General features: G+C 35.2%; 2 protein-coding genes and 1 pseudogene across 2 annotated transcripts; 2 read left to right on the forward strand and 1 right to left on the reverse strand.

The window, feature by feature from the left end:
* Window positions 1-7,609: 7,609 nt before the first annotated feature.
* LOC139860342 (probable polygalacturonase At1g80170) lies at window positions 7,610-9,474 on the forward strand (annotated as a pseudogene).
* A 12,252-nt stretch (window positions 9,475-21,726) lies between these two features.
* Window positions 21,727-22,852, forward strand: LOC139858353 (acyl-CoA-binding protein). Its single transcript, XM_071847205.1, has 4 exons — window positions 21,727-21,801; window positions 21,971-22,088; window positions 22,182-22,244; window positions 22,740-22,852. The coding sequence occupies exons 1-4, from the start codon at window positions 21,790-21,792 to the stop codon at window positions 22,817-22,819; spliced, it is 273 nt and encodes a 90-aa protein (XP_071703306.1). The 5' UTR covers window positions 21,727-21,789; the 3' UTR covers window positions 22,820-22,852.
* A 565-nt stretch (window positions 22,853-23,417) lies between these two features.
* Window positions 23,418-27,105, reverse strand: LOC139858131 (uncharacterized). The gene is made up of 4 exons (XM_071846984.1): window positions 26,170-27,105; window positions 25,206-25,261; window positions 24,904-25,096; window positions 23,418-23,989 (listed from the first exon to the last, which is right to left on the reverse strand). Exons 1-4 carry the CDS (start codon window positions 26,908-26,910, stop codon window positions 23,609-23,611), a joined length of 1,371 nt encoding a protein of 456 aa, XP_071703085.1. The 5' UTR covers window positions 26,911-27,105; the 3' UTR covers window positions 23,418-23,608.
* Between the last annotated feature and the right edge of the window lie 44,984 nt (window positions 27,106-72,089).

Raw genomic sequence — 72,089 nt, forward strand, 5'->3', positions numbered from 1 at the left:
AAATGGTGTGCATACCGTCAATTTTCGTTGTAAAGAAAGTTTGTCTTTTAAAAACGAATGCAATGTTTGTAAAATGTATCATATAGAGGTCAAATACCTCGCGATGTAATCAACTATTGTGAATCGTTTATAATGTATATGAACGGGTCCTTTCAAATATCTTCGATATTTCTGAGGATATTTTCATAAATATTCTTGTCCGAAATTATCTACCTCTTCGTGTTTTCTGTATTCCATTATATTGGAAACTTCTGTAAAAATCTAAGTATAAATTATGAATGAATTGTGGAGAAGTGTTGGGAATTGAAGCATGGGTTAGTATAATATAATGAAGCCCGGCCAACGTAATTATATTACAGTAAGTCATGCTGAGTTTCTAATGTAACATGATGATGATTCACAGACCTTACCCTCATCATGTGCCATGTTACACGACTCTTTCATTCTACTTAATTTCTAAGCATATCACGGAAATATTTTCTTGATATTTCTGTTCTTCTGTAATTTCAACAAATTACTAATAAATCGTGCGATTACATTTTCTTTCTGATTAGAATATTTTCTTTAAATTCCTTGAATTCCGGAATTCAACTGTGAATACGTCAAAAGTTAAGACGAACCTCTATTTACTTCATTTCACTCTTTTGTGACAGCTTCACTCGTACGCTTCACATAATCGAATCATTAATCGATAATGATAAAACTCTATTTGTAACTAATATTCGTCATGGAAACATTTTTATTGTTAGCCATGACGACCTCACTCAAATTTCGGGACGAAATTTCTTTAACGGGTAGGTACTGTCACGACCCAGAAAATTTCGAGTAATTTTAAACCAAACTCTCGATACAATTCATTATCTTTGACACGATAAGCAAAGTCTGTAATGTTGAGTCTCAAAATTTTTGAACTGTTTTCATGAATTCAATTTGACCTTCGAATGTTCCCAACGATTCACGAACAACTAATTGTAAATGGATGTATATACGGATATATATATATATATATATATATATATATATATATATATATATATATATATATATATATATATATATATATATATATATATATATATATATATATATATATTATAGATATTATATAACACATATCATTACAAACATTATTATAACTATTAGAATCATTATTCTAAATATTATAATTATTAGGATAATTATTATTAACTGTATTATTATGTTATTATTTTAATAATATTTCAGTATTTTTATTAATTATTATTGATAGAATTATTATTATTAAGTTATATATAAAATCAGCAAGAAAGCAAATTCTGTGTCATATCACTATATCTAACTTTATTTAGTTTTTGTTTCTGTCTGTAAATCATTGGCCATTCGAAATCGAATTTCAAACACAATCAGAAATCAGTTGAACATCATAATCACTCCACTGTTTACCACTGTAGATAATTGTTGTGTGATTGGAACTGTTTTTGGTTTTACTATATCACCATCTCTATCTCTGTTCTCTTTCTTGATTCTTTCCTCAGAATATCAAATGTTTATACATATACAAATGTTAATGGAAAACATAGTCATTTTTCTCTTCTTTGTTGTTTTCTTGTCAACCGAAACCACCACCACCTACGGCATCAAATTGTACTCCACTCCAATATGCATGTTTTCATTCCTATCTCTGCAAATATCGATCATCAACATCTTGCCCACTTGTTGATACAACTATTTGATCAACATCATAAACAACCTTCTTTGGTTCACCATTAACAAATACCTTGATCACCATGTAAACCACCACAGACCCATTAACCAACGCTTCTCTTTTATTGATCAATCTTTACCCATCGTCGACTAAACCCACTTGAACGAAACCACCTGCAACAAAAATCCAATTTCTCGAATTGCAGTCACACCACGATTTGTTTCTGTTTACAGCTCACACTGGTCACCATTGCCACCCTACTAATCTCCTACAACCTCCTTTGTCACTATAATATGACTCAAGAAAACACCATCTTAAATCAAATCCTTCGGCTGCTATATTATTATTATTTTTCTTCTCTCTTTTCTTTTCTTCTTCTTCGAATGGCTGCTGCAACAGATGCAGTTCCTGCTTCCTGCCTCCTGCTTCGTTTTGAACAACAAAAGACTATGTATCTGCTTCTGTTTCTAAAATGTGAGTATAATATAACAATAATGTTAATAAATATAAGATAATGATAAAAGTAAGTGTTGATGATTAGTGGAGGTAACTAGTGGCTGTATTTTATTCCAGTCCATTACTTTACATGTGGGATAGCTTAAAAACTCTATGGCTGACCAGTTTAAAGGAAATGAGCTGGACTTATTAATATATTGGGTCGTATTTTTCTCTGTGGACCGAAACAAGAATAGTTTAGATTATAAAGCTGGATACTATAATATCCATTAATATAATAACTATTATTGTTTCTTGTTCAATCGACGAAGATGATTATGATGTTAATTATGATCTGATGATGATGGGAGGGACGGCTGAAACACTGCATCGATTCTGAGTTTACAGGCTGGATCTATGTATGCTATGGTTTTCTATAAATCCATTTAAATTATAAGCCCAAAAAGAACATCTTTAAGCCCATCAAAATTTGCAGCTAACTAGGCTGTCTGAATTACAGCCTATACGTTTTGTACTAACCCAGGAAACTTATTCGATTCACTAAAACACAGTCATCTTTCCCTCGTTCGGTTTTGTGATGGAATGTAACAAACAATGATGCTAGTATGATGAGTATGAATGTGGCATATGATGACGATAGTGATGTTAAGAAAGTAATTGGTGACCGTGATGATTATGAGTAGAAAGACGATAATTATGAGTTGATAATGAAGATGATAATAGGGATTCGAAGGTGATATATAGCGAAATATATATTGATTCATGAATTGTGATTCATAAATCTTGATGATCATGATAATGATCTAATTAAAATGATACATGATAAAATGATAGATAATAGTTAGGATCATGATAATGATGATGGTAAATATTTGGTGATAATCATGATACAAGGAATCGGGATACATAATGATACTAGGACGATGATGATGAATACAAGAACTAGCAGCGATTTTTTTTTCCTTTCAATTCGATAGAACCCAGGGGAAACCAAAACAACCCATTGATTTTACTTGGGCCGTGATTCAAGTATAAGTATTGGGCTGCTATGTTTATGATTGTTGGGCCAAAGTCTTCTATGTTACTGATTGGGCCAAGATCTCTTAAGTTCTGTTGGGCTGAAGATAAGATGGGCTAGATTATAGAAACAGATAATAAGGGTTAAAAGAATTTAGATCCTTATAAATATATTAGACAGACATATGGTTAGGCATATTGTTGGGGAATGAGAAGCCGTGGGTTCGAGCTCCGTCATGGATAATTCTTTTTAGAAAAGATTTCAAAAGGGTTCGTGAATCCGAGGCCAACCCTGCATTATTCAGTATCTTCATATGTATTTTTACTACAAAATACATTTGGTGAGTTTCATTTGCTCCCTTTTTAATTGCTTTTGCAATATATATATATTTTTGGGCTGAGAATACATGCGCTGCTTTTATAAATGTTTACGAAATAGACACTAGTACTTAAAAATATATTCTACGTTAAGTTGTACCACTGGCATATTTCCCTGTAGCTTGGTAACTATTATTTACATGAGTATTGTAAACGCGAATCCTGTTGATAGATCTATCGGGCCTGACAACCCCAACCGGACTGGACGACCAGTATTCAACGGTTGCACAGTACTTCGTTTCGGTGACTACACTTGGTACGGTGTAGTGAGATTTCATAATAAAGGGAATATGCGACGTGATTAAATGTTAAGTATGGTTACCAAGTGCTCAACCACTTAGAATGCTTTACATACACTTGCGAGTGTATTATGTTTATGATTATGAAATCTTGTGGTCTATTAAAATATTGAAATGATTGTTATGATAAACCTATGAACTCACCAATCTTTTGGTTGACACTTTAAAGCATGTTTATTCTCAGGTACGTATTAAGTCTTCCACTGTGCATTTGCTTAATTTAAGGACATTACTTGGAGTCGATCATCGTAATGGGACCAAATGTTGATGACTTCGTCCAGGTGGATAAGGACGGGTCGTTTCATGATGTGACAACAAGAACATCACCCGAGACCTCTATATCCTAGGAACCAATAAAAGATTTCTAACTCTTCCCGATTCTACCCCAACCATGCCACGTTTCCTCCGCTCGGCATTCGTCATATCATGCTTGGTGTAAAGATACACGGTTGTAATAATGGTGATCAGTCACTATTACAATTGCGTACCTTACCATTTTTGCATGATCACGCAAAGTACTTTACCCGGACTAACGCGACATTCACACAAAATAACACGCGATAACTCCTAGTACCCGAATGACCAAAGTCCTTACGGTGAACTTGATCACTCAAAACCGCCAAACATCCAAATCTCTCCAATAGATTCGTCTCTAGGAAATCGCACCAATAGATACCTGTATATATACACTATATACATTTTAATAATAAATATACACAAGTACACCGCAACAACAAGTCAACCTACAACCTAGGTGACTATCACTAAAACAACGTCCAAGTTCGCCTACTTACATTAGGCACTAGCAGTCTAAGGCACTAATTTACACACGAAATAAGGCCCCACATAATCACACTTTGGATAAGCACTAGTCCTAGTTAGTCACCTACTCTAAGGCACTAACAAAATCTCAATCCGACCCGTACTCCTACAAGTCCAGCAAGTAATGCATAACCGCTAATAAGTCTAAGACTAGGCACCTATTCCACGGTCACCTAATTCCCTTAAACTATGCTCTGATACCACTTGTAGCGACCCCAAATCCTTTTACCAAAAACAAAGCACATTTTTATTTTTTATAAGTTAATCCCATTAAACATCCACTTTACATAAACCATTCCAAATGTTTTAACCGAATACGCATTATCATAATGACAAATTTAATATTTTAATATGACTCTTGGTACACAAATGACATATTACAAAAGCATTTGCAATAATGACTCAATCACACGAATTACGGGTTAATACTCGATAACCCAACCCGATACCAAGAGCATAATCCCGAGGACTACCAAATCCCCAATCCGCGTCCAATTATCCAAAATCTAATCCTCCAAGCTTAAGCAACGTCCAACAACCCTAGTCTAGAAACTAGGTAACTCTGCATCAACGATACCTATAAAAAGGTAAACAACGAGAGGGGTAAGCATAAAGCTTAGTGAATGCAATAATTATATATATACATATACAATTTACCTACTTGCACTCACTTACGCAACCATGCATAAATCCCGCATACATACTAGCAATATAATTAGCATACCATCGCAAAGTATAACGCTAAATCTTCGATAACACAAGCTAGTATAAAAATAGCATATAACACGAACAATGTAATATGCTACACTACAACACACAAAACATTGATGTTCACAACATCCATTAGTATTCAAGATTTCAAGGCTAGCCCAACGAATTGTATCGTCAATATCAAACTTAATTCCCTTTCGTCTTAATAAATGTGGTATCGTCAACATCGAACTTAAACCCACATATTAGGTATCGTCAACATCGAACTTAAACCCTCATCAAATTAATTAATGTGGTATCTTCAACATCGAACTTAAACCCACATATGAGGTATCGTCAACATCGAACTTAAACCCTCATCAAATGTCACTAAAATAGTGGTATGGCTTCGTCAACATCGAACTTTAAACCCATACATGAGGTATCATCAACATCAAACTTTAACCCTCATCAAAACAAATAATATACTCTAGGATATGGTATCGTCAACATCGAACTTTAACCCATACCCCACAAGTAAATAAATCATATACATACATATATAATTATTCCACTCACCTTGGAATGCCCGCACAAGTCATGTACAATATGATCTCCGTCCTCAAATCCGAGCAAGTAACCACCTATATCACACATAGGTACAATATACACATAAATAGCCATTCTCTAAAAGAGAACCCGACACAAACATCCCTTAGCCTAGGGATCACACCTTGCTCGCCAAAACTCGCACATTTAACACCTAATGGACACAAACCAATTATCACTTCGGGTGGTAATTCAAACCAACATAACAAAGTACAATTTAACCTAATTTATACTTTACACCAATTAGACCAACCTAGGTCATAACACTAAATTACTACTTAGGTAGTAATCATTTCGAACGTCATTTACACCAAAACCCCAACACGTGCATTATTGACCCATATTGCGTTTGACCACGTTTGACTTATGTTAAAATATCACCTTAACCCAAAATTACTTCTCGCGAGTAATTACATCCAAAAACATCATTTAACACTTAACAAAAGCGTTTATCATCCATTTAATCCAAATTAGTGTCATCATCAATTTTGACCTAATTCAAATGACCCATTTTGACCAAAGTCATAAAAACGCCCCGTAATCACTAATTAACACCTAAATCAAGTATTTACATACTTGATTCACCAAAACTTGACTCAAAATTCATTTTGACACCAAACTAACTCAACACCCATTTTGACTAGTACACAAGTTCTTATAAACATCAAAATTACTAACAACCTTTCAATCTAGTGATTTAACACCCAAACCATGACAATTACTTCCGAATTCGTCATCAAACTCTAACCCACAATAATCGGGTTCACATACACTAACAATACCCAAAACCCCCAAATTTCACCAGTAGTGGGTTCTACAACTCATCTCTAACATAAACCCTAACTCAAACAAGAATCAAGCAATGAAAATCGGAGTTAGAACTTACCACCACTACCAAAATGTAGCTAGGAACGAGATGAACAACTTTAACTCTCGCGACTTGACCCGATTCACTCTTCTTCTTCCTCAAACCAAGCTCTCTCTCTCTCTCTCTCTAAAATTCTAACTCTCTCTCTAGGTTGAAAGTGTGTAGTTGAGAGAGTGATAAATGTGATATGGATAAGCCTTGTATCAGTTTTTAAGTTCATAACCCGTCCATGTAGTGAAAAGACCAAAACACCCCAAAAGATACCCTTAAAAACGGGTCAAAATGGTCATATCTGTGACAATGTCGCGTTTCGCGACGACCAGGACGCGATAAAGCCCACTCATACGCGACAATTCGGTCAGGTCAGCTAGTTTTCAGTCCATCGCGTTTTGGTCATGACCATCGCGTTCCGCGATGGTCCAGGACGCGACAAAGCGGCTCCAAACGCGATGATTGCAGTTCTCAGCTTCCATTTAAAAGTTCAGGGACTGAGGTTGACAGATTCTGATGTAAATTCTGAAAATGCACAAGTGTTAGGTTCACTTTCAGTAGCACTTCCTGATGCACACTTTTACTGACACTTTTTGATGACACTTATGATGTATAAAATTCAGGATGTTACATGTTTGTACAGCCTGTTTGTGCAGCCTGTTTGGTCAGCCTTGTAGCCGTTGATCCTGGAAGCAATGTCTTCTTGTGACTTTCTATCTTAGGAAGTGATGAAGTACACAACTTTTGATCCTAAAGTCAAATTACCTAAAATGATAATTTGACTATTGTTGACCTTTTGTTGATTATTCTAACATTTTTAAATCAAGAATCGTCTTAAATGTGAAGGATCATGGTGCAGTAGTAGGAGATGGTCTTGAAGATGAAACAAAGGTGATTGATTTGTTTCTTTTTATTTTTTCATCCACCAGGTGTTTGTTAAAACTCCAAAGAGGTTATCAGTTATTTTATGTTCTTCTTTATTAAAGAAAAGTATCTAGAAATGATCTGTTGTGTGAAAGAATCAAAGAAATCATATGTTGACAGAATAAAGTTTTTGATCTAGGTATTTGTAGATGTTTGGGCCATAGCATATGTTCTTCAGAACTGGAATCAACAATTATAATTATAATTCCCGTTGAAGGCAATTGTCTTATTAGACCAATTAGTCTCGGAGGTCCTTGCACCTCGAATGTGACTATTGGTATTCGAGATGTCAATCAATTAACATATTTTTTTTCCATAATATAAACCCCTAAATTTAGTTTTATATATTTCCATAGATATATGGTTGGTTCCATTGTCTCCCCGAGCGAGCGATCCTGATGTTTGGAATGGTAATAATAAACAAAAGTGGTTGTATCTTAATAATGTGGATCACCTTAAGGTTGATGATGGAGGAGGAAGCATTGATTGGATTGGGGGAAAGAATGGTGGGCCAGTTCTTGGAAGAGGGACCTATCAAATGTATTTATTTTCTTCTTCAATAGCTTCTTATTTTTCATTATCTATAGATCGAGTATCATGTACGTTAACTTGTTTTAAAATTAAAACTTTTTGCAGCCTTGCAGACATGCTCCAACGGTCTTTGTATTATTATATCAAAAAGAGCATATACTATTTCAAGTGTTTTAACAAGTTTTTTTAAAAATCTATGCAGGCGATAACTTTTCACAGATGAAACACATTTGGTAGTGATGAATCTGATGACTGTGAATGGTCACAAATGCATATGGCATTCACTACATGTGACGGGTTCATAGCATCATGTTTGACCTTTTTTGCTCCTGCTGGTAGCCCTAATACAGACGCTATCCACATAAGTGCTTCTACTAATGTTAAAGTGAAAGACACTACTGTTAGAACAGGTTGGTATTATGGTTTAGCGTTTACCTAACCTTATTATTTACTTCTGTTTGTTGGAATTTTTAAGTTTTTAATATAAAATTTGACTTATTTGTTGCATGATTATATCTATATCTATACTTCATGTGATTACCGCATATCGATAGTTAGTAATTCATCGAAAGTTCAGGTCAGGAACATTTTCTGTGGGTCGGGCCACAGGATAAGGTAAAAGATTTTTTTTGTTTCTAACCTCGACAAGTGGTAGATACAATTTCTTAACTATTGTGTACATTCATCAAATTTTATGATGTTTATGTCGCAAGTAGCGGAAGCTTAGGAGAGTCACAGACTTGCCATCAAGTTTACGATATTAGTGTATGTATGGGCTTTTTTGTCCAACACTGATAATTGACTCGGTATCAAAACATGGCAGGTATTCAGTATTATTTTATAATGTAAAAAAAAGTACTAAACTAAAAACGTACCAAGGCGTTGATGCCCAAAATTTACATGTTTCCCTGGTTTAATTGATGTGTAAGAAAGTTTCTACTTGATCCTTACATGTTTTTAAGTAAAAACAATATTATAGATGTCAACTTCAATGTTTAAAATGTAGAAAAAAATAAATTTTTAACGTGAAAGCACAATTGTGTTGTGTTGACAACAGGGATGCTCATCTTGATGATCCCGGGAGGGCTGAATGGGAAGGATTTCCTTCGAGAACGAAAGTTGCTGCCGCCGTTGCCGCCATTTTCTTGGTGAATGATATGGACTTGACATCCTTTTCAGTGTCTTCTATTCATGCTCAATCTTAGCTTTTTCTATTTGACGTTTCTTATATTTTCTTATATAAGTTCATTAAAAGTACTCAGCAAAGGAAAAAGTAACCAGTAAATTCTATAAATATTTACGCTGAAATATAGATAATTCGTAAGAGTAATATTTTAGTCATCATTTGAAGTTTGAACTTGACTTTGATTCGATTAACATTGTGTCCATCTATTTAAACTACTCTCCATTACTCTGTAATATTTTATTGTTTAGGAAAATAATAATATCACTTAGTTCATCTTACTTGCTGGCTAATTGAATTATCTTTGGATACATTAGTACTAACATATCATATTGTCTTGCTTAAAAAAATAATCATGTCAAAACTCGCAAATTTTGCGGGTCTTAAACTAGTAATCTATTATAACATGTTAAATCGCGAGATGGAGGCAATAAACGCCCCAATATTACAACGAAACACGAGAGAAAAAACTATAAACTAGGGAGGAGAGTGCGGAGATTGCAACTCAACCCATACATGAATTACAAATAAGAGTTCGGTTTTGTTAACCAAATATTCCAATCGATCTTGACGCCTTTATATTTGCACGAAATTCAATTGAAAGAGACGGCTTGAATTTTACAAAGAGTTACCGGAGCGTTCCAACGTTTATTATGGAAAACCATATTGATGCATTAATAAAAAGTTATTCGATTGTAGGTTTGTGACCCCTCAGTTCGCCCCTACCACATGTGTTGCGCCACATGCACGCAATTATACGCTTCGTTGGAGTTTTTTAAGACACCATCGTGATTTTAAAACATATTTAAGAAAATAGGGTACTTCTATAAATATTTTATAAAATGTAGTATGCAGTATTTTTTTAATTAGGCCCATATATCCACCTCACCATTTTACCCACTGGAACAAACAAATCTTACGAACAAATAAATTTTACGAATTACAAAGAGTCCCATCTCCCCTTCTGTAAGGACTTGATATTACATAACGAGTATTTTCAGTTTCAATAATTTAATTATAGTTTAGGAGTCTACAATAGATAATATATAACTAATACAGTATTAGTTTTAATAATTTAAATGTATTCAATTTAGGACCAACTTGAAAATTGATTTCTTTGGTCTAACGACTCACTAATTATTCGTCAATCTCCGTCGTTTCGTTGGAAGTTTAAAATTGTTTTCAGACTTTAACTCATCGGTTACGATTTTTTTTATATCTCCGGACATTGTTGATGGCGGTTCCACCATTTACGGCCATCATTGAACCATCGGTAAGGAGATTGACGAAGATCGGTGACGCTCGATCCAAATCCGAAGAAGATCAAATGGTTATATATTATATCGAATCTTGTATAAATTGTGTTTCTTTCTTAGGGCCCTAATTCACATTTGTTTGTTTTGAATTTTGAGTTGTAAACTTACAGTAGCAATCAAGGGTGCTCAAAATTCAAGGCTTTAGAATATAAATTTCTACCTTCATTTCGATAATTGAACTCTACCATCACATCATTATGTTTTTGGGATCTTTTCTAAATTTAATTTTTTTTTTTTCATTTCATTCTGAGATTGATATTGATTTTAGATTAGGGTAGGTTTTTAATTTAAAGTAGTTGTTGAAGATGAGGAGGGTGAATCGTATAGATTTTGTTCTATTAGATATTAGGGTTTATTGTTTTGATAAAGATGGACATAAAGATGAAAGAAACAAAGATAAAAGAGAAAGGTAAAATTAAAAATACTCTCATACGTTGGAATGAAAAGTTTAGGGTATCGTTGATTAGAAAAGATCTAAAGGACTAAACATGATGCTTTTGTTATAGTTCAGGGACTACCCTTGAAGCTTTGTATAGTGTTTTTGAAAATAATTTTTAAACTACTCTCTTCTCTTAAATACTTTTTAGAACAACAACCTTCTATTAAAAAACTCCGCTTCGTTGTTTTAATATTTGTTATTGTTAATTACTTTCAATTATTAGACTCAACTTTATAAGATTTGACAATTACAACCCTCGTTGATACATCGTTGCACATCTATCTCCATCATTATGGAAGACTCTAAAGTCTAAACCCAAACCAATGAACCATGCAAATCAAATTGAATTAAATTTAATTCATTTTTTCTTTAAAAGATACTACAAATTAGATATATGGTGAGGCTTTCGGATATTGAGATAAAGATTTTAGATCTAGCTAGAAGATAAAAGGATAACTACGATTGTTTTTAAAGTAAATTATTCAGATATAGATCGTTCTTCTAATTTACATAAAATTATACCAAAATTTATTATGTTTTTAAAATTACACGGATCGTCCTTGTATTTTACATTAAATCACACCAATTGTTCTATTTTTTCAGAAATTATTACATGGATCATTTATGTGGTTTCGATTTACAGTAACCGGCATTACCTTTTAAATTACATTTATCGTGTCCGAATTAATTAAAATGAACTTTGATGGTCCATGATTTACTTAAAATGTGTGTTGATCGTCCATAGTGTTAACATACACTTCTAAGTAAAAAAATGAACTTTTAGTGTAATTTTTTGAAAATGATTGGTGTAATTTAATAAAAACCACATGGACGACCATCGTACACTAATAAATTAATTAGGTATGATCATTTCAATTACAAAAAATAAGGACGTTGATATAAACATCATATAAACTACAAGATGATAGGTATAATTTCCTCTCGTTCTAATCTTGTTGACTTTGTTTTTACAACTACAAAATTCAATCAAAATCATATATTTGAATCGCGGTTATGTTTTTAAATTTGTGTTTGAAGGTATTTGTTTAGTAAAATTGTTTACTATCAAATAAAAAATAGTACTCGTAATAAGAAAAGTTTAATGCTTTTCGAAAGAAAAAAAAAAAAGAAGGGTTTAACTTAAAATTTTCAATTTAACTATCTACTTTTTGAAAGTTTCCAGCCTACAATCTAGAAGCTCACCTTCTAGATGTTCAAAGTAGCCTTCTTTGAACACCATGTAGAAGAAGCAAAGATGAACACGATGACGGCCGCCCACCATCTCCGTTCACACCATTCCACCGCCACCAAAGTTTTAGTATAAATAGAGGTTGAAACCTCAATTGTAAATCATCTCAAATCACTCAGAGAAGTGTAATCACAACCTAGAGAGTGTGTGTGAGTTTGAGAGTTTTTTTTGTAAGAGTTTTGTAATACTCTGTAAATCTATTCTTGTGAGTAATAGAGTTGTTTTTCTCTCAAAATAATATCTCCCAACGTCCAGGCGATCCCCTCTTCCTAACAAGTGGTATCAAGAGCTTGGTTAGAGACGTTGGTTGAGTTTTTGGGTCTTCTGAAGTTTTCTCAAAATTCAATTTTGAGTGTACCATTGGATTCGTCTCGTCGAACCGAGTCCAAAGCAAAAAAAGGCGACTTAAACGGAGGAGTTATAACGAGCCCAGAAAACGCGGTCAAAGTTTGGTCAACTCGCCGGAATCTCGCCGGAGAAGACGACCGGTGCCGGAATTTTTGCCGGGAGAAGACGATCACTGTAGCAATTCACTGAGCTGGCGGCACTGTAGCAAGTCACTGTAGCAGTACTGTAGCGGTACTGTAGCAATTCTGAAATTTTACAATTTAGTCCCTGAAATTTTCAAAATTTCATTTTTGGTCCCTGAAGTTTATAAAAATTATAATTTTGCCCCGTAAGTGGAATTTAAGCCGCGAAGTGTCTATTCCACCATTTTCAACCGTTCCGGACGTAACGGTGATCTCTGTTTTCTACAATTCAACCCTGTTTGTGTTAAAAAATTATTTGTAAGGTGATAATGTTCACAGAAGAGTCAACATCATCTTCCGGAGCTATGATTATGCTCACAGCCACAAACTACACGCTGTGGAAACCTCGGATGGAAGATCTCCTCAGCTGTAAGGATTTGTTCGATCCTATTGAATTGAAAGGTATAAACCCTGATTCTGCCAAAGAGAAAGAGTGGAAGAAATCAAACCGAAAAACTATTGGTCAGATCCGTCAATGGATTGATCATAGTGTCTTCCACCATGTTGCACAAGAAACAGACGCATATGTCCTCTGAAAAAAGTTGAAGGACATGTACCAGGCCAAGACTGCTCGGAATAAAGCCCTGCTGATGAGGCGTTTAGTCAACATGAAGCTCAAAATTGGAACTTCAGTTGCCGAGCATACTAGTGAGTTCCAGAACTTGGTCAACCAGTTATCGTCTGTAGAGATGCCTCTTGGCGATGAAGTTCAGGCACTATTGCTACTTAGTTCTCTTCCCGATAGCTGGGAAACGCTGGTAGTAACACTCAGCAACTCAGCCCCGAATGGCAAACTTACCATGTCAATGGTCAAGGATGCCCTATTCAGTGAAGAGGCAAGGAGAAAGAACATGGGCATAGATCAAACCCATGCCTTTGTCACAGAGAATCGGGGGAGACAGCGAATGAGTAGCAAAAATAAATGTAGAGGCAGAAGCAAGAGCAGGGGCAGGTCAGCTGATGGCAGAAAACCAACATATAAATGCCATCATTGTGGATTAGAGGGACATATGAAGAAGAACTGCTATAGATTGAAAGAGAAACAAGGTCAAAGCAGTTCACAGCCGAAGAATAAGGGTGGAGAAACATTAGTTGCTATCACAGGTGATGTAGCTTATTGTTCAACCCATGATGAGACATGCCTTCACGTCTCACGAGAAGAAACGAAATGGGTGGTAGATACTGTAGCTTCCTACCACGTGACTCCATACAAGGAATACTTCACAACATACAAAGCTGGAGACTTTGGAGTTGTGAAGATGGGAAATTCCAGTTCCGCTGAGATTGTCGGAATTGGTGATGTCAAGATAAAGACAAGTTCCGGGAGCACAATCACTTTGAAGGATGTCCGCCATGTGCCAGATCTTCGGCTGAATCTACTTTCTGGGGTAGCTCTCGATAAACAGGGCTATGATAGTCATTTCAGTAAAGGCACATGGAAATTGTCAAGAGGCGCTATGATAGTCGCTCGAGGACACATTTATGGCACACTGTACAAGACTCATGTGAAGATCTGCACAGACAGTATTAATGTTGCAGAAAAGGAGGCTTCACAAAATTTATGGCACCAGAGACTCGGTCACATGAGTGAGAAAGGGTTGTCTACCCTAATAAAGAAGAAGCTTATCAATGTAGACAAGGATGCTGCGCAAGATCCTTGCAATCATTGTTTGTTTGGTAAGCAACATAGAGTCTCATTTAATTCCTTTTCAACGAGAAGATCAGAGTTACTCAGTCTGGTACACTCTGATGTTTGCGGTCCCTTGAAGGTTGAATCAATTGGCGGCAATCGATACTTTCTGACGTTTATCGATGATACTTCTCGAAAGGTGTGGGTATATTTCTTACGGACGAAGGACCAGGTGTTCGATTACTTCAAACAGTTCCATGTCATGGTAGAACGTGAGACAGGAAAGAAGTTAAAGTGTCTTCGATCCGACAACGGCGGTGAATACTCTTCCAGGCAGTTCGATGCCTATTGCAGATCATATGTGTAACGACCCTGGAATTTCCAACGTTATTTTATTAATAATTATTATTATTAATACGTGTGATTAAACGAATGTATGTTATTACATTTACATGTTACCATGATTGCCCGTACTTGACTTTTAAGTGTCCGAAACGTCTTTGTGACACCCGGAACTTTCACGAATAATATTTTTAGATATTATTTACATTCATGATTAAATTTATTAATCTTTTTAATTAACTAAGGCTATTAGTTAGTTACTTGGGCTTTAATTGGGTTTAATTGTTAATTAATTGAACTTGGGCTTTGATTAGTTAATGGACTCATGAATTAAGACTTGTAAGCCCACCCTACCTTTAAGTGGGCTTAGTTAGCCCACTCTTTCAAAGTGTAAGTATCAATTAAATGGTGACTAGTTAGTTTGTAAGGATTGGAATCTAGTTATGTCTTAATCCCCATGAGCAACCACCCATTAACCACCTTTATGAAGCTTTACATTCTAGTAACCAACAAACAAACTCCTCCCTCCAAAATTCTGCAGCAAAACCGTGAGCCTAGGGTGGTTTAAAGGGCATTTTGTTTTCAAATTTTCATTACTACTTACTCACAAATCCTCTCATTCTCACACACATTCATTTGCTCTCAAACTCCTTCTCTCATCTCTCTCTCAAGTAGTAAGTAGCAAGCTTTAAACTTCTCTTCTTTTCTTCAAACAAAACCGACTTCTTATCACATCATCATCATCATTCTTTTGTTTAAATGTTACTTGTCTTTGATTACTAGTTACTTGAATCTTGTTGTTGTTACTTTGTTACTTATTCTTGTTATTACTTACTTACATGTTTAAGAATCAAACTCTTTAGTTTGATTCTCCATAATATCTTGTATTTTTCAAGAACACGAGAACATAAACTCACTAGTTCATGATTCTACATTTATTGTTTCAAAAGTTGCAAGTTCCATGTGTTGATTAAAGACATACTTGAAGCTCATGAAGTAAACTTTAAAGTTTACTTTCTAAAGATCAAACTTTGGTTTGAATCTTTAAAGTATGAACAACCATGAACCTTTTCTTGTTTACTTAGTTACTTCTTCAATTTATGCACTTTAATTTCATGTAGTTAGTTTATATGGTCAAGTACTACAAGTTAGTCTTGATCTCATATCTCTTGAACAAATTAAGTTAACCTTGGAAGTTCAAGAACACACAAATAAGTTTTCTTTAAATATAACTTTGGATCTAGACTTTTGAGTCTTGGATCTTCAAGATCAAACTAAGAACTATGTTCTACTACTTATGATCTTGATTAGTTAGTTAACTTTCAAGTTTATAGTTCAATATTTCTTTTAAAGTTCATGTATGTGTTAGATCTAAGACTTTGATGTAACTTTGGTTCATCAAACTACATGCAACTCTTAAGTGAGTTGTGCTTCATGTCTTAGACTTGCACTAGGGTTATGATGGTCAAGACTTGGCTAAGATGATGTAGATACATCAATGAGTTGTACACTTGAAGCTATATGCATCAAGGATGAGAACCATGATGAACATCAAGCACCAAGACCACCGGAACCCTTTTAAACTCACTGCTTCTGTCGAAAACCTACTGACCTGATGCTTCTGGAATATACCAGTAGACCTGGGCTGTTCTAACCTTGATTTTTAGATATAAATTTTCGAGTAGATAACTTTTCATATAGGACTCGTCTTAATCCGAGTTACGGTTTAGGATTTATGGCCCTCCGATCGTTACTATGTCCTTTAACGTTGTGCAGAAATTTCTGACCTACTCGCACTTGGACCGTCGCCACGGTCAAACCAAGATGAGTTTGCTTCTGTAAATTTTACCACACTTAAGGGACTCATAGACGGAGCCATGACCACTGGTCTCACCTTAATTCAGTAAGGGTAGAGGCCGTGGTGACTGACTGAATCAGACTTTGTTTTAAACTACTTTCATAAACGAAACCTACCTTACGCCTTTTGTTTAATGATGATTTATGATGACCCTTAAGACCTTAATTACATACTTTTAAACCCATTAAGACGATTTACTGACTTAGTACTATTTGCCTTAGGTTGAGGACCTTCGGACCGTTTACTTGCACACCTTTCCCGACTACTACTTTACCGCTACATATCATTGTGAGTTATAGCATTCCCTTTTTACTTTAACTTATTTTGGGAACTGAGAATACATGCGGATTTTATGTTTTACATACTAGGCACGAGTACTTAAACTTATATATGTGTGGGTTATACAACGGCATAAACATTCCCTTTAGCTCGGTAACGTTTAATCATTGGTTTTTGAACCGTGAACGCGAATCTTAGATATGGATCCATAGGGTTTGACATCCCCACTCGGGCTAGTAGCGCTAGCATTTAATGAGTGTTTAATACTTCATAAACATACGCACTTGCCAAGTGTACTTTCAGGGGGTATAAACGTTAAGTTAGTTACCAAGTGCCCACGGTTAACATATACTTTATCATACTGTTTTGAAACGCTCTTTGTAGCACTGAAATCTCGTGGCCTACCTTACATACTGTTATACTTAAACTATAGCTCACCAACCTTTGTGTTGACGTTTTTAAGCATGTTTTTCTCAAGTGCTTGAGGTTAGCTTCCACTGTCTTACTTGTTGTGCTGTAGACACCCGCTGCTTAGAGTTGTCCACGCATGAACTACTTTACTTTGCATTCAAACATTAGTACTTTTGAATTATGACATGTAACGACCATTTGGGGTCACGTACACTTAATTATTGCTTCTACTTAGTGAAGCATACTTTTGGAATGTTAAACATTTGATGTCGGTTATGACATCACCTTTTTATCGTGAATGCAACTTCTTTTGTTACAGCATATAGTACTTAACCTTGTAATGATCCTGTTGTTGATGATTCGTACACGATGGTTTTGTATGGGGCATCACAATATGGCATCCGACATGAGAAGACGTTCCCACGTACCCCTCAACATAATGGTATAGCAGAAAGAATGAACCGAACAATCATGGAACGTGTTCGGAGCATGCTCAGTATGGCTAAGCTGCCAAAGCCATTCTGGGGAGAAGCAGTCAGAGCCGCTTGTTATTTGATCAACCGATCTCCATCAGTACCACTGAATTTTGAAGTTCCTGAGAAACTTTGGTCTGGAAAGGATCCATCATACTCTCATTTAAGAGTATTTGGATGTTTGGCGTACGCACATGTATCCAAGGAGCTCAGGCAGAAGCTGGATGCAAGGAGCACTCCATGCATATTCATAGGCTATGGAGATGAAGAATTTGGATACAGATTATGGGATCCAAAGGAGAAAAAGGTGATCAGAAGTAGGGACGTGGTGTTCCATGAAAGCTAGACAATAGAAGATATTGAAAAGCCCACAATATCTCAGAAGTCAAATGTTGCTGCTCAGGTGCCAGAGGCAACAACGGAATCATTCATGAGAAATGAATTTTTAGTGCAAGAAGAAATTCCAGAAGTAGAAGATAATGAGGAAAATGACGGTACTGAGCAGGGGGAGCCACAACCCCATCTGCCAGACGTTCCAGCACCATCACAAGGTCAAGATGATGGTGGATCTCCTCGGAATGTTCCAGAAGTTCGTAGATCTGAACAAGGTCGGATTTCATCGAGTAGATATCCAGAATCCGAGTACCTTCTACTTACTGAAGATGGAGAACCGGAGAGTTTTCATGAAGCAGTAACTCATAAGGATAAAGAAAAATGGTTGCTCGCAATGCAGGATGAGATGGATTCTCTGCAGAAAAAATAAACTTATGAGATTGTAGAACTTCCACGCGGGAAGAAGGCACTGAAAAATAAATGGGTGTTCTAGCTGAAAAATGATGGTAATGGAAAAGTGGTGAAATACAAAGCACGACTTGTAGTCAAAGGATTCCAACAGAAGAAAGGGATTGATTTTGACGAGATATTTTCACCAGTAGTCAAGATGACTTCAATTAGAGTCATACTTGGATTGGTCGCAAGTATGAACTTGGAGCTTGAACAGATGGATGTAAAGACAGCTTTTCTTCATGGAGATTTACATGAAGAAATTTACATGGAGCAGCCAGAAGGTTTTGAGGTTTCAGGAGATAACCTCGTATGCAAGTTGAAAAAAAGTTTATATGGTTTGAAGCAGGCACCTAGGCAGTGGTACAAGAAGTCTGACTCATGCATGGTGAGTCACGGGTACAAGAAAACTGCAGCAGATGAGTGTGTCTACATTCAGAAATTTTCTGAAAAAGATTTCGTTGCTCTTCTACTATATGTAGACGATATTTTGATCGTAGGGAAAGACGCAACGAAGATTAACCAGCTGAAGAAGGAACTCTCTAAGTCTTTTGACATGAAAGACTTAGGACAGGCTCAACAGATTTTGGAAATGCAGATAACCTGAGACAGAAAGAATAAAAGGTTATGGCTATCTCAGGAGAAGTATATTGAACGAGTGCTTTCACGTTTCAATATGAACAATGCCAAACCTGTTAGCATTCCATTAGCCAACCATTTCAAGTTAAGCAAGAGTTCTTGTCACTCATCCAAGAAAGAGATCGGGGAGATGTCTTCAGTACCATATTCTTCAGCAGTTGGAAGTTTGATGTATGCAATGGTGTGTACAAGGCCCGATATTGCTCACGCAGTGGGAACAGTGAGTCATTTTCTCTCGAACCCCGGGAAAGAGCATTGGAATGCGGTAAAATGGATTCTCAGATATCTTAAGGGTACAACGAATCTATGTCTTTGTTACGGGGGAGCTGATCCAATCTTGGAAGGCTATACAGATGCGGATATGGCCGGAGATCCTGATAGTAGGAAATCTACTTTAGGATTCATTTACACTTTTGCAGGGGGAGCTGTTTCATGGCAGTCAAGACTACAGAAGTGTGTTGCATTATCCACAACTGAAGCAGAGTATATTGCTGCCACAGAAGCTGGAAAAGAAATGTTGTGGTTAAAGCGTTATCTTCAAGAATTTGGAATCAAGCAAAAGGAGTACAAGGTAATTGATCGACAACTGTTGAGACTAGTGAAGATCCATACAAAGGAGAATCCTGCGGATATGTTAACAAAGGTGGTGACTCGAGAGAAGTTGGAGTTATGCAGAGACATAACTGGAATGTTCGTGGATTCGGCTGGAGGGGGAAAATTGAAAGTTTCCAGCCTACAATCTAGAAGCTCACCTTCTAGATGTTCAAAGTAGCCTTCTTTGAACACCATGTAGAAGAATCAAAGATGAACACGATGACGGCCGCCCACCATCTCCGTTCACACCATTCCACCGCCACCAAAGTTTTAGTATAAATAGAGGTTGAAACCTCAATTGTAAATCATCCCAAATCACTCAGAGAAGTGTAATCACAACCTAGAGAGTGTGTGTGAGTTTGAGAGTTTTTTTTTGTAAGAGTTTTGTAATACTCTGTAAATCTATTCTTGTGAGTAATAGAGTTATTTTCTCTCAAATTTATATCTCCCAACGTCCAGGCGATCCCCTCTTCCTAACACTTTTCTTAACATTACCAAATTACCTATCAATTAGCTGTTGAAATATTATGTAAAGACTTAAGACGCGAATTTTTTCTTTTCCAGGATAAGACCACACAATGGAGGAGACACGGAGGGGACAAAAAGGTAATCAGCCTCCCCCAATAGGCTAATACGTCCCCACAAAAATTAACGTATTTATTTGGCGTTCATACCTTCTTTGTCTTCCAACGAAAATCAATCTCATGCTCTGTATAATTGACATGGAGCACACTAAATGTGGCTTATGTGATCAGAATGACGAAGATGAATTCCATTTGTGTATTGCTTGCACATTTGTATTCAACTCTGGGATAAGATTAGCCTATAGACAAACTTACAACTCCCTCATTAGAGCTTTATGGAAGGCATTTGGTTATGGGTAGATGAGATTACTATTACGGGAAGACAACATATGATCATCAAACTTATCATCATATCGACTTTGTGGAATATTTGGCGCCTTCGGAATAGCTATGTTTTCAACGATTCCTAGTTCAAGAAGCCACATGTTTTCGATAACATAGTTGTCTCGGCTTTTACTTGGTTGTATTCTCGTTTCATAAGAGTAGTATGAATTGGACGGCGTTGTTGCAATACCCTTTGAACGCTTTGTAATTAATTTTGATTTTCTCTAGTTTCGCGTTAGTTTTAATATACTTTATGTCTTCTGCCGTTAATAAAAGGTTAATTATAATATATAATACAATTGACTAATTGTGAAACCAAATGTTTGTTTAGCATCACTAAGAGGGCTCTCAACGATGCCTTCCTCCTCTCCGCCCAGCACCACGCCGTTGGCACCAAAGCGCCCAGCACTCCGCCGTGCTTCCTCGCCCTATGTTTTGTGTTTCTCAAGCAGATTGCAGGACAGAAATATATGGAAGAAAAGGTTTTATTGACTTGTACATTTATTTTTAATATTTGTATTACAAAATAATTAATTAATATAGTGGGTCCTAATTTATTCGAGGAAGTATGTTATGATTGAAAATGTTTAGTCATGAATTAATTCTGGTGAAGAAGTCCTGATATGACGTTGATCTGACAACTAGTTATGGTAAGGAAGTGATGTCGATGTCATGGTTGTAGCAGTCTAACATCTAACATCTTGGGTTACAATTGTAATGTTATTGAAACTTGGGGACTATTTTATTGAAGTCTCCGCTTGAAAAACTCGAACACAATTGCTTTTTTCCTATAAATTGAGCAAAAACTAACAATCATCCTTCGCGCACTCATCGTGAGACCTTCGCTACCAACTAAAATCATTTACAATACATTTTTCTTTAACAAATGGGTTTGAAGGTATTCATGTTTCCTTCCTCATTCATTTCAGTTAATTTTAATTTCTCGCTGATATATATTGATTTTTCTTCCAAATTTTATATTTGTGTGATCAATTAAAGTTGCATATATTTATTATTATTATGACAAGCAGATCTGTTGTTTTATGCTTCAAATTGATAACTTATAGGAGGAATTTGAGGAGCATGCTGAAAAAATCAAGACTCTAACCCAAAGCCCCTCAAATGAGGACCTGCTGGTGCTGTACGGATTGTACAAGCAAGCAACTGTTGGGCCAGTGAACACAAGTATGGATCGTTGATCTGTGTAGTCTCGTGATTACTGATCTTATAACTACATTCTAATTTGTTTAATTTTATTTTGAATTTTTTTTTTTACAGGCCGTCCCGGTATGTTTAACATGAGAGATAGGGCTAAATGGGATGCTTGGAAGGCAGTTGAAGGTATTTTTTTTTCTTTTTTTTTTCAGAACAATTTGGGATGTAAACAAGTTAAGCTTGACTGAGCTCGAGCTCGGCTCATATAATATTGAAAAAGCTCGAACTCGTATGGACTAAAGTTCAAAGAGCTCGACCTCGTCTCTTTATCTCTTTTAAAATTAAAAGAGCTCGAACTCTGTTCGTTTAAAATTTAAAGAGCTCGAACTCGTTTTGTTTCGAACCTACTATAATAAGTTCAAGCTTGTCTCATTTGGTAGTTATATAAACTGACGCTCGGATCAAACTCGATATAAGAAGCTCGAGTTCGTTTACTAAACGATATTAGAATATGTTCGAGCGGCTCGAGCCTGAGCTCGAATCTAATCCAGTTTTTAAAGAGTCAAGCTCGAATAAATTGACTTGTTAACAACCCTAAAAAATTAATATATTATTAAGATTATTATTTTAAATATCATTTTGTTTTGTGCTGAGTTGGGTATTTTTTTTTACCCTTGGCAGCAAAATCCAAGGATGAAGCAATGAGTGACTACATCACCAAGGTGAAACAATTGCTCGAAGAAGCAGCTGCTGCTGCTTGAGGGCAATTCATGCTAATAAGCAGTATGAAAGTTTCTGCGTTTTACATTTGTTTGTGATTTGATTTCTATGCTATGCAGCTGCTAACCGTATGTTAGTTATATATCGTATATGATGTTGCATTTTAGTTTTCATATCGTGCCTATTTATTGGTGTTAGTGTGATGACATAAGTAATCAGTTCAAACATACGTTTTCACTATTTCCTGTCAAAATTTAATAGGCTGATGATCAGTACATCACTTGATATTAGACATACACCACCAAACGTGCATTAAAGTATTGTACTGTACAACACTAATGCATATTCAGTGGTGTTTGGCTAAAATTGGTGGTGTGTGGATCACCACCCAATTTTATACGTGGACGGGGTTATCCATTCAACATATGTTTATCGGTATGTAATTAGATCATTGCAAGAAGCTAAACTAGAAATTATTGAGTCAAGTAAAAGCAAAAACACGCCTTTTTTCATATAAAGGTGCAGTTACTTTAAAAATAAAAGTTACGTATTGTTATTGAATGTGATGCAAAGTTGATTATCAAAGATGACCATGACAAAATAAAAGGGTGAGTTTAAATTTCAAACAACGTTAAAGTGAATTAGAAACGGTACTGCACTAATTCGACAATATTTACAGAGTATTTGCATTTGCAGTTAGGGCAAAATAACCCAATGCAAATTTACATGAAAAAAGGGAGGTCAACAATCTGGGATTTAGAGGCCAAAAAAACATGTACAAATTAAGCCATTAATCAATCACTTCTAATAATTTGTTAACAAGTAAAAGACTAAACTAAAAATCTTTCTTGAGGTACAAAAGGGTATCTTGTAGGTACATAATACTCGTTCACACGCGAAGCACCATCTCTCGCTAAAATCCCTTCAACGTCTCCAATAATTCTCGCTAACCATATCTCCAAATTTCTTTGAATATCCCTAAAATTGTTTCTTATAGAGTTTAATGAGAGTCTAGTGGTTAATCGTGCACGGCCTTCCACTAGATCACTCCCATAACTAAAACCTGTCCCTGTTTCTGTTTGTAATGCCATTAATTTCTGCCCTGTTTCTGATGCACGTTGTTGAAGCCGTAATGCTTCTAGTAAAAACTCGGTTTGTCTCTGTGTTCGAAACTCTAAACCCGCGTTTAGTTCACAAGGATCGTTCTCCTGCTGTAATATTAAACCACAGATTGTTATTAACAATTTCACACGCGTAACACAAATGTGTATGTACTAAATATACTTATATTCACACCAAATGTTTACTATGGGATATATTTTAATGTTGAATTTGATAACTTTAAGATACTACAGTATGTGTTATGAAATCTATAATAATCCCAAGATAACCCGCTTCCCATCACTATGGGTAGTAATTTAGACCCATTACCCACTTCCCATCGCTATATAGTAATTTAGACCCAAGATTGGAGAGCTCGGATCTCGGGAGATCTCGTTCGGACATTTTTGGGGAGATCTCGGCATCTCAAGAAAATCTCGGGGAGATCTCGGACGTTGACTTAGGTTGACTTTTTTGTTTTTTTAATATAAATATATAAAAAAGAATTAATCTATGTATATTTTAATATACATTTTTACAAGATTTCACAATAAAATTCAAGAAATGAGCGAGAAAATACGAGATTTTACGAGAAAATTCGAGAAATGAGCGAGAAAATCCGAAAAATCTTGGCTTTGACCAAGTTTGACCCTGTTGACCGAGAAATCTCGGGAGATGAACATCTCGTTTCGGATGCCTTCCAAAAACGAGATCTCGGGGAGAGATAACGAGACTTACAACACTGTTTAGACCCATTACCCGCTTCCCATAACTATAGGTAGTAATTTAGACCCATTTACTTATTAATGGGTCGATTTGGTTTATGTTTTATCCTCTAATAGACAAATACAATTAATTTTTGTTGGTGATTTAAATCATACTATTCCAAGTTTTTCCAAAGAATAATAATATACCAAGTAAAAAATTAGGTCTAATTTTCGTAATTGTATTTGAAAAGGTTTTATATGTATATGTATGACTATAATAATAAAAACGGTGCAAGAAAATACAGTTGAGTCGGTACCATTCTTCTGCAAAGATCGTCAATTTTTCCAGCAAGAGCTTGATATCTTTTTGCTTGTTTTTTCATTAACGATGGTACTTTTGACAAATCATTAGCAACGACATTTTCCAAATTTTGAAGCTCTTGTTCGAGCAATTTCAGTTTTGCAGAAACCCCTGATGAATCACCATCTACCTTCCATGGGGACTCTCTCCTGTTCAAAAAACTTTGTTTCAATTATATAATATAATAATAATTAATAAATAAAAAGAAACAATAAAATCCACATGTTTTCAGAAACATATGCATCTAACAAAAAGTACCTAGTTCCATAATGCTTTAGATCGTGAACTTGTTCCACGGATTCGTATTGTACACCCTGCAGAAGTTAAGAGTTAAAATAAGTCAACCCAATGGTCAACAAGTTATTATATGATTTATCGTCAGCACATATACAAAATATAACTTAGTTCTAAATTATTGCATGACCAGGACTTGGGAAGCATAGCATTTGACATTAAAAGTAATTCAACTTCTCTTTACAATTCTAGTTTGACTTCCAAAGTCAAAATTCGACTTTATTTGGGAATTGAAAGTATTTAAGAGAACAAGTTAGACATAATATAGCCATACAAAGGGACAAAACCTCTGGCTTTTAATGTAATGAAAAAGTCACCTGCCTCTATCAGCATTCCTATACATTATCTATTAAAAAATGAATTTCAAAATGAAATTTATAAACACTAATTTCGCACGGTTAGTAAACGAGTTATAGTTTCTCGAATAATTTGTTTCGAGATTTGAGTTTGGAGCACGATAGTCAATAATGGAAGACTTGATAGGCAGTTGTTGCTATTGATGAAGTGGTCCATCTTTCATTTACAGTACAAAAACTGTAATTGATTGAATCAACCACCACCACCAAACCAAAAAGTGGTTTTCTATTTATCATCCTAATACTTGTAAGTATCACAAACAGAACTATATCCATAATGCCAAGTTTAACATTTATGTAGAAGATAAATTAATGCCAACCTGTTCTTGATAGTTGATAGTGACCACTAAGATTAAGGCTGGATTTTTACAATATAATAAATGTAAGGAATTAAATTATCGGTAACCAATCTAAACCTAAATCTCCATCAATTGCACCATAATGTAACAGTTTAATCAAAATAACTTAACATACTAGTATTGTAACTTTATGAAATTACTTGGTATCACACGCACTAAAAGTCTAAAACTTTAACAAAGATCAGCATGAATATAGAAAAAGATGAACCAAACCTGCCAAAGATTTGATCTTTCTGACAAGAATTTCGAAAAACCGGAATTCGGAAACTCTGAAGGGTTAAACAGACTATGACCATCATATATTGACCCAAAATCATCCACATTATGAACTCCCTTATCCATATAACAATCATCCATAACATTATTAGTACCATAATTACCATTATGCTTATAATTAAAATTATGGTTATGATTAGTCCCCTCATTTGAAACCCTCAATTTACCAAACCTAGACCCCAATATATCACCATAAAACTCTCCACCACCATCACCGCCGTAACCGCCACCGTCACCGCCATAACTGCCACCGTTATCATCCCTATTAGCCATAAAATTTAACAAATCATCTCTCTCATTTACTTCCCTTTTCAACTCATCAACCCTAATTTCAAGATCCTCAATTTTAGCTCTTAAATTAGCAATCTCTTCAACATTTTCATCAATTTGTCTAAGTAGCTTCTTCTCTTCTTGCTGCCACCCATGTCTGTGGCTAGCAAAGATTTCAACAACCCTAGCATTTGCTTTTGCATCTTCTTTTCTTCTTGAAAATAATTGTTCAAGCTGTTCTTCAGCTTGTAATAGCTTTTTAGTCAACAATTCATTATGGGTTTGTAAAGTTGGGATTAAAGATAGTGACTTTTTTGGAATAAACCCTAAAAAGATTGCAAAACTTAAACCCAGATATGAACTCAGTACTTGTTCATAGCTTTCTTGATGTTTTTCTTGTGTATCCATATTTTCAAAGATCAAGAAAATGATAAGATATATATGAAATTGGGGTTTGTGTAAAAAGTTGTGTTGATATGAGTGTGAAGTGAAATGGGGTTTAGGAGTATTTGATCTTGGTAAATGAAGCAGAAGAATCCATGAAGATGTTTTTGTTTTGTAATGAAAGGTGTGGCAGGCTTTTGAAATGGCTTTTTGGGTGAGATCTTGAGAAAGTAGGTGTAGATGGCTGTTTGACCTGGGAAAATATAATATAATATATATATATATAATGTTTGTTTAAACCATAACTTATACGGGGATTATTCTTATACACACTTTTTTGATCCTCACACACCTATTTTAACCTTTTACTTTTCTAATAATACTCAATTGGTGTGTGAGGATCAAAAAAGTGTGTGTGAGAATCATCCCCCTAACTTATAACGTGAAACAATTAATTAATCCTTTATATCCTAAAAACCCTGGGATTCATGGTCGTTTTCACAATACTTAATCCTTTATATCCTACAAACCCTGGGATTCATGGTCGTTTCCACAATACCAAAACGACAACAGTAGTACGCCCTTTTCACACTTCAATTTTCATTCTTCTCCCCTCACTTATAGTCAACTTGCGAAAATTACACCAAATTTCATGGGGGTAAAATGTAAATTCCCTAAATTAAAATAAAAACTCCACCCAACCACTTCGACAGCCCGTATCTTCCGCCTCGCTCCGAGTTAAATTTCACCAATCACTCTGTTAAACTCGAAATAATTTTATGAACAAAACGATACTAACTACGTTCAAAACGGACACTTTTTAAAAAAATGCTAAACACAACGACAGCCCGTATCTTCCCGCTCGCCGCGAGTTAAATTTTTCCGACAGCAACGTCAGACTCAAAATAATTTTATGAACAAAACGATACTAACTACGTTCAAAACGGACAGATTTTAAAAAACACTAAACACAACGACAGCCCATATCTTCCTGCTCACCGGGAGTTAAATTTTTTCGCCAGCACCATTAGGCTAGAAATAATTTCATCAACAAAACAAAACTAATTACGTTCGAACCGGACAGATTTTAAAAAACACTAAAGACAACGAAACACATGGACCGTTTTCCCTCCTGTAAATAAAACTGCGTTAAATATGAATACGCCAGCCGAAAGCCCCCGCCGCAACGCGCGGGCCGGACCCGGACTAGTTATCTATATATCTAATAGCCAAAACACTTTAGCACTATTAACCAATAGTAATCATAGGTATTTTTGTCATTTCACCCTTTTTTTTTGTCTCCAACGATAAAAGAAGCAACTTTTGTAAAAGAACCAACCCTTCTATGTTACCAAAAGATGTCGAAAAAAATTCTTTTTTACAAAAAAATCAACTAACTTTTTTTTTCTTTTTTTTCCCTTAACTTTCATAAAAAGAACAACCCTTCAATTCTAACAAAAGATGTCGAAAAACATTATTTTTTACAAAATAGATCAACTAACTTTCTAAAAAACAAATAAAAAAACAACGCTAAAAGAAGCAACTTTCACAAAAGGAACAACCTTTCAATGTTAGATGTCGAAAAAATTCTTTTTAAAAAATAGATCAGGAATTTTTTTAACTCGCATTAAAACGGAGCCCCCCGACGCGAAGCGAGGGCTTCGCAACTAGCTCAAGAACTAAAATAATACTACGTGTATATCTATTTATATGGAGGCCCACTTGAACCATAAAGATTACTATTATTATAACTTTATGTATATTTATATATTTATTTATATCAAATCTAAATTCTAAATTGTGGGTACAATTTGCGTAATGTACAAGTCGATAAAGCGTAAAACGGTTACTATTCACTTAGTATTTCCAATTATGGAAAGTAGTATATAGTAATAAAATAAAATAATAACTAGTTATGTTCTATGTTGTAAAAAGTTAGGGGGATGATTCTCACACACTGTTTTTTGATCATCACACACCAATTTACTTGAACTCATCCCTAATAATAGGGTAAAAGGGTATGTGAGGATCAAAAAACAGTGTGTGAGAATCATCTCCCAAAAATTTATGGCATCTGCAATTTAGTTGTATATTTAACTTAACTATTTTAATTTAATTTTAAGACAAATGTTGAAATAATTTAAAAACACATTATGTAAAGAGATTTAACAACTTATATAATTATATTATATTTATATAATAAAATATAATATATATATATATATATATATATATATATATATATATATATATATATATATATATATATATATATATATATAGTAGTATAAAGTAATATTATGTTATAGGTCACAACGATGTGGGTTGCCTCGCGCTGTGTCAGGATAATGTTTGTTTAATTTGATAGACAAAAAGGAAGAAAAAAATATAAGCAAAAAAAAAAAAAAAAAAAACAAATTGAAGTGAATGAAAAACTCAACAATCCCCTGAAAAAAATTGAAATGACAAGGGGATGAGTAGTGTGGATATATGACCGAATGTGATGAATAGAGTTCTTTGGAGCTAATTTAAAAAACATGTAAAGTTAGATATCAGGAAGGAAAAGCAAAAGCAGATATTTTAATAACAGAAAGGTCGGAAACTGAAAAACAAAAATGAAAAAAAAAAAAAAAATTGTTCATAATTTTTGTGTTTTAGATGAGGGGTTAATATACTCAATACAAAAGGTACATCACGATTCGTACAAACCATTTAATAATAACAATAATAATAAATAATATAATAAGAATAAGAATACAAATAATAACAATACCAATAAGCAGGTTGTCAGCCTCGCCTTGCAGCGACCACCTGCATATAACATATCGTATCGCATTTGTCTCATGACTGCAAAACAATACATTATGAACACCAAAATTATATGAAAACTAAAATACGCTTATCATCTTCGATAGGGTGTTACATGTTATTTACATAACGATATATATCTAAAAACACATGATCACAAGTTAAAAATAGTCGACATCCTATAGTATTCTTAACATTCTTGATCCTAGTTGTCATATTGAATGCTCCACATTGACACATCGTCTAGTGGTACATACAACATAGTTCAAGACTTCTGATACACCTATTAATCACATCTCCAATTGATAAAAAAAAAATGACACTTTATCACATCCGATTTATGTCATAAAAACAATCGTTATGCTGATCATTTGGTACCTGAATCGTTGAACAAGAAATCCCAGGTATACAAGAGAAAACACACAAAATAAATTGTTGTATGAAATAACCTCAATCTTTCTTAACCCACAATAGGAGCAACACCATGAAGGAATGCAAAACATTACATGGTTATAAATAGCAGTAAAAATGGTTACCACAATAGTACATTAAGACACGATATCAGCAGCAAAATCATACATATGTATAAGTGTATTTGACAGTTGTAAAATACAGGAAACAAATAAATAAATAAATAAGTATAAAAATAATAGTAGTTCAAACGTATATATACATTGTGGGATTGTGGGGAGAAAAATCGTAAGAAAATAATAAAATTCATACCTCTAACGATTGTGAATGCAATATTTAAAGAAGGAAAGCCATAAAATATTGTATCGTAAGTCTCTTGAGCGTCGATAACACATGATATTACCTGCAATAAAGAAAAAAAATAGTACCTGCAATTTTGTTTCTGTTAGTTTTATTACGTAATGGTGGTCGTAATTATGATAACATTCGGATATTACATGGAATCGGGTGGAATTGGGTAATTCGGGTCTCAATTAGAAGCCTAGTTTGGTTGGTTTGCGTATCCATGATTGCTTTGAGAAGTTTAGATAAGGACGGGTAATTTGTAAAACATAAGGCGTATGCTCAAGATAAGTGGGTAAAATGAGGAAAGAGAATACGAATCATCATAGTGGCAAACTTTAAGTTGTTCCGCCAAGATACAAAACCATTTTTTCTCATCCCTTGAACCAATTCATATGAACAACATCCTCTTTTGGAAGAATCCAAAGTGGGATTTTGTTTACTAACTAGTTTAGTGACCCGTGAATTCACGGGATTGGTTAAAAACCATTGTAACTTGGGTATGGTTCATGATCCAATCATTAACACCACTCTCTTTTAAACGTGGGGATCAAATATCAAATGGGCATATTCAATTCGAACAAAATTCAAATTCTTAACATGCATAGAAATTGTATAAACATAAGAACGTGCATTATGTTTTATAATCTAAAACCTTAATAATAAGACCTATGTTTACAGAGGTGGAACAATACTCCATAGTTGTGTATTCTTTCTGTGTGTTTGGTTGCTAATATCCATTTACTGGCAATCAAGTGGCATCCTTTCAAGTAGTGGAACTGCTGCACATATAACGTTACAGAGAAAAAGTCAATTATCTCATTTGATTATAATGTTGCTTTCAGCAAATATCATATATGGTTATTGGTTAAATGGTAATAGCATTCCCTTCAAAAGAACATGAATTGTATTAAGAAATCTAAACCAATTATAACAAAAGGGTGTTCAGCATAAAGTGAAAGTTAGCATACCTGGTGAAAAGTATTAATTATTATCATAACCTTTGTAAGACTTATTTGTAAACTAAACTGGTTGTAGTAATACCAACATTCATATATTTATCACAAATAAGTACTTTTAATCCCTTCTTACTCCTTACTCTCAAAATAACAAAGTGCATCAGGTAAAAAAAAAGCCCATCAAATTTTAAGAAATTTGAGAATCATTAACATCATCTATTAACATCATTTATAATAAAGCACCCACATTGTTTGAGATACGGCCTCTCGCTCACCATTTCTTAATATCAATTTATAAGTGGTGGTCCTAAAAAGATCAACATCAAAAAGAGAACATAATGACCTGTTACTCTACATTGATTCATCGAAAAACCTTGAAATAACCAAATATAACTAACAATCAAGCAAAAAATTCCTAAAATAACTAAATCAAAAGAAGACATCTATGATTAACACCTCTTGATTCTTAGTGAAACTGATGCATAATTTAAACAACCTTCTTCCCTACAATAGAAAGTCTAAGGCTGCAAAGCATCACTTTCAGCGTTTCTTTGGGTTAAATGTTAATGAAGACAACCAATTGCATTCTAGGACGTACATTCTATCTTTATTTTGTCTGTGAAATTGAAATCCTAAAAGGCTGGGGTGAATTCATCATGAGAATAGAAACAAATAAACCACGTGATTTTAAAGAAAAACTAATGGTACATGATTCTATAAACCAAAAAGGTGACATATGTGCATTTTTAAGCAAAAAATAGAAGCAAATAAACCTTGTGATTAACATTTAAAGCATACTGTTCTTAAGTTGTGCCTACTAAACCCATGTTCATATGCCAAGTTAACAAATAATGAAAAATAAAATTGTTGACACGAAAGAAATGCTTCAAATATATAAACCACATAGAACACTAAATCCATGTTCTGAAGATAGATAGATAGATAGATAGAATCCTTATTGGGTTTTTGATAATGTTGTAGACAATTTGATTGTGTTTAATAGCTTTGGTTATGAAATAATCTATTGTACAGTTATTGATTTTATACTAATGGTGTGTTTACTCATTTATTGTTATAATATGCTGATGTGCGAAATCAGGTATATAAATTATTGTATGGAAAAATACCGGTTAAAAAGACTGTTACACACTAACGGGCAGTGTACCCAATCGTGTAGTAGTATAAATAATGGTTTAGTTCCGTGTATCGTTCCAAGGACAGTTGTATTAGTCAAACTAGAATTAGAAACTATATTATGATTAACTAAGTAAATGAAACTTAAAAGTACAAGATATTATGTTTTTGTGGCTATTTAACGATTTAGCCAAATCAGAGAAGGTTAAAAAGTAAAAACAATATTTTTGGTCTTTTAAGTTTATAATGAAAACAAGTGCAAAGAAAGCAAGTAAGATAGTTTGATTTGGATCAAAGAGATGAAATGTTCATCTAGATATTTTACCCTCGGTATTGGATGTAAGTTTTGCTATTAAGGCATGATTGAATGATTATGTGTGTAAGTTATCTAATAGGTTCACTAAGAGTTCTCTTACATAAACACGCAAACACAATTACAAGATCAAGGATTCCCTTTTCTCTAAAGTTCTCGTGTTTGTAATCAAATAACTATAAAATATGCTAATCACCTAAATCGACCCGCCAAGAGTTCTCTTTAGCGAGTACTCAAACTAGAAGTACTAAGTGAGGGTTCCCTATTACCTAGACCTTTTCGTTTATGACTAGTTGATTAGCAAGATCAAAGACTTAAATAACAATTGTCTTTGCGTTCGCTCTACACAATTCATTCCTATATTGTTTAATCGTATTGATCTAATTTACCCCCTTGGTCCGGTTTAGTAAACAATCAATCTAAGACAAGTTGATTGTAAATCAATATGATACATCAACAAGAGTTCTCTTTATCAACAACATATCAATTAACTAGATACAAATGATTAAACATCAATAAGCATGGTTCTTTAATTCAAGCTTCAATCTTTCACACATAGTACATACAATCAATAGGATTACATCCAATACCTCGGTTATTAATCTAGACAAACATTATAGAAACTAGCCAACAATCATGGTAACAGACAACATAACAATCAGATTATCAATGGAAATCATTGCTTTAGAACAAGAAATAACCTACAAGAACAATGAGTTCTTGGATGAAGAAAGTTTTGATCTTTGATGCCTTGATGTTGAGCCTCTTCCAAGAGCTTGGAGTTCTCCAATATTGCTCCCAAAATTCATCTCTGTACTCTCTGGTTCGTATCTGGTAAACTGGTCTTCAATCAGTAGCTTTTTAAAGTGGAGAAAGTAGGTCAGAAAGCCAAAAGTAGCTGAAACCTACTTCTGGACGGCGTCCTAATCTTCTGGACGGCGTCCCATTGTTAAGTCTTGGACGGCGTCCCAAATGTTTGGACGACGTCCAAGTATGAAAAGCTGGACGGCGTCCCACAATCTTGGACGGCGTCCCGTTGTACTAAATTTTACTGTTTCGTTTTCTTTTCAATCTTCTTTCATTTGGCCGAATTCCCAATCATTTGAAGCCTTGTTTTACCATTTTAGAGCACTAATTAGACCTTAACTTGTATCGGGATCAACCACGGTCATAAATCATCAAAAACTCTTTACAAATCACTCTCCGATACAAAATTGCATATCTTGGCCTATCACTTGTAGAAACGCTTTCAGTATCCTTGATTCGAGAGTATTTTACACGATATTGCGATAGATATATATAATGTTATTGAGCAATACAGTATAACCTTTGTAATTTAATACTCGATAAATTAATAACCTCGATAAAATTAATAATTTGTCCGGTCCCAACTTGGGACCAGTACAAATTTGGACCCCAATCGATAAAATAATAAGATAATAATTTTTTTTAAATCCCAATGTAAATATATTGGTCCCAGCAAAACTATAAATTAATAATTACTATTTTTTTTTTAAATCCTAACATTCATTGAACTTGACAAATTCATTAATGTGTGAATGTACATACATGAGAATTTTGAAGGTCCTTGTTTATGTTTTATTCAAATAGGTAAACTAAACGGACATGATAATTTCGAATGTTGATGCATTAATTTGAGACTTGCTCACAAATATAAGCCAATTTTTTAAATTAATAAATTATTAATTTATCCATTTAATAATATCTCGCTAAATTAATAAAATATCTCGGTCCCAACATTATTAATTTATAGAGGTTTCACTGTATCAAAACACCCCACACTTAAACCTTGCTTGTCCTCAAGCAATTCTTTCTTTACAAAGTAGAACAATATCAAACATACTTACACAATATAGATTACAAACATTACACAAATCACTCGAAGCACACGAAACACACACGTTCTTTTGAAACACAACTCACGCTATATGAAACACACGCTTTAAGTATAACACCACTTTATTGTAATCACACTCACGCTATATACACAATGAAAACACACACACACACACATTTCTGGGAGATTAGAGCCAAGTATCCGCAAAATTTGATCCTAGGGAAATCAGGACCTTGATGAAAACGTTTTATGGTTTTGAAAATATCATGCTAGTTTTAATACTAGGCACGTTTTCCGATTTTGTCGGATTTTCTGAATTTTGAAAAATGAGTGCGGGTTTCCCGCTATTGGTCAAGCCAATCCCTCCCACGGTACCTAACATCGTTAGATGTTGGTAAGAAAATAATGCGTTTAGGAGGATACACATTACGTCTAGATATCATCGATAATCATGCGGTAATCATCTAATCCGTTAAGTCAACCATAAAGATTGAGGCTCATCAGGCTTAAAAGCTGATATCTTACCTTTCCGGAGGTTATCCACTGGGAATCTGATCAATTCACTAACATTTTGTGTATCATGGTGCGCTTCCCATTTGGCCAGCAATTCTCCCTCATTGAGAAAAGCTTTGACTACCAGTTTCCCTGTTTGATGTTGAGGCCTGGTAGATTTCCAGTCGATTTTAGCAATGACTTTTCCTGATTTTTCGTCACCCTACAACTGGTCTGGACTACATCTTCTGAATTGAATCAGTAAGTGTGTCATTCGGAAGACTTTACTTCCTTGAGGATGGAATAGATACATCCTATTGGTCATAAGAAGTGGTCGGACGCAACATTGTCCTTGTTAGGAGAAACAATGAGGATCGTCCTTAGGGTTTTCGATCTGGCGAGAGATCCGATTTCCGACCACACTATGCAATCACCGATCTCTCACGGTTTACACTCGTTTTGGTACAAGTGACCTACAAGTTAGCTTTACTAAACTAGTAGGATTTTCATTCAAATAATTGAATGATAGTACAGCTTCAAAGACTATTAATAATTTAAAACATAATTCAACATTTCTTTTCTAGATTTAGAATTCAATGTATGTAAAATGGTTTTGGACAATTTTCGTTTCTAAGGCTACTTGAGGAAAAAAAAAATTTAAAATTTTGATCATAAATGCCTTATTTTTGTAAAACGAATTCCTGATAAATTTCTATCTCCCACCCCACACTTAAGATCATGCAAGGCCCTCATTGCATGAAATCAAAAAAATGATTAAATTTAGAGGGCAAAGTGATAGGGTGTTTTTAGAAATTTTTAAATTTTTGACCTGTAAATCGTGGAACATGTAGACGAATGCCGCTGAACTTACTGCCAGCATAAGAGCATCGTCCATTCCTCGATTATCAACATACATACATCATAATATCAAATGTTGCTGAACTTAATGCCAGTCTTTGAAGTTCAACCACGCTGCACAAAATAACAAACTACACAAATAATAATAAAAATAACGGTGTTTTTACAACCACAACCGTTTATCAAACCACACGATTAGTTAATATTACAAACCAAACATTGTTTTAATACACACCATAACAAATAACTAGATTGTTTGAAAATGTAACAAGATGATCAAAGGCTCGCAGTGAAATGTCCCGTTCTTATTGATTAAAAACGTTCCATATTAATTGATTTCGTTGCGAGGTTTTGACCTTTATATGAGACGTTTTTCAAAGACTGCATTCATTTTAAAACAAACCATAACCTTTATTTCATCAATAAAGGTTTAAAAAGCTTTACGTAGATTATCAAATAATGATAATCTAAAATATCCTGTTTACACACGACCATTACATAATGGTTTACAATACAAATATGTTACAACAAAATAAGTTTCTTGAATGCAGTTTTTACACAATATCATACAAGCATGGACTCCAAATCTCGTCCTTATTTAAGTATGCGATAGCGGAAGCTCTTAATAATCACCTGAGAATAAACATGCTTAAAACGTCAACAAAAATGTTGGTGAGTTATAGGTTTAACCTATATATATCAAATCATAATAATAGACCACAAGATTTCATATTTCAATACACATCCCATACATAGAGATAAAAATCATTCATATGGTGAACACCTGGTAACCGACATTAACAAGATGCATATATAAGAATATCCCCATCATTCCGGGACACCCTTCGGATATGATATAAATTTCGAAGTACTAAAGCATCCGGTACTTTGGATGGGGCTTGTTGGGCCCGATAGATCTATCTTTAGGATTCGCGTCAATTAGGGTGTCTGTTCCCTAATTCTTAGATTACCAGACTTAATAAAAAGGGGCATATTCGATTTCGATAATTCAACCATAGAATGTAGTTTCACGTACATGTGTCTATTTTGTAAATCATTTATAAAACCTGCATGTATTCTCATCCCAAAAATATTAGATTTTAAAAGTGGGACTATAACTCACTTTCACAGATTTTTACTTCGTCGGGAAGTAAGACTTTGCCACTGTTGATTCACGAACCTATAACAATATATACATATATATTAAAGTATGTTCAAAATATATTTACAACACTTTTAATATATTTTGATGTTTTAAGTTTATTAAGTCAGCTGTCCTCGTTAGTAACCTATAACTAGTTGTCCACAGTTAGATGTACAGAAATAAATCGATAAATATTATCTTGAATCAATCCACGACCCAGTGTATACGTATCTCAGTATTGATCACAACTCAAACTATATATATTTTGGAATCAACCTCAACCCTGTATAGCTAACTCCAACATTCACATATAGAGTGTCTATGGTTGTTCCGAAATATATATAGATGTGTCGACATGATAGGTCGAAACATTGTATACGTGTCTATGGTATCTCAAGATTACATAATATACAATACAAGTTGATTAAGTTATGGTTGGAATAGATTTGTTACCAATTTTCACTTAGCTAAAATGAGAAAAATTATCCAATCTTGTTTTACCCATAACTTCTTCATTTTAAATCCGTTTTGAGTGAATCAAATTGCTATGGTTTCATATTGAACTCTATTTTATGAATCTAAATAGAAAAAGTATAGGTTTTAGTCGGAAAAATAAGTTACAAGTCGTTTTTGTAAAGGTAGTCATTTCAGTCGAAAGAACGACGTCTAGATGACCATTTTAGAAAACATACTTCCACTTTGAGTTTAACCATAATTTTTGGATATAGTTTCATGTTCATAATAAAAATCATTTTCTCAGAATAACAACTTTTAAATCAAAGTTTATCATAGTTTTTAATTAACTAACCCAAAACAGCCCGCGGTGTTACTACGACGGCGTAAATCCAGTTTTACGGTGTTTTTGTGTTTCCAGGTTTTAAATCATTAAGTTAGCATATCATATAGATATAGAACATGTGTTTAGTTGATTTTAAAAGTCAAGTTAGAAGGATTAACTTTTGTTTGCGAACAAGTTTAGAATTAACTAAACTATGTTCTAGTGATTACAAGTTTAAACCTTCGAATAAGATAGCTTTATATGTATGAATCGAATGATGTTATGAACATCATTACTACCTTAAGTTCCTTGGATAAACCTACTAGAAAAGAGAAAAATGGATCTAGCTTCAACGGATCCTTGGATGGCTCGAAGTTCTTGAAACAGAATCATGACACGAAAACAAGTTCAAGTAAGATCATCACTTGAAATAAGATTGTTATAGTTATAGAAATTGAATCAAAGTTTGAATATGATTATTACCTTATATTAGAATGATAACCTACTGTAAGAAACAAAGATTTCTTGAGGTTGGATGATCACCTTACAAGATTGGAAGTGAGCTAGCAAACTTGAAAGTATTCTTGATTTTATGTAACTAGAACTTGTAGAATATATGAAGAACACTTAGAACTTGAAGATAGAACTTGAGAGAGATCAATTAGATGAAGAAAATTGAAGAATGAAAGTATTTGTAGGTGTTTTTGGTCGTTGGTGTATGGATTAGATATAAAGGATATGTAATTTTGTTTTCATGTAAATAAGTCATGAATGATTACTCATATTTTTGTAATTTTATGAGATATTTCATGCTAGTTGCCAAATGATGGTTCTCACATGTGTTAGGTGACTCACATGGGCTGCTAAGAGCTGATCATTAGAGTGTATATACCAATAGTACATACATCTAAAAGCTGTGTATTGTACGAGTACGAATACGGGTGCATACTAGTAGAATTGTTGATGAAACTGAACGAGGATGTAATTGTAAGCATTTTTGTTAAGTAGAAGTATTTTGATAAGTGTACTGAAGTCTTTCAAAAGTGTATAAATACATATTAAAACACTACATGTATATACATTTTAACTGAGTTGTTAAGTCATCGTTAGTCGTTACATGTAAGTGTTGTTTTGAAACCTTTAGGTTAACGATCTTGTTAAATGTTGTTAACCCAATGTTTATAATATCAAATTAGATTTTAAATTATTATATTATCATGATATTATCATGTATGAATATCTCTTAATATGATATATATACATTAAATGTCTTTACAACGATAATCGTTACATATATGTCTCGTTTAAAAATCATTAAGTTAGTAGTCTTGTTTTTACATATGTAGTTCATTGTTAATATACTTAATGATATGTTTACTTATCATAGTATCATGTTAACTATATATATATCTATATATATGTCATCATATAGTTTTTACAAGTTTTAATGTTCGTGAATCACCGGTCAACTTGGGTGGTCAATTGTCTATATGAAACATATTTCAATTAATCAAGTCTTAACAAGTTTGATTGCTTAACATGTTGGAAACATTTAATCATGTAAATATCAATCTCAATTAATATATATAAACATGGAAAAGTTCGGGTCACTACAGTACCTACCCGTTAAATAAATTTCGTCCCGAAATTTTAAGCTGTTGAAGGTGTTGACGAATCTTTTGGAAATAGATGCGGGTATTTCTTCTTCATCTGATCTTCACGCTCCCAGGTGAACTCGGGTCCTCTACGAGCATTCCATCGAACCTTAACAATTGGTATCTTGTTTTGCTTAAGTCTTTTAACCTCACGATCCATTATTTCGACGGGTTCTTCGATGAATTGAAGTTTTTCGTTGATTTGGATTTCATCTAACGGAATAGTGAGATCTTCTTTAGCAAAACATTTCTTCAAATTCGAGACGTGGAAAGTGTTATGTATAGCCGCGAGTTGTTGAGGTAACTCAAGTCGGTAAGCTACTGGTCCGACACGATCAATAATCTTGAATGGTCCAATATACCTTGGATTTAATTTCCCTCGTTTACCAAATCGAACAACGCCTTTCCAAGGTGCTACTTTAAGCATGACCATCTCTCCAATTTCAAATTCTATATCTTTTCTTTTAATGTCAGCGTAGCTCTTTTGTCGACTTTGGGCGGTTTTCAACCGTTGTTGAATTTGGATGATCTTCTCGGTAGTTTCTTGTATAATCTCCGGACCCGTAATTTGTCTATCCCCCACTTCACTCCAACAAATCGGAGACCTGCACGTTCTACCATAAAGTGCTTCAAACGGCGCCATCTCAATGCTTGAATGGTAGCTGTTGTTGTAGGAAAATTCTGCTAACGGTAGATGTCGATCCCAACTGTTTCCGAAATCAATAACACATGCTCATAGCATGTCTTCAAGCGTTTGTATCGTCCTTTCGCTCTGCCCATCAGTTTGTGGATGATAGGCAGTACTCATGTCTAGACGAGTTCCTAATGCTTGCTGTAATGTCTGCCAGAATCTTGAAATAAATCTGCCATCCCTATCAGAGATAATAGAGATTGGTATTCCATGTCTGGAGATGACTTCCTTCAAATACAGTCGTGCTAACTTCTCCATCTTGTCATCTTCTCTTATTGGCAGGAAATGTGCTGATTTGGTGAGACGATCAACTATTACCCAAATAGTATCAAAACCACTTGCAGTCCTTGGCAATTTAGTGATGAAATCCATGGTAATGTTTTCCCATTTCCATTCCGGGATTTCGGGTTGTTGAAGTAGACCTGATGGTTTCTGATGCTCAGCTTTGACCTTAGAACACGTCAAACATTCTCCTACGTATTTAGCAACATCGGCTTTCATACCTGGCCACCAAAAATGTTTCTTGAGATCCTTGTACATCTTCCCCGTTCCAGGATGTATTGAGTATCTGGTTTTATGAGCTTCTCTAAGTACCATTTCTCTCATATCTCCAAATTTTGGTACCCAAATCCTTTCAGCCCTATACCGGGTTCCGTCTTCCCGAATATTAAGATGCTTCTCCTATCCTTTGGGTATTTCATCCTTTAAATTTCCCTCTTTTAAAACTCCTTGTTGCGCCTCCTTTATTTGAGTAGTAAGGTTATTATGAATCATTATATTCATAGATTCCACTCGAATGGGTTCTCTGTCCTTCCTGCTCAAGGCATCGGCTACCACATTTGCCTTTTTCGGGTGGTAACGAATCTCAAAGTCGTAATCATTCAATAATTCAATCCACCTACGCTGCCTCATATTCAGTTGTTTCTGATTAAATATGTGTTGAAGACTTTTGTGGTCGGTATATATAATACTTTTGACCCCATATAAGTAGTGCCTCCAAGTCTTTAATGCAAAAACAACCGCGCCTAATTCCAAATCATGCGTCATATAATTTTGTTCGTGAATCTTCAATTGTCTAGACGCATAAGCAATCACCTTCATTCGTTGCATTAATACACAACCGAGACCTTGCTTTGATGCGTCACAATAAATCACAAAATCATCATTCCCTTCAGGCGATGACAATATAGGTGCCGTAGTTAGCTTTTTCTTCAATAATTGAAACGCTTTCTCTTGTTCATCATTCCATTCAAATTTCTTCCCTTTATGCTTTAATGCAGTCAAGGGTTTTGCTATTCTGGAAAAGTCTTGGATGAACCTTCTGTAGTAACCAGCTAGTCCTAAAAACTGGCGTATGTGTTTCGGAGTTTTCGGGGTTTCCCACTTTTCAACAGTTTCTATCTTTGCTGGATCCACCTTAATACCTTCTTTGTTCACTATGTGACCGAGGAATTGAACTTCTTCCAACCAAAATGCACACTTTGAAAACTTAGCGTACAATTCTTCCTTCCTCACTACTTCTAACACCTTTCTCAAATGTTCACCGTGTTCTTGGTCATTCTTTGAGTAAATAAGTATGTCATCAATGAAAACAATGACAAACTTGTCAAGGTATGGTCCACACACTCGGTTCATAAGGTCCATGAACACAGCTGGTGCATTAGTTAAACCAAACGGCATGACCATAAACTCGTAATGACCGTAACGTGTTCTGAAAGCAGTCTTTGGAATATCATCTTCTTTCACCCGCATTTGATGATACCCGGAACGTAAGTCAATCTTTGAATAAACAGACGAGCCTTGTAGTTGATCAAATAATCGTCGATTCTCGGTAGTGGGTAGCGGTTCTTGATGGTAAGTTTGTTCAACTCTTGGTAGTCGATACACAACCTGAATGTACCATCTTTCTTCTTGACAAACAAAACAGGAGCTCCCCACGGTGATGTGCTTGGTCGAATGAAACCACGCTCTAAAAGTTCTTGTAATTGGCTTTGCAGTTCTTTCATTTCGCTGGGTGCGAGTCTGTAAGGAGCACGAGCTATTGGTGCAGCTCCTGGTACAAGATCTATTTGAAATTCAACTGATCGATGTGGGGGTAATCCTAGTAATTCTTTCGGAAATACATCAGGAAATTCTTTTGCAATGGGAACATCATTGATGCTCTTTTCTTCAGTTTGTACTTTCTCGACGTGTGCTAGAACAGCATAGCAACCTTTTCTTATTAGTTTTTGTGCCTTCAAATTACTAATAAGATGTAGCTTCGTGTTGCCCTTTTCTCCGTACACCATTAAGGGTTTTCCTTTTTCTCGTATAATGCGAATTGCATTTTTGTAACAAACGATCTCTGCTTTCACTTCTTTCAACCAGTCCATACCAATTATCACATCAAAACTCCCTAACTCTACTGGTATCAAATCAATCTTATATGTTTCGCTAACCAGTTTAATTTCTCGATTCCGACATATATTATCTGCTGAAATTAATTTACCATTTGCTAATTCGAGTAAAAATTTACTATCCAAAGGCGTCAATGGACAACTTAATTTAGCACAAAAATCTCTACTCATATAGCTTCTATCCGCACCCGAATCAAATAAAACGTAAGCAGATTTATTGTCAATAAGAAACGTACCCGTAACAAGCTCCGGGTCTTCCTGTGCCTCTGCCGCATTAATATTGAGAACTCTTCCGCGGCCTTGTCCATTCGTGTTCTCCTGGTTTGGGCAATTTCTAATAATGTGGCCCGGTTTTCCACATTTATAACAAACTACATTGGCATAACTTGCTCCGACACTACTTGCTCCGCCATTACTCGTTCCGACACCATTTGTTCCTTTCGTTCTGTTAACCCCTGGTCCGTAGACCTCACATTTCGCCGCGCTATGACCATTTCTTTTACACTTGTTGCAAAATTTGGTGCAGAACCCCGAGTGATACTTTTCACACCTTTGGCATAGCTGCTTCTGATTGTTGTTGTTGTTGCGGTTATTATTGTTGTTGGGATGATTGTTGTAGTTGCTGTTGTTGTTGTTGTTGTTGTTGGGTCGTTTGTTATAGTTACGATTGATGTTACGATTGTTGGGATAATTGTTGCGATTATTGTTGTAATTGCTGTTGTTGTTGTATTGGTGATTCTTATCACCGTTTTCCTCCCACTTTCTTTTGACTTGCTTCACATTAGCCTCTTCAGCAGTCTGTTCTTTAATTCTTTCTTCAATCTGGTTCACTAGTTTGTGAGCCATTCTACATGCCTGTTGTATGGAGGTGGGCTCGTGTGAACTTATATCTTCTTGGATTCTTTTCGGTAATCCTTTCACAAACGCGTCGATCTTCTCTTCCTCATCTTCGAAAGCTCCCGGACACAATAGGCACAATTCTGTGAATCGTCTTTCGTACGTGGTAATATCAAATCCTTGAGTTCGTAACCCTCTAAGTTCTGTCTTGAGCTTATTGACCTCGGTTCTGGGACGGTACTTCTCGTTCATCAAGTGCTTGAATGCTGACCACGGTAGTGCGTACGCATCATCTTGTCCCACTTGCTCTAGATAGGTATTCCACCATGTTAACGCAGAACCTGTGAAGGTATGCGTAGCGTACTTCACTTTGTCCTCTTCAGTACACTTACTTATGGCAAACACCGATTCGACCTTCTCGGTCCACCGTTTCAATCCGATCGGTCCTTCGGTTCCATCAAATTCTAAAGGTTTGCAGGCAGTGAATTCTTTGTAGGTGCATCCTACACAATTTTCTGTACTGCTAGATCCAAGGTTATTGTTGGTATGTAGCGCAGCCTGTACTACGGCTATGTTTGAAGCTAGAAAAGTACAGAATTCCTCTTCATTCATATTCACGGTGTGTCGAGTAGTCGGTACCATTTACTTCAAAATAGTCAAATGGAACAAGTTAATCATACAGAATATTAAGAGTAGTTAATAGTATTTCGTAGCATAATATGAACTCATTTATAAAAGCTTTTTCTTCATATTAGCGTTTTATAAGTTTAAATTCGGGTAGTACCTATCCGTTAAGTTCATACTTAGTAGCTAATATACAATTCAACTACTACAATTCTATATGAAAAACTGATTATAATAATATTTCGCGTTCAAACTTTTACACAATATTTTACAAACTTACAATACCGCTTATTTTACATATAGCATGAAATATAGCACACAATAAATTTGATACAAGATGGTTGTGAAGATAATTCTAGTTAGTACACAAGTCGTTCAGCAAAGGCAATAAAGACACGTAATTCATACGTCCAGAAACAAGTCATGCATTCTGGTTTTACTAGGATTACTTCCCATCCTTGGTCTTGTGGAACATAACCGTTATGGCCGTTGATAAGACAGCGTGTTGTAACGTCGTCAAAGGGACGAGGGTTACGTAATGTCCAACAGTCCCGTAACAATCTAAAAACCTCATTTCTTACCCCAATTACCGACTCCGTCACTTGTGGAAACGTTTTGTTTAATAGTTGTAGCCCGATGTTCTTGTTCTCACTTTGGTGAGAGGCGAACATTACTAATCCGTAAGCATAACATGCTTCTTTATGTTGCATATTAGCCGCTTTTTCTAAATCACGAAGTTCAATATTCGGATATATTGAGTCAAAATAATTTCTTAACCCATTGCGTAAAATAGCATTTGGGTTCCCCGCAATATATGCGTCAAAGTAAACACATCGTAACTTATGGATTTCCCAATGTGATATCCCCCATCTTTCGAACGAAAGCCTTTTATAAACCAAGGCATTCTTGGAACGTTCTTCGAATGTCTTACAAACTGATCTCGCCTTAAATAGTTGTGCCGAAGAATTCTGACCGACTCTAGACAAGATTTCATCAATCATGTCTCCGGGTAGGTCTCTTAAAATATTGGGTTGTCTATCCATTTTGTGTTTTTATACTGTAAAATAGACAAGAGTTAGATTCATAAAAAAAAATACTTATTAATACAAGCAATTTTTACATATATCATAAAGCATAAGCACACTATATTACATATATTACACCACACGAATACAACTATCTTATTCCGACTCGCTTGTTTCTTCTTCTTCGGTTTTGGTTCGTTTTGCCAAGTTTCTAGGGATATATGATGTTCCCCTAATACGAGCCGTAATTTTCCACATTGGTTTAGAAAAACCTGGTGGTTTAGAGGTTCCCGGGTCATTGTTACAACTTAAGGACTTCGGGGGTTGACGATACATATAAAGTTCATCGGGGTTAGAATTAGATTTCTCTATTTTTATGCCCTTTCCCTTATTATTTTCTTTTGCCTTTTTAAATTCAGTTGGGGTAATTTCTATAACATCATCGGAATTCTCGTCGGAATCCGATTCATCGGAGAATTGGTAATCCTCTAAATATTTTGCTTCCTTGGCGGAAACACCATTGACCATAATTAACCTTGGTCGGTTGGTTGAGGATTTTCTTTTACTTAACCGTTTTATTATTTCTCCCACCGGTTCTATTTCTTCATCTGGTTCCGATTCTTCTTCCGGTTCCGATTCTTCTTCCGGTTCCGACTCTTCTTCCGGTTCCTCTTCGAGAACTTGTGAATCAGTCCACGAATCATTCCAATTTACATTTGACTCTTCATTATTATTAGGTGAGTCAATGGGACTTGTTCTAGAGGTAGACATCTATCACATAATATCAAACGCGTTAAGAGATTAATATATCACATAATATTCACATGTTAAAAATATATAGTTTCCAACAAAATTTGTTAAGCAATCATTTTTCAAGTAAACACGGTCGAAGTCCAGACTCACTAATGCATCCTAACAAACTTGATAAGACACACTAATGCAAAATTCTGGTTCTCTAAGACCAACGCTCGGATACCAACTGAAATGTCCCGTTCTTATTGATTAAAAACGTTCCATATTAATTGATTTCGTTGCGAGGTTTTGACCTCTATATGAGACGTTTTTCAAAGACTGCATTCATTTTAAAACAAACCATAACCTTTATTTCATCAATAAAGGTTTAAAAATCTTTACGTAGATTATCAAATAATGATAATCTAAAATATCCTGTTTACACACGACCATTACATAATGGTTTACAATACAAATATGTTACAACAAAATAAGTTTCTTGAATGCAGTTTTTACACAATATCATACAAGCATGGACTCCAAATCTCGTCCTTATTTAAGTATGCGACAGCGGAAGCTCTTAATAATCACCTGAGAATAAACATGCTTAAAACGTCAACACAAATGTTGGTGAGTTATAGGTTTAACCTATATATATCAAATCATAATAATAGACCATAAGATTTCATATTTCAATACACATCCCATACATAGAGATAAAAATCATTCATATGGTGAACACCTGGTAACCGACATTAACAAGATGCATATATAAGAATATCCCCATCATTCCGGGACACCCTTCGGATATGATATAAATTTCGAAGTACTAAAGCATCCGGTACTTTGGATGGGGCTTGTTGGGCCCGATAGATCTATCTTTAGGATTCGCGTCAATTAGGGTGTCTGTTCCCTAATTCTTAGATTACCAGACTTAATAAAAAGGGGCATATTCGATTTCGATAATTCAACCATAGAATGTAGTTTCATGTACTTGTGTCTATTTTGTAAATCATTTATAAAACCTGCATGTATTCTCATCCCAAAAATATTAGATTTTAAAAGTGGGACTATAACTCACTTTCACAGATTTTTACTTCGTCGGGAAGTAAGACTTGGCCACTGTTGATTCACGAACCTATAACAATATATACATATATATTAAAGTATGTTCAAAATATATTTACAACATTTTTAATATATTTTGATGTTTTAAGTTTATTAAGTCAGCTGTCCTCGTTAGTAACCTATAACTAGTTGTCCACAGTTAGATGTACAGAAATAAATCGATAAATATTATCTTGAATCAATCCACGACCCAGTGTATACGTATCTCAGTATTGATCACAACTCAAACTATATATATTTTGGAATCAACCTCAACTCTGTATAGCTAACTCCAACATTCACATATAGAGTGTCTATGGTTGTTCCGAAATATATATAGATGTGTCGACATGATAGGTCGAAACATTGTATACGTGTCTATGGTATCTCAAGATTACATAATATACAATACAAGTTTATTAAGTTATGGTTGGAATAGATTTGTTACCAATTTTCACGTAGCTAAAATGAGAAAAATTATCCAATCTTGTTTTACCCATAACTTCTTCATTTTAAATCCGTTTTGAGTGAATCAAATTGCTATGGTTTTATATTGAACTCTATTTTATGAATCTAAACATAAAAAGTATAGGTTTATAGTCAGAAAAATAAGTTACAAGTCGTTTTTGTAAAGGTAGTCATTTCAGTCGAAAGAACGACGTCTAGATGACCATTTTAGAAAACATACTTCCACTTTGAGTTTAACCATAATTTTTGGATATAGTTTCATGTTCATAATAAAAATCATTTTCTCAGAATAACAACTTTTAAATCAAAGTTTATCATAGTTTTTAATTAACTAACCCAAAACAGCCCGCGGTGTTACTACGACGGCGTAAATCCGGTTTTACGGTGTTTTTGTGTTTCCAGGTTTTAAATCATTAAGTTAGCATATCATATAGATATAGAACATGTGTTTAGTTGATTTTAAAAGTCAAGTTAGAAGGATTAACTTTTGTTTGCGAACAAGTTTAGAATTAACTAAACTATGTTCTAGTGATTACAAGTTTAAACCTTCGAATAAGATAGCTTTATATGTATGAATCGAATGATGTTATGAACATCATTACTACCTTAAGTTCCTTGGATAAACCTACTGGAAAAGAGAAAAATGGATCTAGCTTCAACGGATCCTTGGATGGCTCGAAGTTCTTGAAACAGAATCATGACACGAAAACAAGTTCAAGTAAGATCATCACTTGAAATAAGATTGTTATAGTTATAGAAATTGAACCAAAGTTTGAATATGATTATTACCTTGTATTAGAATGATAACCTACTGTAAGAAACAAAGATTTCTTGAGGTTGGATGATCACCTTACAAGATTGGAAGTGAGCTAGCAAACTTGAAAGTATTCTTGATTTTATGTAACTAGAACTTGTAGAATATATGAAGAACACTTAGAACTTGAAGATAGAACTTGAGAGAGATCAATTAGATGAAGAAAATTGAAGAATGAAAGTGTTTGTAGGTGTTTTTGGTCGTTGGTGTATGGATTAGATATAAAGGATATGTAATTTTGTTTTCATGTAAATAAGTCATGAATGATTACTCATATTTTTGTAATTTTATGAGATATTTCATGCTAGTTGCCAAATGATGGTTCCCACATGTGTTAGGTGACTCACATGGGCTGCTAAGAGCTGATCATTGGAGTGTATATACCAATAGTACATACATCTAAAAGCTGTGTATTGTACGAGTACGAATACGGGTGCATACGAGTAGAATTGTTGATGAAACTGAACGAGGATGTAATTGTAAGCATTTTTGTTAAGTAGAAGTATTTTGATAAGTGTATTGAAGTCTTTCAAAAGTGTATAAATACATATTAAAACACTACATGTATATACATTTTAACTGAGTCGTTAAGTCATCGTTAGTCGTTACATGTAAGTGTTGTTTTGAAACCTTTAGGTTAACGATCTTGTTAAATGTTGTTAACCCAATGTTTATAATATCAAATGAGATTTTAAATTATTATATTATCATGATATTATCATGTATGAATATCTCTTAATATGATATATATATACATTAAATGTCTTTACAACGATAATCGTTACATATATGTCTCGTTTAAAAATCATTAAGTTAGTAGTCTTGTTTTTACATATGTAGTTCATTGTTAATATACTTAATGATATGTTTACTTATCATAGTATCATGTTAACTATATATATATCCATATATATGTCATCATATAGTTTTTACAAGTTTTAACGTTCGTGAATCACCGGTCAACTTGGGTGGTCAATTGTCTATATGAAACATATTTCAATTAATCAAGTCTTAACAAGTTTGATTGCTTAACATATTGGAAACATTTAATCATGTAAATATCAATCTCAATTAATATATATAAACATGGAAAAGTTCGGGTCACTACACGCAGGCCTTCAGTTATCGTAAGGCCAAAAGTAGTTTTCTGAGCCATCTCTGCTTCGGCGTCCTCGTGGGTATTCCTGCTCAAATCGGCTCCTGGCATCCTGCATCACATCATTAGTATTATAAATTGGGTAAGGCGGAGGTGGGTGTTCTGGATCAGTGTAGTATTGGGGTGTCAGACGTGTTGTGCCATAGTACTGATCGGGGTTGGAATAATATAACTCGGTGTTATGGTTATTCTAATCAATACCATAACTGTTCCATCCCTGGTTATGTACTTGAGCAATCTGGCATTGCTCCATATCTTGCTGACCCAACCTAATACTGTTCATACTGTTTACCAAATCATCCCAACCAGATTGAGACAGATACCAAGGACCTTGACCTTGAACATTTGTCTGGGCTTCCATTTCTGCTTCTTCCTCTGCCTGCTGTTCCTGCTGCACGTTTGCTCCACTACTACTCGCGCCACCTGCCACAAAAGGCACTAAATGCCCATTTCCATCCTTCATAAGAATTTCAGCGTTGATATAAGAAATTTTCTTTAATGGTTTCATGACGTTAGTACACTCCATCAATCGGCTGAAATCTATGTTGAAGTGACGAGCAATCCTCGTGATATTGTGGCCTCCAAGAAGCGGCTTTTCTCTCCGTGTCTCGGTAGCGATGGCCAGAAAATATTTTTCTATCAATCCAGGAATATCAGTATAGCAACCCCGTTTTATTTGATCCATTATCCATAGATCTAACGTTTTAACCTTTTCATTGCCTTCGACTCTCGCATTGAAAGTGCATGCGATAAGTCGATGAAGAAGTCTATCATCCCGGGATGCAATCTCATTATACCTGTGTCTGCTCGATTTGAATGGTGTAGATGCATTTGGCCCACAAATTCTTCGCCAATAAGCAATCTCATTAAAGGGAACTCGACCAACGTAATCGAAACCCCGCAAGTAATCACCCAATTGGTTGTCGGTAAGTTCCTCAAAATTCCCCAACACTCTGCATAACTCAAATCTGCTTATCCCTCTATATTCGCCCCCTAACCGAAACCGAAGAAAATCATTCGACAAATAATCCCGAACATTATTAAACCGTACAGTTGAGTAAAATTCTTTTAGCAACACCGAAAAAATTGGTTCGCGGATGCTAAAAATGTGCTCCCATGCGTAGGTAACGATCCTATCGTAGGGGATGGCTAGCAAACAGGAAACATGTTGGTGCATATTCGCCTCATCCAATGGGCCCCAAATAAAGTACCACGTGGCATTTATAGGCCTACTGTTTATCCTATCAAATGTTTCTGCGTAATCGTTGTCGTTTTGAACTTGTCTCAACCAAACTCTAGGATCATTTTGATCCTCCTCTTCTTCTTCGCCAGATGATGATGATGAATGTTGTTGTGGTGGTGGTGGTGGAACCAAACCTGAGGTCCTGCCTCTCTTTGGTTGACCTCTTCGGCTAGATTGTCCCTGCAAAACATAATAACACCAAACCAAAAGAACATAGAAACCGTTGTGTTAATGTTAGCTAAAAACATAACCGGATAGCAAGAGCACTTAGTCATTCCATTCAGAGTTCATAAGCATTATGATTCATTTAAACAAAAGCGTATGTTCAAATTTTTTAACCAAAGTCAACATAAACTTGCTAATACACTTTCAAAAAAAATGAAGATCACAAATTCACAATTTAGCATCAACTTAGGACTTAGGCATGTTGCGTTCATAGGTCATAACATTTAAACTTGCATTCTAATGATATTCATCACAAATCATAACACAATTTTTCACAATTTTAGCTCAAAAGGACCATTATAACGCCACTACATTTGTCACGACCCTACTTTTTCCGTTATCTTTTCAGTTAATTATTTAACGACCGTTAACTGTTAGTGTGCCACGTCATTTCTATGACCTATATTATTATTTGTAATAATACATATATATATTAATTATTATGTGTTATGTGAATATTTGTATTCATATTTTAATTTATACGTTTCTACGTCTCGCGGATTTCCATCCGGCGAATCTTTTTGATTTTCAAACCAACGGTCGAGTTTTTGGGACATTTAAATCCTAAATATTTTAAATATGATATTTTAAGATCATATTATTATATAGTGTATTTATATTTATTTTTCGTCGCGCGTTTGTTATCTTTCGTCGCGCGTTTGTTATCTTTCCGGATTTTTAAATCGCGTAAGTGCGTTTTCGCGTTTCGGGACTCGTTCGGGCTTTCGGGCCACAAGGAATATACATTTAAGTGAGATGGTCCAAGTGGGGCCCACCCCACTAATTTTTTAGGCCGAAGCCTCATGGGAGGGGGGAGTATATCCCTTGTTTTCTTTTTTTTGACATTCCATTTTAATTATTCCACAATTAATCTAAACCTAAACTTATTAATTTTGCTCTCCTCCTTCTCCTCTTCCCCTTGTGCTGTCGCCATCACCACCATAAACCACCATCTTCATCAATTTTCAAGCTTGGATCAAGAGATAACTAGTATAATCGGATTCCTCTCGTCTTTCTCTACGCGACTACATTGTTTGTTTCTCGATCAGGGTATAAACCCTAACCCTAGAATTTTCTATTTTTCATTTATTTACTGTATTTTGATGTTTAATTGATAGTATGATGTTTGTGGATTATTGTAATGGTGTTTGTATGCATAGATGTACTCAAAATTGCATGTTTTCGGTTTGTAAATTTCTGGACAGCAGCTATTTCGTGATTTCTGGGTTTGTAACTGATATAAAAGTTAAAATAATCTATCTAGATGAGTTCCTCTCATCAAGACATTAATTTTAGACTCCGGATTCATGTCGTTTCGATTCCCGGAGCCCTAGTTATGATCAAATTACTTTTTGTTAAAATTGAATTGTGTTATGGACAAGAACCATGTTGGGTCCGACTTTGTGTCCATCCTTGGTGTCTTTGGGGTGTTTCATTTGGTTAGGACTGATGGTGGAACGAATTTTCATGTTCGGGTCACCTAAATCCGAGCCACGGTTCACCCGTTGTGCCTAAATCACTGTATTGAGTAAATTGAAGTCCCAAGTGGTGTCATTGATGATTACCACGACCTAGGGACTATTCTTGGAGTGTTCTTGAGTACACCATTGTTTCGGGTGGTTTGGATAGGCGGAGATGCATATAAGGCTCGCCAGAAATCGACACCCGGGGCTCAAAATACAACCCGATGAACTTTTGAATTAAAACTTATGATTAATTCTAAAACTTATGATAAAAATAATGAATTTCATTATTAATTAATTACTTATGATAAAAGAGGTAATTATTATTATTTAAGACTTATGATATAAATATTTATTATATCATTTAATTATTATTTATGATTTAATTAACATTTTAATTTAACTTATGATTAATGACACTTTTATTATTAATGGAAAATACTTATGATAAGTATTAAATTTATTTTATAAGAATATTATTATAAGACTTATAATAAAGATTAAATAATTATTTAATTATTATAAGACTTAATTATTATTTAATTATGATTTAATTATTAAATACTTATGATTTAATAATTATAATTAGAAACTTATGATATGATTAATAATTCATTATTAATTAATAATACTTATGATATGATTTAAAATTTATTATTAATTAATAATACTTATATTATGATTAATATTTAATTAATTAATTAAATAATTATGTTATATTAATTATATCATTTCAACTTATATTAACTTTAATAATTCATTTTATTTAATTAAACTTATGTTATGACATAATTATACACTTTTAACATTAATAAACGTTATAACTTATGTTATTATTATAATTTACACTTTTCAAAGTAATGTTGACTATGTTTGACCAAGGTTGACTTTTGAGTTGACTTTCGGTTGACTTTGACTTTCAGTTGACTTTCTAAATAAGGAAACTTTCCTAACTTAAAAACTTTCCAAAAATAGAAACTTTCCAAAAATAGAAACTTTTCAAAAATAGAAACTTTCCAAAAATGGAAACCTGCTAAAAATAGAAAGTTTCTATAAATAGAAAGTATGTGTCTGTACGCTGTTCCAGTCAAACCGATGCTTGCCGAGTATTGTTCTATGTCTACTTGCAACATGTATAATAGCTATCATACTAAGACTTGACCTAAGTTAGTTATTTATATCGACCTGCTTTATTTATAGGTCGGCGTTGTGATCTTTCTTGATCACTTTACTTTACTTTACTTGCTGTTCGCTTGTTTGTGTGGTTTCTTCAGTTGCTTTTAAGGTGAGTTATAGTCCCGTTTTTACATACTTTTCAAAGTATACTTTTTGGGATGTGATTACATGCATTTTTATTTACGTTTAGACACAAGTAACAGTTAAATTTAATTATTCATTGTGAGTTGGACAAAAATATTCCCTAGTCTGGTAACTGTAATCATTGGTTTCTACTGGTGAACGCGAATCCTACGGATAGATCTATCGGGTGTGACAACCCCATTTCGAGCTAGTCGCGCTAGCAATTTATAATCGGAATGTTTAGTACTTCGTAATTTGTTGTAGATACACTGTCCAAGTGTATATTTTTATTGTGTTTGGTAAGGGTAAATAAAGGGTTAAGTGGTTACCAGGTGGCTCATTGATAATGGAATAATGTTTAATGTTTTCTAACATTTTTAAATCTTGTGGTCTAAAGTTTACTTATTTACTTAAACCTATAATTCACTCAACCTTTGTGTTGACAGTTTACTTGCATGTTTTCACAGGTACTTGAGTTATATGATGCTTCCGCTGTCTTTAGAAGAGTCTGCATGCATTTGGGCAGATTTTATGAAACAATTTATGAAACTTAAGTTGGCATTCTATTTTTGGATAATTTAAATTGTGGGTTTGTTGGCAAGGTTTTGTGTCAACTTTTGGTTTATTACTATGGTTGGTTGTTTAAAACTACATATTTTGGTTTGTTTCCTTTTTGGGAAACTTTTGAGATAAAAGAATGCAACTTTGTTTATTTAATTCATTTAAGTCCGATCAAGCTGTGGGACCAACTGACGGATCCGTTAAGTGTTTTGACGGGGTCGCCACATGTGGTATCAGAGCGTTGGTTGTAGAGAACTAGGCGGTCTTAATGTGGTCAACCAATGATTATTAGGGTGCATTAGAGTCTAGTCTACAGCCCGACCTTTTTGCTATAGCATTAATATGCATTTCATTTCGTATAAGTTATATTATTAGCTTTTATATCTTTTTGGTATGTGGTTTGCGGTTTTGCTGTTTGCAGATGTCGACTTCGAGCGATAACTCTGTTGCTGCTCCTGCTCCACCGTCTCCTGCTAGACGTCGTGCTAATCAACCAGAGATCGATGATCCTGTTCATTACTATTTTTCTACCATTACTCATATGAACCGGGCTTATAATGAGGTGACACGTATTAACTCCCTTAGTGATTGTTTGCGCACCTTGCCACATAATGAAGTTATGGACGAGATTCGTGCCGACATGGGTAACTTTATCACTTTCAAGCATAGGGTTGAGGATGAGAACCGTAAGCGTGATCGAGAAGTTAAGGCTAAGTTCGAGGCTCTCGAGAGCACTGTTCGTATGTTGAAGGAAGAGCTGGATGTTGTGAAAGGGAAGTTGCGTAAGTATGAGGATCCTGCTGAGACTCATGCTGGACCAGCTTATCACACCCGCTCTAAGCGAATGTGATGTGATTATTCATATTGATTATCTATTTTATCAGACTTAATGTCCTTTTTATACATACATTTTGGGTTATGTACGGCGTTTTGCCGAGGATTTTATTAAGATTTTGTTATGGGATATTTTTCATTATGTATGGATGGTTATTTTTATGACATCTATTATCATTATCATGTTTTATTTCTGATGTTGTGGCTCTTGGCATGTTATATTATGCGTAATATATGTTCATGTATGTTAGGTGCTATGTATGTTGTATGATGTTATCATAAAATATGTATGCATGTGATGGTTATTTCTATAACAATCATAACTGTCATGTTATTACTCATAGTGTTAGTTGACTAATATCTTAATGGTTAGTCTTCTCGTGTTTTGATCTATTCCTTTATGACACTAGTATTATTCTTGGTACTAACGGATGTGTTATTCTATTTTGAAGATCATGCCTCCAAGAGAGTCCACTGAAGCGCGTATGCAACGCCTGATCAATGAAGGAATTGCTGCTGCTATGGCAGCAAATGCTAATGTTAACGCCAATGTGAACAACAACGTGGGATGCTCCCACAAAACTTTTATGGCTGGTCGACCCCAAGAATTCAGTGGTACGGAAGGACCAATAGGGCTTACTCGTTTGTTCGAGAAAATCGAATCTATTTTCAGGGTCAGTCGGGTCCGTGAAGAGGACAAAGTTAGTTTCGCTAGTTGCACTCTCAAGGATAGTGCCTTGACATGGTGGAACAATCTGGTTAGTAGTTTGGGGAACGATGTAGCTTATGGGTTGGCCTGGAATGATTTTAAGGAAAGATTGATCACCCGCTATAGACCTCGGGGTGAGCTTAAGAAGCTAGAGGTTGAGCTCAAGAATTTGAAAATGCATGGCACCAAGTTAGATGCCTATGAACGAAGGTTTTTCGAGTTAACTTTGCTGTGTCCTAGGGTTTATGCGGATGAGGACCGCAAAATTGAGGCTTACATTGATGGTTTGTCCGAGAAGATTGAACACGGGGTTGAGTCTAGTGAACCCCAGACTATTGAGCCGGCTATGTCTATGGCCCACAAACTTAATGACAAGGTGTTGAGAAGAAGCAAGACTACAGTTGTTGAAAGTAGTGAGGAGGTTGTCAAGAAGGCTGATAATGGGAAACGAAAGTGGGATAACAACCGCAATCAAAACCAAAATCAGCAGAAGAAACAGGATACCTCAGGTGCTAATAACAGAAATGAGCGTGTGTGTCCTCGTTGCTATAAAGCTCATGATGGTTACTGCACAGTTACTTGTAAGAGGTGCTCTAAGCAAGGGCACATTGCTAAAGAGTGTACAGTGCTTTTGCCGGGGGCTGCTACTCCCTCGACTGGTGGTAATAATAATAATGTTGGTAATAGAGGTGGTAACGGTAACGGTAATGGAAAATCGAATAATGGAGGTAATACAAGGGTTTGTTATGAGTGTGGGAAGCTGGGGCATTTCCGAGATGCTTGTCCCAACAAGAAGACTGCAGAGACTGCACGCGGTCGAGCGTTCAAAATTAATGCTAAGGATGCGGAGGAAGATCCTAAGCTTGTTACTGGTACGTTCTCAGTCAACGATTTATCAGTTTATGTGTTATTTGATTCAGGGGCTGATTTAAATTTCGTGTCGAGTAAATTAAGTCTGAGAATCAAAACGCCGTTAACTCTCTTAGACAATACTTATGTTGTTGAAGTAGCTAATGGTAAGGAACTTACTGCTAAGACTGTACATCGTAAATGTAACATTAATCTGGGTGGTAGGGATTTCGAGATAGATTTGATACCGATTGAACTTGGTAGTTTTGATATTGTTATTGGTATGGATTGGTTGTCTGCGAACCGTGCTGAGATCGTGTGTTATGATAAGGCTATTCGTATTACTGATGTGATTGGAGAGCCACTGATGGTCTTTGGAGATAAGAAATGCACACAGTTAAACCTTATTAGCTGTATGAAAGTTCGTAAACATCTCCGCAAAGGCTGTCATGCTATTCTTGCTCATGTTGTTGATCCTAGTAAGGAAGTAAAGAACGTTGATGACGTTCACATTGTTAGGGATTTTCCCGAGGTGTTTCCCGATGACTTACCTGGCCTTCCGCCGCAACGCACGGTAGAATTTCAGATTGATCTTGTTCCCGGCGCTGCTCCTGTAGCACGTGCTCCTTATCGTCTTGCGCCTTCCGAACTTCAAGAATTGTCGAGTCAACTTCGTGAGTTGTTAGACAAAGGTTTTATTCGTCCTAGTTCGTCCCCTTGGGGAGCTCCCGTTCTGTTTGTTAAGAAGAAAGATGGTTCCTTTCGTTTAGGCATTGATTATCGTGAACTGAATAAGCTCACTGTTAAAAATCATTATCCTCTTCAGAGAATTGATGATCTGTTCGATCAACTTCAGGGTTCTTCTGTTTATTCAAAAATTGATCTTCGTTCTGGCTATCATCAGTTGCGTGTTAAAGAATCTGATGTTTCGAAAACTACTTTTCGCACCCGTTACGGTCACTTTGAATTTCTTGTTATGCCGTTCGGATTGACAAATGCACCTGCTGTGTTCATGGACCTCATGAACCGTGTGTGTAGACCCTATCTGGACAAGTTCGTTATTTTTTTCATCGACGACATCCTTATCTATTCTAAGAGTGATGAAGAGCACGAAGAACACTTGAGGTTAGTGCTTGATTTGTTAATGAAAGAAGAGTTGTACGCTAAGTTCTCTAAGTGTGCTTTTTGGTTAAGAGAAGTTCAGTTCCTTGGTCATATTGTTAACAAACAAGGAATACAAGTTGATCCTGCTAAAATTGAGGCTATTGAAAAGTGGGAAACCCCGAAAACTCCTACTCAGATTCGTCAGTTCTTAGGGTTGGCAGGTTACTATCGAAGGTTCATTCAGGATTTCTCTCGTATTTCGAAACCTCTGACTGCTTTAACGCATAAGGGGAAGAAGTATGAGTGGAAGGATGAACAAGAGAATGCTTTTCAGATTTTGAATAAGAAGTTGACTACCGCTCCGATTTTGTCACTACCAGAGGGTAATGACGATTTTGTTGTTTATTGTGATGCATCGCGACAAGGCTATGGTTGCGTTTTGATGCAACGAAAGAAGGTTATTGTGTATGCGTCATGACAGTTGAAGATTCACGAACGGAACTATACAACTCATGATTTAGAGTTGGGGGCTGTTGTTTTTGCGCTTAAAATTTGGAGACACTATCTTTATGGTGTCAAGAGTACTGTGTACACCGATCACAAGAGTCTTCAACATATCCTCGATCAGAAACAGTTGAACATGAGACAACGAAGATGGATTGAGACGTTGAATGATTATAATTGTGACCTTTTGTATCACCCGGGTAAGGCCAATGTTGTGGCTGATGCATTGAGTCGTAAAGAAAGGACTGAACCTCGCAGGGTTAGGGCCTTGAATATGACAGTTAGATCAAACCTCGCAAGGCAGATTCTTGAGGCACAACAAGAAGCCTTAAAGGAGGAGAATTTCGTGAAGGAGAATGTAGAAAAGGTAGCTAAGAAGTTTGAAATTCGTGCTAATGGTACTAGGTATTTTGCGGGACGTCTTTGGGTTTCGAAATTTGGAGGTCTTCGACAACTTGTTTTGGATGAGGCTCATAAGTCTAGATACTCTATTCATCCTGGTTCAGGAAAGATGTATCAGGATCTTAAGGAGCTGTATTGGTGGTATAATTTGAAAGGTGATGTAGCTAAGTATGTGACTAAGTGTTTGACCTGTGCTAAGGTCAAAGCTGAACATCAAAAACCGTCTGGACTTTTGGTGCAACCAGAAATTCCCGAGTGGAAGTGGGAAGGTATCACTATGGATTTTATTACTAAGTTACCAAGAGTTTCGGGTGGCTATGATGCGATTTGGGTGATTGTAGATCGACTCACTAAGTCGGCTCACTTTTTGCCGATTAGGGAAACAGATTCGATGGAGAAACTCACCCATTTGTATTTGAAAGAGATTGTTTCTAGGCATGGTGTTCCCGTGTCCATTATTTCCGACCGAGACAGTCGATTTGTGTCGAGGTTTTGGCGATCTTTACAGGAAGCCTTGGGTACTAGGTTGGATATGAGCACCGCTTATCACCCTCAAACGGATGGTCAAAGTGAAAGGACCATTCAGACATTAGAAGATATGTTGCGAGCGTGCGTCATTGATTTTGGAAATGGGTGGGATAAATATTTGCCGTTAGCTGAGTTTTCTTATAACAACAGTTACCACGCAAGTATTAAAGCCGCACCGTTTGAAGCTTTGTATGGTAGGAAATGTAGGTCTCCTATTTGTTGGAATGAGGTTGGGGATGCTCAACTTACAGGTCCAGAGATTATTCACGAGACTACTGAGAAGATTGTACAAATTAAAGAAAGGTTGAGAACTGCTAGAAGTCGGCAAAAGAGTTATGCCGATAAGGGAAGGAAAGATGTTGAATTTCAAGTTGGTGATCGTGTTATGTTAAAGGTTTCGCCTTGGAAGGGCGTAATCCGTTTTGGTAAAAGAGGGAAGTTAAGTCCTCGTTTCGTGGGACCTTTTGAGATCATTGAAAGAGTTGGACCGGTGGCTTATCGTTTGAAATTGCCACAAGAACTCAGTGCTGTTCACGATGTTTTCCATATTTCGAATTTAAAGAAGTGCTTGGCTGAATTTGATCAGACTATTCCTTTGGAGGAACTTCAAGTTGATAAGCAATTGCATTTTATTGAGGAGCCTGTTGAAATCATGGACCGAGAGGTTAAGACTCTTAAACAGAGCAGGATTCATATTGTTCGGGTCAGATGGAACGCTAGACGCGGTCCCGAGTTCACTTGGGAGCGTGAAGACCAGATGAAGCAGAAATACCCGCATTTGTTCTCAGATGCTGAGTCAACCCCTGCGCCTGCTTAAATTTCGGGACGAAATTTCCGTAACGGGAAGGTACTGTCACGACCCTACTTTTTCTGTTATCTTTTCAGTTAATTATTTAACGACCGTTAACTGTTAGTGTGCCACGTCATTTCTATGACCTATATTATTATTTGTAATAATATATATATATTAATTATTATGTGTTTTGTGAATATTTGTATTCATATTTTAATTTATACGTTTCTACGTCTCGCGGATTTCCATCCGGCGAATCTTTTTGGTTTTCAAACCAACGGTCGAGTTTTTAGGACATTTAAATCCTAAATATTTTAAATATGATATTTTAAGATCATATTATTATATAGTGTATTTATATTTATTTTTCGTCGCGCGTTTGTTATCTTTCCGGATTTTTAAATCGCGTAAGTGCGTTTTCGCGTTTCGGGACTCGTTCGGGCTTTCGGGCCACAAGGAATATACATTTAAGTGAGATGGACCAAGTGGGGCCCACCCCACTAATTTTTTCGGCCGAAGCCTCATGGGAGGGGGGAGTATATCCCTTGTTTTCTTTTTTTTGACATTCCATTTTAATTATTCCACAATTAATCTAAACCTAAACTTATTAATTTTGATCTTCTCCTTCTCCTCTTCCCCTTGTGCCATCGCCATCACCACCATAAACCACCATCTTCATCAATTTTCAAGCTTGGATCAAGAGATAACTAGTATAATCGGATTCCTCTCGTCTTTCTCTACGCGACTACGTTGTTTGTTTCTCGATCAGGGTATAAACCCTAACCCTAGAATTTTCTATTTTTCATTTATTTACTATATTTTGATGTTTAATTGATAGTATGATGTTTGTGGATTATTGTAATGGTGTTTGTATGCATAGATGTACTCAAAATTGCATGTTTTCGGTTTGTAAATTTCTGGACAGCAGCTATTTCGTGATTTCTGGGTTTGTAACTGATATAAAAGTTAAAATAATCTATCTAGATGAGTTCCTCTCATCAAGACATTAATTTTAGACTCCGGATTCATGTCGTTTCGATTCCCGGAGCCCTAGTTATGATCAAATTACTTTTTGTTAAAATTGAATTGTGTTATGGACAAGAACCATGTTGGGTCCGACTTTGTGTCCATCCTTGGTGTCTTTGGGGTGTTTCATTTGGTTAGGACTGATGGTGGAACGAATTTTCATGTTCGGGTCACCTAAATCCGAGCCACGGTTCACCCGTTGTGCCTAAATCACTGTATTGAGTAAATTGAAGTCCCAAGTGGTGTCATTGATGATTACCACGACCTAGGGACTGTTCTTGGAGTGTTCTTGAGTACACCATTGTGTCGGGTGGTTTGGATAGGCGGAGATGCATATAAGGCTCGCCAGAAATCGACACCCGGGGCTCAAAATACGACCCGATGAACTTTTGAATTAAAACTTATGATTAATTCTAAAACTTATGATAAAAATAATGAATTTCATTATTAATTAATTACTTATGATAAAAGAGGTAATTATTATTATTTAAGACTTATGATATAAATATTTATTATATCATTTAATTATTATTTATGATTTAATTAACATTTTAATTTAACTTATGATTAATGACACTTTTATTATTAATGGAAAATACTTATGATAAGTATTAAATTTATTTTATAAGAATATTATTATAAGACTTATAATAAAGATTAAATAATTATTTAATTATTATAAGACTTAATTATTATTTAATTATGATTTAATTATTAAATACTTATGATTTAATAATTATAATTAGAAACTTATGATATGATTAATAATTCATTATTAATTAATAATACTTATGATATGATTTAAAATTTATTATTAATTAATAATACTTATATTATGATTAATATTTAATTAATTAATTAAATACTTATGTTATATTAATTATATCATTTCAACTTATATTAACTTTAATAATTCATTTAATTTAATTAAACTTATGTTATGACATAATTATACACTTTTAACTTTAATAAACGTTATAACTTATGTTATTATTATAATTTACACTTCTCAAAGTAATGTTGACTATGTTTGACTAAGGTTGACTTTTGAGTTGACTTTCAGTTGACTTTGACTTTCAGTTGACTTTTGTTGACTTTCTAAATAAGGAAACTTTCCTAACTTAAAAACTTTCCAAAAATAGAAACTTTCCAAAAATAGAAACTTTCTAAAAATAGAAACTTTCCAAAAATGGAAACCTGCTAAAAATAGAAACTTTCTATAAATAGAAAGTATGTGTCCGTACGCTGTTTCAGTCAAACCGATGCTTGCCGAGTATTGTTCTATGTCTACTTGCAACATGTACAATAGCTATCATACTAAGACTTGACCTAAGTTAGTTATTTATATCGACTTGCTTTATTTATAGGTCGGCGTTGTGATCTTTCTTGATCACTTTACTTTACTTTACTTGCTGTTCGCTTGTTTGTGTGGTTTCTTCAGTTGCTTTTAAGGTGAGTTATAGTCCCGTTTTAACTTACTTTTCAAAGTATACTTTTTGGGATGTGATTACATGCATTTTTATTTACGTTTAGACACAAGTAACAATTAAATGTAATTATTCATTGTGAGTTGGACAAAATTATTCCCTAGTCTGGTAACTGTAATCATTGGTTTATACTGGTGAATGCGAATCCTACGGATAGATTTATCGGGTGTGACAAACCCATTTCGAGCTAGTCGCGCTAGCAATTTATAATCGGAATGTTTAGTACTTCGTAATTTGTTGTAGATACACTGTCCAAGTGTATATTTTTATTGTGTTTGGCAAGGGTAAATAAAGGGTTAAGTGGTTACCAGGTGGCTCATTGATAATGGAATAATGTTTAATGTTTTCTAACATTTTTAAATCTTGTGGTCTAAAGTTTACTTATTTACTTAAACCTATAATTCACTCAACCTTTGTGTTGACAGTTTACTTGCATGTTTTCACAGGTACTTAAGTTATATGATGCTTCCGCTGTCTTTAGAAGAGTCTGCATGCATTTGGGCAGATTTTATGAAACAATTTATGAAACTTAAGTTGGCATTCTATTTTTGGATAATTTAAATTGTGGGTTTGTTGGCAAGGTTTTGTGTCAACTTTTGGTTTATTACTATGGTTGGTTGTTTAAAACTACATATTTTGGTTTGTTTCCTTTTTGGGAAACTTTTGAGATAAAAGAATGCAACTTTGTTTATTTAATTCATTTAAGTCCGATCAAGTTGTGGGACCAACTGACGGATCCGTTAAGTGTTTTGACGGGGTCGCCACAACATTATAGCATTCCATACCATCAATCTACTTCAACAAGCCTAAACAAGTGAAAGTCAAGCATACATATTTCACAAGTTCATTACAATTCAAAAATATGCTAAAAATTCAAGAACATTCAAATTATGACCCGACCAATATGACATCTATATCATCAACAACGTTTAAACACTTTACAAGCTTCATTAACATCATACACAAACTCAATATCTTGACTTAATTACCCTAAATTCGGATTCAATTACTACGAACCCTAGAATCATGAGCATACCCCTAAAAACATGTAATTTTTGCAAAATCAAGACAATATGGGTAATTAAACAACTAAGGTATGTTAATCTTAACAAGAATCATGAAAATCAAACACCCCTTACTTATCTTTCACCAATGTATACATATAAACATACAATTCAAGTAATTGAGAAAGAAAAGTGTGAAAATCAAGTAACCATACCCTAGAAAACATGATTCGAGCTTGGAATTGATAAAAGAAATCACGAATTTGAAGTAAGAAATTAGGGTTTTTGGGAGTGGGTTCGTGTTTGGCAGAGAAAATTTGATAGAAGTGTGTTTTGTGGTTGAAAAATGGGGTGGATAGGGTTTAAAACGCGTATTTTTTTTCTGAGTCAGACACTTTGGACGGCGTCCAGAAAATGGGACGGCGTGCAAGTTTAAAGAGTGGCACGGCGTCTGGAATTTTGGACGGCGTCCAGGTTTTAAAAATGGGACGACGTCCAGATGGTTAGGACGGCGTCCAAATGAACTAAACCTTACGGACCCGATTTTTCGACACTCGCCAGTTTAAAATCCAAACGTAAATCATTTTGCACAAAACTAAAAACAATCGTACACACAATTCAAAATATTTACACTTGTGAACCATTTTTTAACGAGTCGTGAAATGTCCCGTTCTTATTGATTAAAAACGTTCCATATTAATTGATTTCGTTGCGAGGTTTTGACCTCTATATGAGACGTTTTTCAAAGACTGCATTCATTTTTAAAACAAACCATAACCTTTATTTCATAAATAAAGGTTTAAAAAGCTTTACGTAGATTATCAAATAATGATAATCTAAAATATCCTGTTTACACACGACCATTACATAATGGTTTACAATACAAATATGTTACATCGAAATCAGTTTCTTGAATGCAGTTTTTACACAATATCATACAAACATGGACTCCAAATCTTGTCCTTATTTTAGTATGCAACAGCGGAAGCTCTTAATATTCACCTGAGAATAAACATGCTTTAAACGTCAACAAAAATGTTGGTGAGTTATAGGTTTAACCTATATATATCAAATCGTAACAATAGACCACAAGATTTCATATTTCAATACACATCCCATACATAGAGATAAAAATCATTCATATAGTGAACACCTGGTAACCGACATTAACAAGATGCATATATAAGAATATCCCCATCATTCCGGGACACCCTTCGGATATGATATAAATTTCGAAGTACTAAAGCATCCGGTACTTTGGATGGGGTTTGTTAAGCCCAATAGATCTATCTTTAGGATTCGCGTCAATTAGGGTGTCTGTTCCCTAATTCTTAGATTACCAGACTTAATAAAAAGGGGCATATTCGATTTCGATAATTCAACCATAGAATGTAGTTTCACGTACTTGTGTCTATTTTGTAAATCATTTATAAAACCTGCATGTATTCTCATCCCAAAAATATTAGATTTTAAAAGTGGGACTATAACTCACATTCGCAGATTTTTACTTCGTCGGGAAGTAAGACTTGGCCACTGGTTGATTCACGAACCTATAACAATATATACATATATATCAAAGTATGTTCAAAATATATTTACAACACTTTTAATATATTTTGATGTTTTAAGTTTATTAAGTCAGCTGTCCTCGTTAGTAACCTACAACTAGTTGTCCACAGTTAGATGTACAGAAATAAATCGATAAATATTATCTTGAATCAATCCACGACCCAGTGTATACGTATCTCAGTATTGATCACAACTCAAACTATATATATTTTGGAATCAACCTCAACCCTGTATAGCTAACTCCAACATTCACATATAGAGTGTCTATGGTTGTTCCGAAATATATATAGATGTGTCGACATGATAGGTCGAAACATTGTATACGTGTCTATGGTATCTCAAGATTACATAATATACAATACAAGTTGATTAAGTTATGGTTGGAATAGATTTGTTACCAATTTTCACGTAGCTAAAATGAGAAAAATTATCCAATCTTGTTTTACCCATAACTTCTTCATTTTAAATCCGTTTTGAGTGAATCAAATTGCTATGGTTTCATATTGAACTCTATTTTATGAATCTAAACAGAAAAGTATAGGTTTATAGTTGGAAAAATAAGTTACAAGTCGTTTTTGTAAAGGTAGTCATTTCAGTCGAAAGAACGACGTCTAGATGACCATTTTAGAAAACATACTTCCACTTTGAGTTTAATCATAATTTTTGGATATAGTTTCATGTTCATAATAAAAATCATTTTCTCAGAATAACAACTTTAAAATTAAAGTTTATCATAGTTTTTAATTAACTAACCCAAAACAGCCCGCGGTGTTACTACGACGGCGTAAATCCGGTTTTACGGTGTTTTTCGTGTTTCCAGGTTTTAAATCATTAAGTTAGCATATCATATAGATATAGAACATGTGTTTAGTTGATTTTAAAAGTCAAGTTAGAAGGATTAACTTTTGTTTGCGAACAAGTTTAGAATTAACTAAACTATGTTCTAGTGATTACAAGTTTAAACCTTCGAATAAGATAGCTTTATATGTATGAATCGAATGATGTTATGAACATCATTACTACCTTAAGTTCCTTGGATAAACCTACTGGAAAAGAGAAAAATGGATCTAGCTTCAATGGATCCTTGGATGGCTCGAAGTTCTTGAAGCAGAATCATGACACGAAAACAAGTTCAAGTAAGATCATCACTTGAAATAAGATTGTTATAGTTATAGAAATTGAACCAAAGTTTGAATATGATTATTACCTTGTATTAGAATGATAACCTACTGTAAGAAACAAAGATTTCTTGAGGTTGGACGATCACCTTACAAGATTGGAAGTGAGCTAGCAAACTTGAAAGTATTCTTGATTTTATGAAACTAGAACTTTTGGAATTTATGAAGAACACTTAGAACTTGAAGATAGAACTTGAGAGAGATCAATTAGATGAAGAAAATTGAAGAATGAAAGTGTTTGTAGGTGTTTTTGGTCGTTGGTGTATGGATTAGATATAAAGGATATGTAATTTTGTTTTCATGTAAATAAGTCATGAATGATTACTCATATTTTTGTAATTTTATGAGATATTTCATGCTAGTTGCCAAATGATGGTTCCCACATGTGTTAGGTGACTCACATGGGCTGCTAAGAGCTGATCATTGGAGTGTATATACCAATAGTACATACATCTAAAAGCTGTGTATTGTACGAGTACGAATACGGGTGCATACGAGTAGAATTGTTGATGAAACTGAACGAGGATGTAATTGTAAGCATTTTTGTTAAGTAGAAGTATTTTGATAAGTGTATTGAAGTCTTTCAAAAGTGTATAAATACATATTAAAACACTACATGTATATACATTTTAACTGAGTCGTTAAGTCATCGTTAGTCGTTACATATAAGTGTTGTTTTGAAACCTTTAGGTTAACGATCTTGTTAAATGTTGTTAACCCAATGTTTATAATATCAAATGAGATTTTAAATTATTATATTATCATGATATTATCATGTATGAATATCTCTTAATATGATATATATACATTAAATGTCTTTACAACGATAATCGTTACATATATGTCTCGTTTAAAAATCATTAAGTTAGTAGTCTTGTTTTTACATATGTAGTTCATTGTTAATATACTTTATGATATGTTTACTTATCATAGTATCATGTTAACTATATATATATATCCATATATATGTCATCATATAGTTTTTACAAGTTTTAACGTTCGTGAATCACCGGTCAACTTGGGTGGTCAATTGTCTATATGAAACATATTTCAATTAATCAAGTCTTAACAAGTATGATTGCTTAACATGTTGAAAACATTTAATCATGTAAATATCAATCTCAATTAATATATATAAACATGGAAAAGTTCGGGTCACTACAGTACCTACCCGTTAAATAAATTTCGTCCCGAAATTTTAAGCTGTTGAAGGTGTTGACGAATCTTCTGGAAATAGATGCGGGTATTTCTTCTTCATCTGATCTTCACGCTCCCAGGTGAACTCGGGTCCTCTACGAGCATTCCATCGAACCTTAACAATTGGTATCTTGTTTTGCTTAAGTCTTTTAACCTCACGATCCATTATTTCGACGGGTTCTTCGATGAATTGAAGTTTTTCGTTGATTTGGATTTCATCTAACGGAATAGTGAGATCTTCTTTAGCAAAACATTTCTTTAAATTCGAGACGTGGAAAGTGTTATGTACAGCCGCGAGTTGTTGAGGTAACTCTAGTCGGTAAGCTACTGGTCCGATACGATCAATAATCTTGAATGGTCCAATATACCTTGGATTTAATTTCCCTCGTTTACCAAATCGAACAACGCCTTTCCAAGGTGCAACTTTAAGCATGACCATCTCTCCAATTTCAAATTCTATATCTTTTCTTTTAATGTCAGCGTAGCTCTTTTGTCGACTTTGGGCGGTTTTCAACCGTTGTTGAATTTGGATGATCTTCTCGGTAGTTTCTTGTATAATCTCCGGACCCGTAATCTGTCTATCCCCCACTTCACTCCAACAAATCGGAGACCTGCACTTTCTACCATAAAGTGCTTCAAACGGCGCCATCTCAATGCTTGAATGGTAGCTGTTGTTGTAGGAAAATTCTGCTAACGGTAGATGTCGATCCCAACTGTTTCCGAAATCAATAACACATGCTCGTAGCATGTCTTCAAGCGTTTGTATCGTCCTTTCGCTCTGCCCATCAGTTTGTGGATGATAGGCAGTACTCATGTCTAGACGAGTTCCTAATGCTTGCTGTAATGTCTGCCAGAATCTTGAAATAAATCTGCCATCCCTATCAGAGATAATAGAGATTGGTATTCCATGTCTGGAGATGACTTCCTTCAAATACAGTCGTGCTAACTTCTCCATCTTGTCATCTTCTCTTATTGGCAAGAAGTGTGCTGATTTGGTGAGACGGTCAACTATTACCCAAATAGTATCAAAACCACTTGCAGTCCTTGGCAATTTAGTGATGAAATCCATGGTAATGTTTTCCCATTTCCATTCCGGGATTTCGGGTTGTTGAAGTAGACCTGATGGTTTCTGATGCTCAGCTTTGACCTTAGAACATGTCAAACATTCTCCTACGTATTTAGCAACATCGGCTTTCATACCCGGCCACCAAAAATGTTTCTTGAGATCCTTGTACATCTTCCCCGTTCCAGGATGTATTGAGTATCTGGTTTTATGAGCTTCTCTAAGTACCATTTCTCTCATATCTCCAAATTTTGGTACCCAAATCCTTTCAGCCCTATACCGGGTTCTGTCTTCCCGAATATTAAGATGCTTCTCCGATCCTTTGGGTATTTCATCCTTTAAATTTCCCTCTTTTAAAACTCCTTGTTGCGCCTCCTTTATTTGAGTAGTAATGTTATTATGAATCATTATATTCATAGATTTTACTCGAATGGGTTCTCTGTCCTTCCTACTCAAGGCATCGGCTACCACATTTGCCTTCCCCGGGTGGTAACGAATCTCAAAGTCGTAATCATTCAATAATTCAATCCACCTACGCTGCCTCATATTCAGTTGTTTCTGATTAAATATGTGTTGAAGACTTTTGTGGTCGGTATATATAATACTTTTGACCCCATATAAGTAGTGCCTCCAAGTCTTTAATGCAAAAATAATCGCGCCTAATTCCAAATCATGCGTCGTATAATTTTGTTCGTGAATCTTCAATTGTCTAGACGCATAAGCAATCACTTTCGTTCGTTGCATTAATACACAACCGAGACCTTGCTTTGATGCATCACAATAAATCACAAAATCATCATTCCCTTCAGGCAATGACAATATAGGTGCCGTAGTTAGCTTTTTCTTCAATAACTGAAACGCTTTCTCTTGTTCATCATTCCATTCAAATTTCTTCCCTTTATGCGTTAATGCAGTCAAGGGTTTTGCTATTCTGGAAAAGTCTTGGATGAACCTTCTGTAGTAACCAGCTAGTCCTAAAAACTGGCGTATGTGTTTCGGAGTTTTCGGGGTTTCCCACTTTTCAACAGTTTCTATCTTTGCCGGATCCACCTTAATACCTTCTTTGTTCACTATGTGACCGAGGAATTGAACTTCTTCCAACCAAAATGCACACTTTGAAAACTTAGCGTACAATTCTTCCTTCCTCAATACTTCTAACACCTTTCTCAAATGTTCACCGTGTTCTTGGTCATTCTTTGAGTAAATAAGTATGTCATCAATGAAAACAATGACAAACTTGTCAAGGTATGGTCCACACACTCGGTTCATAAGGTCCATGAACACAGCTGGTGCATTAGTTAAACCAAACGGCATGACCATAAACTCGTAATGACCGTAACGTGTTCTGAAAGCAGTCTTTGGAATATCATCTTCTTTCACCCGCATTTGATGATACCCGGAACGTAAGTCAATCTTTGAATAAACAGACGAGCCTTGTAGTTGATCAAATAAGTCATCGATTCTCGGTAGTGGGTAGCGGTTCTTGATGGTAAGTTTGTTCAACTCTCGGTAGTCGATACACAACCTGAATGTACCATCTTTCTTCTTGACAAACAAAACAGGAGCTCCCCACGGTGATGTGCTTGGTCGAATGAAACCACGCTCTAAAAGTTCTTGTAATTGGCTTTGTAGTTCTTTCATCTCGCTGGGTGCGAGTCTGTAAGGAGCACGAGCTATTGGTGCAGCTCCTGGTACAAGATCTATTTGAAATTTAACGGATCGATGTGGGGGTAATCCCGGTAATTCTTTCGGAAATACATCAGGAAATTCTTTTGCGACGGGAACATCATTGATGCTCTTTTCTTCAGTTTGTACTTTCTCGACGTGTGCTAGAACAGCATAGCAACCTTTTCTTATTAGTTTTTGTGCCTTCAAATTACTAATAAGATGTAGCTTCGTGTTGCCCTTTTCTCCGTACACCATTAAGGGTTTTCCTTTTTCTCGTATAATGCGAATTGCATTTTTGTAACAAACGATCTCCGCTTTCACTTCTTTCAACCAGTCCATACCGATTATCACATCAAAACTCCCTAACTCTACTGGTATCAAATCAATCTTAAATGTTTCGCTAACCAGTTTAATTTCTCGATTCCGACATATATTATCTGCTGAAATTAATTTACCATTTGCTAATTCGAGTAAAAATTTACTATCCAAAGGCGTCAATGGACAACTTAATTTAGCACAAAAATCTCTACTCATATAGCTTCTATCCGCACCCGAATCAAATAAAACGTAAGCAGATTTATTGTCAATAAGAAACGTACCCGTAACAAGCTCCGGGTCTTCCTGTGCCTCTGCCGCATTAATATTGAAAACTCTTCCACGGCCTTGTCCATTCGTGTTCTCCTGGTTCGGGCAATTTCTAATAATGTGGCCCGGTTTTCCACATTTATAACAAACTACATTGGTATAACTTGCTCCGACACTATTTGCTCCGCCATTACTCGTTCCGACACCATTTGTTCCTTTCGTTCTATTAACCCCTGGTCCGTAGACCTCACACTTCACCGCGCTATGACCATTTCTTTTACACTTGTTGCAAAATTTGGTGCAGAACCCCGAGTGATTCTTTTCACACCTTTGGCATAGCTGCTTCTGATTGTTGTTGTTGTTGCGGTTATTATTATTGTTGGGATGATTGTTGTAGTTGCTGTTGTTGTTGTTGTTGTTGTTGTTGGGCCGTTTGTTGTAGTTGCGATTGATGTTGCGATTGTTGGGATAATTGTTGCGATTATTGTTGTAATTGCTGTTGTTGTTGTATTGGTGATTCTTATCACCGTTTTCCTCCTACTTTCTTTTGACTTGCTTCACATTGGCCTCTTCAGCAGTCTGTTCTTTAATTCTTTCTTCAATTTGGTTCACGAGTTTGTGAGCCATTCTACATGCCTGTTGTATGGAGGCGGGCTCGTGTGAACTTATATCTTCGTGGATTCTTTCCGGTAATCCTTTCACAAACGCGTCGATCTTCTCTTCCTCATCTTCGAATGCTCCCGGACACAATAGGCACAATTCTGTGAATCGTCTTTCGTACGTGGTAATATCAAATCCTTGGGTTCGTAACCCTCTAAGTTCTGTCTTGAGCTTATTGACCTCGGTTCTGGGACGGTACTTCTCGTTCATCAATTGCTTGAATGCTGACCACGGTAGTGCGTACGCATCATCTTGTCCCACTTGCTCTAGATAGGTATTCCACCATGTTAACGCAGAACCTGTGAAGGTATGCGTAGCGTACTTTACTTTGTCCTCTTCAGTACACTTACTTATGGCAAACACCGATTCGACCTTCTCGGTCCACCGTTTCAATCCGATCGGTCCTTCGGTTCCATCAAATTCCAAAGGTTTGCAGGCAGTGAATACTTTGTAGGTGCATCCTACACGATTTCCTGTACTGCTAGATCCAAGGTTATTGTTGGTATGTAGCGCAGCCTGTACTGCGGCTATGTTTGAAGCTAGAAAAGTACGGAATTCCTCTTCATTCATATTCACGGTGTGTCGAGTAGTCGGTGCCATTTCCTTCAAAATAGTTAAATGGAACAAGTTAATCATACAGAATATTAAGA

This window comes from Rutidosis leptorrhynchoides, chromosome 7 (assembly GCF_046630445.1).
Source record: "Rutidosis leptorrhynchoides isolate AG116_Rl617_1_P2 chromosome 7, CSIRO_AGI_Rlap_v1, whole genome shotgun sequence".
Taxonomy (NCBI): domain Eukaryota; kingdom Viridiplantae; phylum Streptophyta; class Magnoliopsida; order Asterales; family Asteraceae; genus Rutidosis; species Rutidosis leptorrhynchoides.

Excerpts from the sequence above, each read along its gene's own strand:
- LOC139858353 (XM_071847205.1), top strand. Across the intron at positions 22,089-22,181 it reads TGTTGGGCCAGTGAACACAA|GCCGTCCCGGTATGTTTAAC; the intron begins GTATGGATCGTT and ends TTTTTTTTACAG. Across the intron at positions 22,245-22,739 it reads TGCTTGGAAGGCAGTTGAAG|CAAAATCCAAGGATGAAGCA; the intron begins GTATTTTTTTTT and ends TACCCTTGGCAG.
- LOC139858131 (XM_071846984.1), bottom strand. The coding sequence starts at position 26,910 with ATGGATACACAAGAAAAACATCAAGAAAGCTATGAACAAGTACTGAGT. Across the intron at positions 25,262-26,169 it reads AAAGATCAAATCTTTGGCAG|GGTGTACAATACGAATCCGT; the intron begins GTTTGGTTCATC and ends TAACTTCTGCAG. Across the intron at positions 23,990-24,903 it reads ACGATCTTTGCAGAAGAATG|CAGGAGAACGATCCTTGTGA; the intron begins GTACCGACTCAA and ends TTAATATTACAG.